At 40.5% G+C, this 72,089-nt stretch overlaps 1 protein-coding gene across 1 annotated transcript; it reads right to left on the bottom strand.

Annotated features, from left to right (window-relative positions):
- Positions 1-19,774: 19,774 nt before the first annotated feature.
- LOC141112113 (4-galactosyl-N-acetylglucosaminide 3-alpha-L-fucosyltransferase FUT6-like) lies at positions 19,775-68,443 on the bottom strand. Its single transcript, XM_073604580.1, has 2 exons — positions 68,303-68,443; positions 19,775-22,733 (listed from the first exon to the last, which is right to left on the bottom strand). Exon 2 carries the CDS (start codon positions 22,724-22,726, stop codon positions 21,659-21,661), a length of 1,068 nt encoding a protein of 355 aa, XP_073460681.1. The 5' UTR covers positions 22,727-22,733; positions 68,303-68,443; the 3' UTR covers positions 19,775-21,658.
- Between the last annotated feature and the right edge of the window lie 3,646 nt (positions 68,444-72,089).

Here is a 72,089-nt window from a genome sequence, read left to right as displayed (position 1 = left end):
ACTGGGGGACACCCGATGTAAGGTGGGGCTGCTCCACTGGGGAATACTTGATGTAAGGGGGGGTTGCTTCACTTGCGGAATACCTGATGTAAGGGGGGCTGCTTTACTGAGGGATACCTGATGTAAGGGGGGCTGCTCCACTGGGGGACACCTGATGTAAGGGGGGCTGCTCCACTGGGGGACACCAAATGTAAGGGGAGCTGCCCCACTGGGGGATACCTGATGTAAGGGGGGCTGCTCCACTGGGGAATACCTGATGTAAGGGGGGAGGCTGCGCCACTTGCGGATACCTGATGTAAGGGGGGCTGCTTTACTGAGGGATACCTGATGTAAGGGGGGCTGCTCCACTGGGGGACACCTGATGTAAGGGGGGCTGCTCCACTGGGGGACACCAGATGTAAGGGGAGCTGCCCCACTGGGGGATACCTGATGTAAGGGGGGCTGCTCTACTAGGGAACACCTGATGAAAGGGGGGCTGCTCCACTGGAGGACACCTGATGTAAGGGGGGGCTGCTCCACTGGGGAACACCTGATGTAAGGGGGGCTGCTCCACTGGAGGACACCTGATGTAAGGTGGGGCTGCCCCACTGGGGGATACCTGATGTAAGGGGGGCTGGTCCACTGGGGGATACCTGATGTAAGGGGAACACCACTGGGGGATACCTGATGTAAGGGGGACACCGCTGGGGGATACCTGATGTAAGGGGGACACCGCTGGGGGATGCCTGATGTAAGGGGGAGGGGCTCCACTGGGGGATACCTGATGAAAGGGGGGCTTCACTGGGGAATACCTGATGTAAGGGGGCACCGCTGGGGGATACCTGATCTAAGGGGACACCGCTGGGGGATACCTGATGTAAGGGGGACACCGCTGAGGGATGCCTGATGTAAGGGGGAAGGACTCCACTGAGGGATACCTGATGTAAGGGGGGGCTCCACTGGGGGACACCTGATGTAAGGGGGACACCACTGGGGTATACCTGATGTAAGAGGGAGCTCCACTGGGGGATACCTGACGTGATACAAGAGATGGTCAGAGACTGCAGACATGTTACAAGAGATGGTCAGAGACTGCAGACATACTATAAAAGATGGTTAGAGACTGCAGACATACTACAAAAGATGGCCATTGACCTCAGACATGATACAATAGATGGTCAGAGACTGCAGACATAGTACAAGAGATGGTCAGAGACTGCAGACAGGATACAAGAGATGGTCAGAGACTGCAGACATGATACATAAGATGGTCAGAGACTTCAGACATGATACAAGACATGGTCAGGGACTGCAAATATGCTACAGAAGATGGTCAGAGGCTGCAGACAAAGTACAAGAGATGGTAAGAGACTGCATAAATAATACAAGAGATGGTCAGAGACTGCAGACATACTACAGAAGAAGATGGTCAAAGACTGCAGACATAGTACAAGAGATGGTCAGAGACTGAAAACATAGTACAAGAGATGGTCAGAAACTGCAGACATAGTACAAGAGATGGTCAGAGACTGCATAAATAGTACAAGAGATGGTCAGAGACTGCATAAATAGTACAAGAGATGGTCAGAGACTGCAGACATACTATAAAAGATGGTTAGAGACTGAAGACATACTACAAAAGATGGCCAGAGACCTCAGACATGATACAAGAGATGGTCAGAGACTGCAGACATAGTACAAGAGATGGTCAGAGACTGCAGACAGGATACAAGAGATGGTCAGGGACTGCGGACATGATCAGAGACTGCAGACATGATACATAAGATGGTCATAGACTGCAGACATGATATAAGAAATGGTCAGGGACTGCAAACATGCTACAGAAGATGGTCAGAGGCTGCAGTTATGATACAAGAAATGGTCAGAGACTGCAGACACGATACAAGAAATGGTCAGAGACTACAGACATGATACAAGAAATGGTCAGAGACTACAAACATAATACTAGAGATGGTCAGAGACTGCAGACATAATACAAGAGATGGTCAGAGACTGCAGACATAGTACAAGAGATGGTCAGAGACTGCAGACACAGTACAAGAGATGGTCAGAGACTGCAAACATAGTACAAGAGATGGCCAGAGACTGCAGACATGATACAAGAAATGGTCAGAGACTGCAGACATACTACAGAAGAAGATGGTCAAAGACTGCAGACATAGTACAAGAGACGGTCAGAGACTGCAAACATAGTACAAGAGTTGGTCAGAGTCTGCATAAATAATACAAGAGATGGTCAGAGTCTGCATAAATAGTACAAGAGATGGTCAGAGACTGCAAACATGTTACAAGAGATGGTCATAGACTGCAGACATGTTACAAGAGATGGTCAGAGACTGCAAACATGTTACAAGAGATGATCAGAGACTGCAGACATAGTACAAGAGACGGTCATAGACTGCAGACATACTATAAAAGATGGTTAGAGACTGCAGACATACTACAAAAGATGGCCAGAGACCTCAGACATGATACAATAGATGGTCAGAGACTGCAGACATAGTACAAGAGATGGTCAGAGACTGCAGACAGGATACAAGAGATGGTCAGAGACTGCAGACATGATACAAGAGATGGTCAGAGACTGCAGACATACTACAGAAGAAGATGGTCAAAGACTGCAGACATAGTACAAGAGACGGTCAGAGACTGCAAACATAGTACAAGAGATGGTCAGAAACTGCAGACATAGTACAAGAGATGGTCAGAGACTGCATAAATAGTACAAGAGATGGTCAGAGACTGCATAAATAGTACAAGAGATGGTCAGAGACTGCAGACATACTATAAAAGATGGTTAGAGACTGAAGACATACTACAAAAGATGGCCAGAGACCTCAGACATGATACAAGAGATGGTCAGAGACTGCAGACATAGTACAAGAGATGGTCAGAGACTGCAGACAGGATACAAGAGATGGTCAGGGACTGCGGACATGATCAGAGACTGCAGACATGATACATAAGATGGTCATAGACTGCAGACATGATATAAGAAATGGTCAGGGACTGCAAACATGCTACAGAAGATGGTCAGAGGCTGCAGTTATGATACAAGAAATGGTCAGAGACTGCAGACACGATACAAGAAATGGTCAGAGACTACAGACATGATACAAGAAATGGTCAGAGACTACAAACATAATACTAGAGATGGTCAGAGACTGCAGACATAATACAAGAGATGGTCAGAGACTGCAGACATAGTACAAGAGATGGTCAGAGACTGCAGACACAGTACAAGAGATGGTCAGAGACTGCAAACATAGTACAAGAGATGGCCAGAGACTGCAGACATGATACAAGAGATGGTCAGAGACTGCAGACATACTACAGAAGAAGATGGTCAAAGACTGCAGACATAGTACAAGAGACGGTCAGAGACTGCAAACATAGTACAAGAGTTGGTCAGAGTCTGCATAAATAATACAAGAGATGGTCAGAGTCTGCATAAATAGTACAAGAGATGGTCAGAGACTGCAAACATGTTACAAGAGATGGTCATAGACTGCAGACATGTTACAAGAGATGGTCAGAGACTGCAAACATGTTACAAGAGATGGTCAGAGACTGCAGACATAGTACAAGAGACGGTCATAGACTGCAGACATACTATAAAAGATGGTTAGAGACTGCAGACATACTACAAAAGATGGCCAGAGACCTCAGACATGATACAATAGATGGTCAGAGACTGCAGACATAGTACAAGAGATGGTCAGAGACTGCAGACAGGATACAAGAGATGGTCAGAGACTGCAGACATGATACATAAGATGGTCAAAGACTGCAGACATGATACATTAGTGGTCATAGACTGTAGACATGATACAAGAAATGGTTAGGGACTGCAAATATGATACAGAAGATGGTCAGAGACTGCAGACAAAGTACAAGGGATGGTCAGAGACTGCATAAATAATACAAGAGATGGTCAGAGACTGCAGACATACTACAGAAGAAGATGGTCAAAGACTGCAGACATAGTACAAGAGACGGTCAGAGACTGCAAACATTGTACAAGAGATGGTCAGAGACTGCAGACATAGTACAAGAGATGGTCAGAGACTGCATAAATAGTACAAGAGATGGTCAGAGACTGCAGACATGTTACAAGAGATGGTCAAAGACTGCAGGCATAGTACAAGAGATGGTCAGAGACTGCAGACATACTATAAAAGATGGTTAGAGAGTGCAGACATACTACAAAAGATGGCCAGAGACATCAGACATGATACAAGAGATGGTCAGAGACTGCAGACATAGTGCAAGAGATGATCAGAGACTGCAGACAGGATACAAGAGATAGTCAGAGACTGCGGACATAATCAGAGACTGCAGACATGATACATAAGATGGTCAGAGACTGCAGACATGATACATAAGATGGTCATAGACTGCAGACATGATACAAGAAATGGTCAGGGACTGCAAACATGCTACAGAAGATGATCAGAGGCTGCAGACAAAGTACAAGAGATGGTAAGAGACTGCATAAATAATACAAGAGATGGTCAGAGACTGCAGACATACTACAGAAGAAGATGGCCAGAGACATCAGACATGATACAAGAGATGGTCAGAGACTGCAGACATAGTGCAAGAGATGATCAGAGACTGCAGACAGGATACAAGAGATAGTCAGAGACTGCGGACATAATCAGAGACTGCAGACATGATACATAAGATGGTCAGAGACTGCAGACATGATACATAAGATGGTCATAGACTGCAGACATGATACAAGAAATGGTCAGGGACTGCAAACATGCTACAGAAGATGATCAGAGGCTGCAGTAATGATACAAGAAATGGTCAGAGACTGCAGACATGATACAATAAATGGTCAGAGACTACAGACATGATACAAGAAATAGTCAGAGACTACAAACATAATACTAGAGATGGTCAGAGACTGCAGACATAGTACAAGAGATGGTCAGAGACTGCAGACATAGTACAAGAGATGGTCAGAGACTGCAAACATAGTAGAAGAGATGGTCAGAGACTGCGGTCATAGTACAAGAGATGGTCAGAGACTGCAGACATAGTACAAGAGATGGTCAGAGACTGCATAAATAGTACAAGAGATGGCCAGCAACTGCAGACATACTACAGAAGATGGTCAAAGACTGCAGACATGATACAAAAGATGGTTAGAGACTGCAGACATGATACATAAGATGGTCATAGACTGCAGACATGATACAAGAGCTGGTCAGAGACTGCATAAATAGTAGAAGAGATGGTCAGCAACCGCAGACATACTACAGAAGATGATCAAAGACTACAGACATGATACAAGAGATGGTCATAGACTGCAGACATGATACAAGAGATGGTCAGAGACTGCAGACATACTACAGAAGATGGGTATAGACTGCAGACATGATACATGAGATGGTCAGAGACTGCAGACATACTACAGAAGATGGTCAGAGACTGCCGATATGATACAAGAAATGGTCAGAGACTAGAGACATAGTACAAGAGATGGTCAGAGACTGCAGACATACTTCAAAAGATGGTCATAGACTGCAGACATGATACATGAGATGGTCAGAGACTGCAGACATACTACAGAAGATGGTCAGAGACTGCCAATATGATACAAGAAATGGTCAGAGACTGGAGACATAGTACAAGATATGGTCAGAGACTGCAGACACACTTCAAAAGATGGTCAGAGACTGCAGACATGATACAAGAGATGGTCAGAGTCTGTAGACATGATACAAGAAATGGTCAGAGACTGCAAACATGATACAGAGGATGGTCAAAGGCTGCAGTTATGATAAAAGAGATGGTCAGAGACTGCAAACATAGTACAAGAGATGGTCAGAGACTGCAGACATACTATTATCATTTTTATTATTATTTCAGGTAGTTATATACCGCCGTCAATTTACGCAGCGCTTTACATATATATTGTACATTCACATCAGTCCCTACCCCCAAGGAGCTTACAATCTAAGGTCCCTAACTTACATTCATACATACTAGGGACAATTTAGACAGGATCCAATTAACCTACCAGCATGTCTTTGGACTACAGAAGAAGATGATCAAAGACTGCAGACATGATACAAGAGATGGTCAGAGACTGCAGACATGATACAAGAGCTGGTCAGAGACTGCAGACATGATACAAGAGTTGGTCAGAGACTGCAGACATACTACAGAAGATGGTCATAGACTGCAGACATGATACAAGAGATGGTCAGAGACTGCAGACATACTACAGAAGATGGTCATAGACTGCAGACATGATACAAGAGATGGTCAGAGACTGCAGACATACTACAGAAGATGGTCAGAGACTGCAGATATGATACAAGAAATGGTCAGAGACTGCAGACATAGTACAAGAGATGGTCAGAGACTGCAGACATGATACATAAGATGGTCAGAGACTGCAGACATTATACATAAGATGGTCAGAGACTGCAGAGTCGATACATAAGATGGTCAGAGACTGCAGACATGATACAAGAAATGGTCAGAGACTGCAAACATGATACAGAAGATGGTCAGAGGCTGCAGTTATGATAAAAGAGATGGCCAGAGACTGCAGACATAGTACAAGAGATGGTCAGAGACTGCATAAACCGTACAAGAGGTGGTCAGAGACTGCAGACATAGTACAAGAGATGATCAGAGACTGCAGACATAGTACAAGAGATGATCAGAGACTGCAGACATAGTACAAGAAAAGGTCAGAGACTGCAGACATACTTCAAAAGATGGTCAGAGACTGCACACATGATACAAGAAATTGTCAGAGTCTGCAGACATGATACATAAGATGGTCAGAGACTGCAGACATGATACATAAGATGGTCAGAGACTACAGACATGATACATAAGATGGTCAGAGACTGCAGACATGATATAAGCTATGGTCAGAGACTGCAAACATGATACAGAAGATGGTCAGAGGCTGCAGTTATGATAAAAGAGATGGTCAGAGGCTGCAAACATAGTACAAGAGATGGTCAGAGACTGCAGACATAGTACAAGAGATGGTCAGAGACTGCATAAACCTTACAAGAGGTGGTCAGAGACTGCAGACATAGTACAAGAGATGGTCAGAGACTGCAGACACGATACAAGAGATGGTCAGAGACTGCAGACATGATACATAAGATGGTCAGAGACTGCGGACATGATTCAAGAAATGGTCAGGGATTGCAAACATGCTATAGAAGATGGTCAGAGGCTGCAGTTATGATACAAGAGATGGTCAGAGACTGCAGACATAGTACAAGAGATGGTCAGAGACTGCATACATAGTACAAGAGATGGTCAGAGACTGCATATATAGTACAAGAGATGATCAGAGACTGCAGACATGATACAAGAAATTGTCAGAGACTTCAAACATACTACAGGAGATGGTCAAAGACTGCAGACATGATACAAGATATGGTGGGAGACTGCCCGATCAATGCCGCCTTACCAGTGCCCATCAATGCAGCCTGATGTGGGGGGTCAGCTGTGTCAGGGTCTCTCACCTCAGCGATGTCAGCTCAACAGGTCCTTAGGGGGTTGATGCTCCTGGTCCTGGTCCTTTTTGCAAACCAGCGTCTAGCCCCACAACCTGAGCCAGTCACGTGCGTCACGACTCCATGGTGTGCCCTGCCTCTGACTGCCTCCAAGACTGGGAGTTTCCTCTGCACTGCTCTCAGTTCTCCACCCCCTCCCATTCTGCACAACTCCCCCTAGTCTGTTCAAACCCTCTCACCCCCAGTCTGCACCCCCGTCTGCCCAATCCCCTGTACCCCTTGTCTACACAAGCCCACCTCCCCCCAGTCTGCACAATTACCCCCCCTCCCCTAGTCTGCACAATCCCACCTCCCCCCAGTCTGCACAATCCCCCCTTTGCTAGTCTGCACAATCCCCCCTCCCCCAAGTCTGCACAATCCCCCCTTTCCCCAGTCTGCACAATTACCCCCCCAGTCTGCACAATCCCCCCTTCCCCATCTGCTTAACCCCTCCTTCCCCCAGTCTGCACAATTACCCTCCAGTCTGCACAACCCCCCTTCCCCCAGATTGCACAATTACCCCCCAGTCTGCACAACCCCCCCTTCCCCCAGTCTGTACAACCCCCCTTACCCCAGTCTTCACAATTACCCTTCTTCCCCCAGTCTGCACAATTACCCCCTTCCCCCAGTCTGCACTACTACCCCCCCCTTCCCCCAGTCTGCACAATTACCCCCCCAGTCTGCACAATTACCTCCCCCCAGTTTGCACGGGGGGAGTAAGAAATGAGAGAGAAGTAGAGGCAAAGCAAATAGAATTCAGGGGAGAGAGGGAGTTGTGCAGTTAGCTCACGTAGCTTCCCCCTCGGGTTAATCTCCATAGGACTCCATGCAAAACGCTGGAGTGTGGGTGGGGTTTGGGCGGAAACAAATGGGAGGAGGAATGTCGGATTGGACAGGCGGCAGAGTGGGGGAGGAGCTAGGAAGACAATGGCGACGGGCGACAAGCAGATACAGCCCGACTCATGTGTTTGTGTGTGAAACAAACAAGGAGAGGGAGGATGGATGGGAGCATTCTGGCACTTTGGCGCCCCCACCTCTGCAGGCGCCAGGGTGCACTGCACCCCGTGCACCCACCTCGGATCGACCCTGTACTATAATATTAATGCTTGAAATGCAAAACATTATTGTATAGAATCAAACATTAGTAAATGTATTTTCTCTGTAGGTAAGTGCTCAGCTCTGTAGCATAGCAGTATGCCCTGCTGCCCTCAAAGGTTCAAGCCATGAGTTCAGATCTCACTGACAGCATTACCTCCTGAAAGCGTGCATTGTACTCAGCAGAATAATTAGCCAATACACATCAGTTTGGTTTATTCCATATTTTACTCTTCAAATGCATGCAATGGTATGTACTTATTCAATAATATTATGGTGTGGAATTCCATAAATCAAGGAAAAAAACGTTTTAAGGTCCCCCCAGTAAATACCAGGCCCTTCGGGTCTGGTATGGACTTTAAGGGGAACCCCACACCAAAATGTAAAATATAATTGACGTGGGGCCCCCCAAAATCCATACCATACCCTTATCTGTGCATGCAGCCTGGAGGTCAGGATAGGGGGGGACGAGCGAACACCCTCCCCTTCTGAACCATACCAGGCCACATGCCCCAAACAAGGGCCTCTTCCTGACAACCCTGGTCGGTGGTTGTCGGTCTGCGGGCAGTGGGTTTATCAGAATTTAACAAGGGGGCTCCCATATTCTTCCCCTATGTACCCCTACCTGTTCATCAAAAAAAGCAGTGAACAAAAAAAAAAGCAGTAAAAAAATCAATAGCCGGTTTTTGACAAGTCCTTTATTGTAAAATAGCTCCGAGCTGTCTTCTTCCCTGAGCCGTCTTCTCCAGATGCTGTCTCTCCCTCCTCCATCCTCTCCCCGAGCTGTATTCTCCCAGGGTCGTCTCCCCTGCCGCCGCCATCTTCTCCATCTGCTGTGTTCTTCTGCACCGCCGGTTACCCGCTAATAAAAAAAAGCCGTTCTTCTGTGGCAGTCTTCCTCCGCTGTGTTGTCACCCGCTGTGTGGCGTCTCTTATATAGCCATGGAGCAGACTCTCTGGGTGACATTATCGGATGGCCACAGAAGACTGCCACAGAAGAAGAGCTGCTTTTTATTATTAGCGGGTAACCGGCTGCGCGGAAGAACACATCAGCGGGAGAAGATGGTGGCTGCAGGAGAGACAGCTCAGGGAGAAGAAACATCAAACACTAGTAAATGTATTTTTTAGGTATAATTGGGCTACGCCCAATAGGCTGGTGGTCAGCACTTCTACCTTGTAAAACTCAGGCTTTGAAGAACTCATGGGTTCAAATTCCACAGAGAGATACTAAAAGATTGAGTTGATGAAAAAAAGGCAAATGACTATTAGCCAATTAGCTAAAGCAGCATATGCTGAAAATAGGTGAATGCCAATTAGCCAATGCATTTTAATTTGGCTGATTCTATTATATTAACTCTTCAAATGTATGCAATAGTATGTAAGTATTCAATAATATTATGGTGTGAAATTCCAAACACCACACACTAGCTAACGGCAGTTCACATTTCTTTGTTTGTTTATTTTAATTCACTTGTGCACTGAAAAAATAAACACAGCTGATCGATGGTAGGTTGGCTGGTATTCGAACTTGAACTTGAACCATGAATGCTGTGGAGACATCTGAGCAGACCACTAAGCCATTGTGCTAAGTGCAAGACCTGCATAATAGTGTAGTATGATTAAAGAATGAACATAAATAATTACCACTTTATAGTCACCTAAATTAAAAAATAAAAAACAACATACAACAAATAGGTAACCTAAATGTTTAATACATGTAACTTTACAGAATAGCGGACATTACTATGTAATAATCATTCATAACTGCATTCGTTAGCAAAAGAAGGAAAAAAAACTAGGAATACCAATTGCAATATACATCAATAGATGCACACGAGGTAGAGCACATCTCACATAAAAATGTTTCTTTCACATGCATGGATCATGGTTACAGTGCATTACTGTATAGCAACTTGGTAGGAATTGGTATTTGCATATATGTGGAATCGCTAATTAGTGCTGATTTCGAATTTACTAATGTTTGTGCGCCGCTAATAGCGCTCTTTTTCATTCGGACATTCGCCTGTTAAAATTTTATTTGGCTAAAATGGGCGCTATTATTTGCAATAGTGCCCAGTACTTCCTGGCGCTATAGTAAATGACCCCCTATGTGTGGCGGAAAACTAACACTGCACATCACCCTGAACACACCATCCCCACCGTGAAACACGGTGGTGGCAGCATCATATTGTGGGGATCCTTTTCTTCAGCAGGGACAGGGAAGCTGGTCAGAGTTGAAGGGAAGATGGATGGAGCCAAATACAGAGCAATCTTAAAAGAAAACCTGTTAGGGTCTGCAAAAAAACTTGAGACTGGAATGGAGGTTCACCTTCCAGCAGGAAAACGACCCAAACATACAACTAAAGCTACAATGGAATGGTTTAGATCAAAGCATATTCATGTGTTAGAACAGCCCAGTCAAAGTCCAGACCCAATTTAAATTGAGAATCTGTTTTGAATTTTTGAAAACCGTTTATCATTTTCCTTCCACTTCACAATTATGTGCCACTTTGTGTTGGTCTATCACATAAAATCCCAATAAAATACATTTACGTTTTTGGTTGTAACATGACAACATGTGGAAAATCTCAAGGAGTATGAACACTTTTTCAAGGCACTGTATAACATTCCACACCACTCAACTGGTTACTCATGACAAAAGCTATATGGCTGCATCTCCTGCCAACTCCCCTGCACAAGTAACCCTTCATGGTGGCAAACTTTCTCCTCTTCATTTCCATTTTTAGTACAAGCCCTGTTCTTTTGATATACTTTTATATGCACCCCTTTGTAGGAACTTCAAACCAGGCATTTATTAACTTAAGAACTTTTACTTAAACTTCTTGCAAATTACAACGTTAATGTGGCACGGTATCTCAAAGATCCTTCCATACACAGCTCTAGTTTATCCTAACTTAGGCCGCCCAAATACCTCCTAGATAAGAACAGACCTTTCATAAGAGTCCATATCCACCTCTCTGTACGCCGACTGGGTACCCCAAAAGGGAGGCCAAGTCCGCAATACAGTTTCACATGATGCAGCACTTCTTCTCTCTGTTTCCATGCTGTAACTCCGTCTCTCACAAAAGCTGATCACTTTTTATATGTCTCTTCATCAGGAGGCAGGGCTCTGCAGAAAACCTGGGGAAGTCTGGCTAGCAGCGTTAAACCTAGCTTCTCAGGCAGCACCACTTCCACCGGGAAACATTAACTAAGTAGTACCATTGGTACAGAAGAAAACACACTTAACTCCAGAAATACTGAACACAACCAACACTGTAATACCTCAGTAGGCACCTGCTTACAACCTTCCCTTGTGTGCCTCATTATTGGTCAATAAAGAGACCCATCACAAATATGGGCCAATAGAGGAGTACAGACTGTAGTAGGGGGCGAGGCAACTTCTTCTAGAAATTTGAGATTTGTACAACAGGTTGCCCTATTTAACGGCTCCCCGGGTCTCTCATTGATATAACAGAAGCCCCTATACATTTCTGGAGGTGCTTGCTATTTAACCACTTACCGCAAATCAACGTAGCTGTATGTCATTCCTTTGACGCTAAATACCATTGTTATGGCAGCAGCTAGCTGCCATAACCCCGGTATTTTCAGAAACGGCAGGCAGTTCTCTTCAGGATAAAAGTGGTCTCTGCAGCGGTTTCACTGAAAGAGGGGGCGGGAGAGGGCCCCTCCCTCGGTGCGCTGATCATCTCCGGTGCTTACCGGAGCCGTCGGTAGTGGCAAAGCCGATCGCGTCCTCTCCCCTGACAAGCCTGGAGCCAAGTGAGGGAAAGATGGTCCCCACTTGGCTCCATAACATTAGATGGTGGAAGCGATGTCAAACGTCACTTCTGCCCAATGGTCTTAAAGGGGAAATTGACATAAAATGACATTAGATTTTTTTTTTTTTTTTTTATTGCATTTAAGTGTTAATATGAGATCTGAGGTGTTTTTGACCCCAGATCTCACATTTAAGAGGTCCTGTCATGCTTTTTTTCTTTTACAAGGGATGTTTACATTCCTTGTAATGTGAATAAAAGTGACCCATTTTTTTAAAAAAAAAGACAGTGTAAAAAAAATAAAAATAAAAAGTAAATTAAATAAGGAAAAAAAAAATTTTAAAGCGCCCCGTCCCGCCGAGCTCACGCGCAGAAGCATATGAAAATGGTGTTCAAACCACACACGTGAGGTATCACCGGGATCGTTAGAGCAAGAGCAATAATTCTAGCAAAATACCTCCTCTGCAACTGAAAACTGGTAACCTGTAGAAATTTTTAAAAGTCACCTATGGAGATTTTTAAGGGTCAAAGTTTGTCACCATTCCATGAGCGGGCGAAATTTTGAAGCATGACATGGTGGGTATCAATTTACTCGTTGTAACATTATCTTTAAATATATATAAAAAAATTGGGCTAACTTTACTGTTGCCTTATTTTTTAAGTAAAAAAGTGTATTTTTTCCAAAAAAATTGCGCTTGCAAGACTGCTGTGCAAATACGGTGTGACAAAGTATTGCAACAACCGCCACTTTATTCTATAGGGTGTCCGAAAAAATATATATAATGTTTGGGGGTTCTAAGTAATTTTCTAGCAAAAAAAATGATTTTAACTTGTAAACAACAATTGTCAAAAAGAGGCTCGGTCCTTAAGTGGTTAATGGAAATACAAGAGTAGGGCATTTACTGTGAGTACAGGTTTTCCCTAACTTTCTCTCAGTTTACAGCTCTCAGAACAATGAAAGCCATTTAGAATACAATCAAATTCCTTCACTGCTCTGACTTTTTCTATGGGTTACTGCACCTTTCATACCCCTCTTTACCTTATGAAAAGGACAAGCATGGCACAGTGTTAATTTTGACATCAAATTTTGATTCAGTCTTAGTTATAGTCTTTTGACCAAAATGCCATTCAAGTTTTAGTCGTATTTTAGTCCTCTGAATTGTTTTAGTTTTACTTGTATTTTAGTCGACTAAAATCGAATGGGTTTAGTTCAATTATATACTCCTGAAGTAAAAATCTAATAACATGTTATTATTTATAGTATTAAGGTTTGAACACGCACTACAGAAATATTGCTTTTTGACCAGCAGAAGTACAACTCGAACATATAAAAATCCCCAAAAACTGTAAACTCTATTGGCTGTAATGTCATTGCACATATTACCCAAATATATTAAGAACATTAAATATTAGTAAAAGCAGCTTAGTAGATGTGTCCTACATATTCTTTTGTGGTAGTGCAGTGTTCATTTTGATGTCTAATTTGAATTTTGTTTTTGTCGTAGTCTTTTCACTAAAATACCATTTTAGTTTTAGTCATATTTTAGTTTTTTGATTGAAGTGGCATTTTAGTTTTAGTCGTATTTTAGTCATCTGAATTGTTTTAGTTTTAGTAGACTAAAATAGTATTATTTTAATTGACGAAAATATTTTAGTCGAGAAAAATATTTTAATCGACAAAATTAACACTAGTATGGCGAAAGCCCTTTTGGTCATACTTCTCCTGTGGGTCACAGGCGTGCAATTAGTTCTGTACTACTGTGACTCAGGTTTAGCCAACAGGTTGACATCACAGAGGCTGTCCAGGCTCTGCAGGAATCCTGATAATATTGGGGCTCAGAGCCTGAGCCAGCTGCCTGACTGACAGCTGGCTCAGGCTCTCAGCATGCCCCTGGGAGCCTGAGCCAGCCACTCCCACCCCCCCAGCACAATCCAGCACTCCAGTGTGTGCTAGAGGGGCAAAGCACAGAGTGGCCACTCACAGTCCTGGCTCTGTGTTAAGAGTGGATCCAAGAACTAAACAGCGGTCTTTGTTTACTCTGTTCTCAGTGTGGAGCTGGCGGCGAACAGTTACAGCATTAGACAGATGCTGCATCCATCTATGTGAGTATGTAAGTTTGTTTTTTTGGATCTGGCACTTTTCTTTTAAAGGCTTTTATGACAGCATTAGTCAACTTCTGAAAAAGAAAAAAAAATCCTCCTGTAAGATAATATAATGTGCTAGACTTACAAAGAAACAAAGCCACACAGGGGATATCTACATTGATAATCAGGGAACTGATCATCAGTGTCCTGATTATCAGTGCAGCCCCCACAGTGCCCATGTGCTGCCAATCTGTACCCTCAAGTGCTGCCTGTCAATGCCCATCAGTGATGCCTTTCATTGCTCATTAGTGATGGCTGTCAGTGCCACCTATCAGTGCCCATCAGGGCCATCTATCAGTGCCACCTCATCAGTGTCCCTCACTGCAGCCTATCATTGCCCATCTGTGCAGCCTATCAGTCCAGCCTCATCAGCGCACATCAGTGAAGGAGAAAAATTACCTATTTAGACAATTTTTATAACAGAAATTGAGAAAAACTTTTTTTCTTCAAAATTTTTGGCCTTTTTTGGTTTGTTCATCAAAAAATAAAAAACACAGTGGAGATTAAATACTACCAACAGAAAGCTCTATCTTTCTTAAAAAATGTGTAGCACCCTGAAGTTTAGGCAGGGTTGCTATTAAATTTAGTTGCCAGGCAATAGTGCCTTGGCCAATTGTTAGGAGATCAAGTGATTCCCCCTAATTCTGAAATTGCTGCACCTCTCTCTTCTGTCACTAGGTGGCATGATAGCTGGTGACATTGGATAAGAGAAGGGCATAGCAATGACAGATTATGAATGAATGCAGTATCTCAGCCAATTGGCAGGGGTTTCTTTAAGCCCATTGGCCTGCTGGGAGAGCCTATTTATTTGGGTGGAGTCAGGTGATCAGGGTTCTGTGCCACCTGGACAGCTGTCTGGGTGGACACAAGTTATACTGCCCCGGGCTGCTAGGCCGGACCTCCGAGGCCTATCATGGGGCATCTGGCTGCTAGGCTATCCGCAGGCCTATCCAGAAGCAGGAGAGCAGTGCAGGGTTGGGACTGCAGGCTTGTAGTCTAACCAGAAGTAGCGGTTTAGCCGAACAGGGAACCAGCTGTGGTCGGAGGTAGAAGCTGTCACCACTAAGGGACCATTCACCTTGTTACCGAAGATCACTGTGAGTAAGCTGAGGACAGTACCAGAGCAGACTTCACATCAGCAGGGACGGTGAAGAAGTGGGAAAACATCAGCAAGTGCCAAGCCAGGGACCCAGCGGGACAGCAGAGGTGATGCTTGTGGAGGATCAGTGAGTGCCAAGCCAGGGACTTAGCGTGTCATTAGGGGTGACGCTTGAAGAGTATCTGTGAGTGCCAAGCCAGGGACCCAGCAGGGAAGCGGGGATGACGCTTGAGGAAGATAATGAGTGCTAACAGTGAAAGAGCTCAGGGGATCCAGTGGCTATTGTATACGAAGTCTCGTGAAAGAGACTGGGAGTTCATTGAGTGAAGATCCACAGTGAGTGATCGTGGAGTAAGCAGAGAACTGTTCGTGTTGCAGATAGTTGAATATAATTGCCGTTAGTAACTACTACAAGATCGTTGCCATAGAAGACAGTGGTCCTACCTTTACAGAAGTCATGTCCGGCTGGAGGCCTTCACCTGTATAGCTGTCTTTCTATAGAAGTCTCTGTGTCTGCTAATTATCATTGCATCTACTTAAAGGGGTTGTAAAGGTAAAATTATTTTTTTTTAAAAATAACAAACATGTTATACTTACCTTCACTGTGCAGCTCGTTCTGCACAGAGTGGCCCCGAACCTGGTCTTCTGGGGTCCCTCGGCGGCTGTTTCAGCTCCTCCCCGCAAGCATTCACCACCTTAATGCGAGCTCCCTCGCATGGTGGTGAGTGTTGCGGGCGCGCTCCCGTGATACAGCCGGCGGCTATAGCCGCTCGCTGTATCACTCGGCCCTGCCCCCCAGCGCGCCGCGTCATCGGATGTGATTGACAGCAGCGCGAGCCAAAGGCTGCGCTGCTTTCAATCCATCCACTGCAGCCAATCAGCGACCAGGCTGAGCTGCAGTGGAGATGACGAGAACGAGCAGCGAAGATTCGAGGCGTCAGGTAAGTAAAACGGGGGGGCTGGGGGCGGCGGTATTGTCAAAAGTTTTTTCACCTTAATGCATAGAATGCATTAAGGTGAAAAAATTTTTACCTTTACAACCCCTTTAAGGGTGTCCTGGCCCTAACTCTCTCTCCCCAGTTCTGTTCAAGAGACAATAAATCTCTTTGCATTCTAAAAGTGTCTGGCGCCTACCATTTCATCTTGCATAACACCCACCATGTGTTGCAACCCACTCTACGCAGAAGGATGCCAGCTGTCCCTAACTCTTTAGGTCACCATTAGGCCCCGGGGGCCCCGGGATTTTGCTACAAAATGATAAAAATTTTGTTTGGGTACAGAGTTGCACGACTGCGCAATTGTCATTCAAAGTGTGACAGCTGAAAGCTGAAAATTGGCCTTAGCAGGAAGGAAGTGAAAGGGCCCAATAGGCAGGTGGTTAAGGTCTTGTTATTCCTTTTTTTGTTAAGAAACAACATGTTATACTTTTCTGCTCTGTGCAATAGTTTTGCACAGAGCAGCCCCGATCTTCCTCTTCTGGGGTCCCCCGCTGGTGCTCCTGGCTCCTCCTGCCTTTGCATACCCCACTAACAAGTTACTTTCTAGGGCTGGTTCTTATGTGAGCTTGCTCCATCTATTGACACACACAGCATGGCTCAGGCCCCATCCCCGGTCACTCATAGCTGGATTTGATTGACAGCAGCAGGAGTCATTGGCTCCTGCTGCTCTCACTGAGTCCAATGAGGAGGGAGAGATAGAGAGCCACTGCTCTCGGGCACAGCGCTGGTTCGAGATTTGGTTTAGGTAAGTATTTAGTGGGGGCTGCACCTGAAAGGTTTTTTACCTTGATGTAGAGCAGGGATCTTCAAACTATGGCTCTCCAGCTGTTGCGGAACTACAAGTCCCATGAGGCATTGTAAAACTCTGACATTCACAGACATGACTGGGCATGATGGGAATTGTAGTTCCTGAACAACTGGAGGGCCATAGTTTGAGAACCCCTGATGTAGAGAATGCATTAAGGTAAAAAAAAACTTTTAGCCTTTACAATCACTTTAATGCAGTTATGTATTTTTTTACCTAATAAGTGGGGTAGCAATAGAGATTGAGAGTAGTGTCATTATATTTCTTTATGATGTAAGTTTAGGGACCCTTTAACTTGGTATCAGCCTCATGTCACCCTTTCCTCGTCAGGTGTAATGCTATGTTCATCTGCTGACAAGGAACATTCCGACAAAGTTTTGATGACCCTTCTATCGCTGCTCCTTCACGGTCCAGCTACAGACGGGAAGAGGCGACCAAGCTGTATTGCATAACTGCATTAGGGAAAAGTCAGGTCAGAAAAATGTCTGTATTGACTTGCAGAGCTTTGTAAATATCAGAACTGAATGAATAAAAATACAAATAGGCCATTTGTTTAAAGTTCAACTTTAAAGAGTTTGTTTTGTCCGCTTGGCACTTTGCTACAATGTACAGTAGTAAGTGTACAGCTTGTATAACAGTGTAAATTAGCTGTCCCCTAAAAATAACTCAACACACAGCCATTACTGTCTAAACTGCTGGCAAAAAAATTGAGTACACCCCTAAGTGAAAATGTCCAAATTGGGCCTAAAGTGTCAATATTTTGTGTGGCCACCATTATTTTTCAGCACTGCCTTAACCCTCTTGGGCATGGAGTTCACCAGAGCTTCACAGGTTGCCACTGGAGTCCTCTTCCACTTCTCCATGATGACATCACTGAGCTGGTGGATGTTAGAGACCTTATGCTCCTCCACCTTCTGTTTGAGGATGCCCCACAGATGCTCAATAGGGTTTAGTTCTGGAGACATGCTTGGCCACTGCATCACTTGGCCACTCCATTACCCTCAGTTTCTTTAGCAAGGCAGTGGTCATCTTGGAGGTGTGTTTGGGATCGTTATCATGTTTGAATACTGCCCTGCGGCCCAGTCTCCAAAGTGAGGGGGATCATGCTCTGCTTCAGTATGTCACAGTACATGTTGGCATGCATGGTTCCCTCAAGGAACTGTAGTTCCCCAGTTCCGGCAGCACTCATGCAGCCCCAGAACATAACACTCCCACCACCATGCTTAGACACACTTGTCTTTGTACTCCTTTCCTGGTTACCACCACACAAGCTTGACACCATCTGAACCAAATAAGTTTATCTTGGTCTCATCAGACCACAGAACATGGTTCCAGTAATCCATGTCCTTAGTCTGCTTGTCTTCAGCAAACTGTTTGTGGGCTTTCTTGTGCATCATCTTTAGGAAAGGCTTCCTTCTGGGATGACAGCCATGCAGACCAATTTGATTCAGTGTGTGCCGTATGGTCTGAGCACTATCAGGCTGACCCTCCACCCCTCTAACCTCTGCAGTAATGCTGGCAGCACTCATGCACCTATTTCCCAAAGACAACCTCCGGATATGATGCTGAGCATGTGCACTCAACTTCTTTGGTCGACCATAGCAAGGCCTGTTCTGAGTGGAACCTGTCCTGTTAAACCGCTGTTAACGTTCTAAATGTTTATTTATGAATTATTAACCATAAGATATGAGGTTGGTTAAATAAGAGTTCTTATGACCAGAAGTGAAAGCTTTAATATAATAACATTTATTAAAGTAGCGTTTAAAGTCTACCTAATACACAGACAATATCTATAGTCGTAGCCTCCCTGGCGGTTTTCCCGAGTGTGGCTCGGGGTTAAAATTCAGGACCATTAGCGGTAACCCCGAGCCACACTCGGGATTACATCGCAGGATCCTGGTGTGGCTTTACTTACCTTGTCCCCGGGATCCTGCGATGTCCCCCGCTGTGTCTGCGGGCTCCGTCCTCCTCTGAAGCCTCTCCGTGCCAGGCTCCGTTCCCTGCGAGCGGCGCAACGCACGGGGGCGGAGTCTGGCGGCAAATTCAAAAAAGTGTAAAATCTTAACACATACAGTATTGTAATCTTACAGATTACAGTACTGTATGAAATTATTTCACATCCCTTTTGTCCCCAGTGCTTTGTCCTATGCCCTGCATGCAGTTTTATGTTATATATACTGTTCTTTCTGCCTGGAAACTGGAGATTGTCCATAGCAACCAAAAAGTGTCCCTTTACATCAAAAGTGGCTTTAGACCAGCTAGAAAACAGCGATAGTAAATTAGAACACTTGCAGAATTGAGCGATAGTAAATCGTGGGGAAATTTATTTTATTATTATTTTTTTTTTTAATTATTTATTTTTATTTATTATATTATAATTTATGTTTTTGTGTTTCAAACTTTATCATACCCGGGATATCTACTAGACTCTTGTTTGGACAGATTTAAGTGTGTTATTGTTAAGAATTACAGACCTACAATATAAAACGCCAAATTTACATGCAAAATAATTGTACCGCTTTCAGCACCTAAAATCCGAAATAATCATACCGCCAGGGAGGTTAAGGGAGAAAATATTAGGTTATAGTACAAGAAGACAAAGTATATTCATCACAATACAAATGGTAAACAAACATGACAAGCAGGTATACCTTTAAGTGCTGGGAGTTGCTCTGATAATTACCTATATTAATGTTCCTAGGCCCAGGTCAGTTTTCATCTCTCCCCCACTCTTTTTGGGATTCCTTCTTATAGGCCCATCTCTCATTGAATTGAATAGGGCCACTCTGATTGGGGTATTCTGTTAGCCCTCTACTCCCACCAGGCGTATCTCCTAATTTGGGCAACTTCCTCTTGTTGGGGTAACGAGCTAGTGATAAGTTGTTTGAAGAGGAATTAAGGTGAAGGTCATCACCTTCTCTTGAAAGGGGCACTTAACTTATGCATGGCATTAGCCAGGGCAAAACCTCCTTTCCTGAACAAATGAAAGAAATATTCTCATCCTCTCAAACACCCCTTTGAAATGGACAAATGGTTGATTAGCACGGAGGAACACAAAGGCCTTTATCGAGCTAATGAATTTGGCCCTGTAACAACTACACTTCAGATGGTATCTCTTCCTGGCTCTTTGAATATTAAATATAGGTAAACAGCCGATTGTCTCCACAGTGCTTCCTTCTCGCATACTACAAGTAGCTGTTAAATGCATTAGCTCTTTTCAGGCAAATCCTGTCGCATATTTACATCTAGCTAAATTAACCCTTTACTGAAACCCTGTCACATACACACGACTTATTTCTTATCCAAAACTATATATATATATATATATATATATATATATATATATATATATATATATATTCAAATATTCCCAGTTGCTACTGGAGATTCCACATAAACTCATAAGGCAACACCGCTGTATGGTCTTGGCCATCGTGCTGCAGCTATGTTTCAGGGTCTTTCAGGCTCAGAGAGTTCTTTGCCATGGGGTGCCATGTTGAACTTCCAGTGACAATGATGAGAGCGTGAGAACGATAACACCAAATGTAACACACCTGCTCCCCATTCACACCTGAGACCTTGTAACACTAATGAGTCACATGACACCGGGGAGGGAAAATGGCTAATTGGGCCAAATTTGGACATTTTCACTTAGGGGTGTACTTACTTTTGTTGCCAGCGGTATAGTCATTAATGGCTGTGTGCTGTGTTATTTTGAGGGGACAGCAAATTTACACTGTTATACAAGCTGTACACTCACTACTTTACATTGTAGCAAAGTGTCATTTCTTCAGTGTTGTCACATGAAAAAATATAATAAAATATGTACAAAAATGTAAGGGGTGTACTCACTTTTGTGAGATACTGTATGTTCTTAGAGATGCGATATGGATCAAATCGAATGGCCTTATATGTTTATAGCACTTTATGAATAAAGAATATATATTTTATGTATATCTATGTAGTACTCTATTAACCCCCTGTCACCTGCGCAACCAGTTTATGGTTTCCTTATTGCTTGCAAATATTTAAATCAGCTAAACGATGATTTGTGACTTGTTGCTATAAGCCACTGTTCTTTGTGCTTTATACTTTACTATTTTTGTTTCCTTATTACATTTATTGGAGTTAATTTGTGGGTCCCTTTTTCAGTCAAGAATTTTTTTTTCTCCAGAAATGATATATTCCATTTGTCATGTGAACCATTTACCAAGACTTGATATGGTTCTATACGAAGGGGCAGTTTGGAGTTCTACACATGCTTTGCAGTAATGCACAATCCAAGAAACATGTTCCACTGGCTTCAGTTTTGATCTCCATTTGAAGTATTCCTGGTATTTCTGATCATTTTTGTCCAGTTCAAGCAGGTAGGAAGCCAGCTCTTTTGCACTGGAGAAGTCATCCACATGAATGAATGAATCAGGTGGAATAAATCTCTCATAGTTTTCTCGGGGTGGGCCAAGAACCACAGGGACACTTCCTGACCTAAATGCATTACTCCACAGTTTTTCTGTTATATAGTCTGTATGTATTGAGTTCTCAAAGGATAAGTAGAACTTATATTTAGCGATTACTGAATTTGTGTCCTCCCTGGCTAAAGGGAGATGTTGTCGACCATAAACATCTATTAGTATATAATTCTTTAAGTCGTTATAAAACTTGACCCGTCTCGAATTAGGATTCCAGTTACTGACAAGCCAAGCCACCAGATGAGACTTTTTTGGGATTGTATAATTAGCAGCAGCTTCATTCCGTTCTAACCATCCATAAGGAGTAAAGATATCAGAGTCACTGCGGTAGGACATAGTGAGGTTGATGAGTTTGTCCATGAAGTGCAGGTTTGGATTATGACTTGGAGATTCCAAGGTAAACCAAACCCAATATTGTCCTTCAGGCCTTGGCATCTGTGGCATCTGCTGTCTGGATCCACATACATCCCTGTGATGAAAAACGACTGCATTTGCTGTGTTATATAAGCTACGGTTGGCTGTGAGCAGGCACTTAGTACCAAAGGGTTTTGGACACTCTTCTAAAGGGAACTGGTAACCAAATGGCCACGTCCATAACAAGACAGTGAAATTCAATTCAGGCTTGGAGGGAGCTGCAGAATCTGTGCAGTTGGTGGTCATGATGGAAACCTCATTTCTGACATGTTTATTACTAATATGATTATAACTGAATAACATAAAGGCAACTAAAGTTTGGATGAGAAATATAGTAAAATAATGAGAACGTGATGACGACTGTTGTGCTGGCTTCATTATATACCTGAAAAAAAAATTGACAAAGACAAGCCAGTTCAATATAAACAAATCTGAGAACCAAACACATTCAAAAAGGAAAAAGTCAGATTATAGCCAAGTGTCAGCTAAACTGATATTTTAGATTCTGTTTTTATTTTTAGCTGACAAGTTGATTTGCATTCTGGAACTTCACTGTCTTTATATGCCCACCAGGTTTTCCAGATATGCTCAACTACAGTTGCCATTACAAAAGCCATGAGATAATGCTGATCTCCCACCAATGGTTAATTTACAATAAAGAAAATCTATGCAATGCAGACATAAAGGAGAACTACTTTATTGTTTGGGGTCTTGTGGGAAGGGCAGGATCAGACAATTATAGGGAAACATTGCCATGAGAGACTCCAAGAGTTAGTGGTTGAGGTAACCTACCAATGCCATTCTGAAACTTTTTGAGTTGGTTTGGACATTTATAAAAGTAAAGCTTTTGGCATTGTACAGTGCCTTAAAAAAGGATTCATACCCCTTGAAATTTTCCACATTTTGACTTCTGAAGACAATTGGTTTCACTAGATTTTAGTTAGGGGTATCAGAGTAAAGGGGGCTAAATACAAATGCACACCACACTTTTCAGATATTTATTTGTAAAAAAAAAAATGAAAACCATTTATCGTTTTCCTTCCACTTGACAATTATGTGCCACTTTGTGTTGGTCTATCACATAAAATCCCAATAAAATACATTTACGTTTTTGGTTGTAACATGATAAAATGTGGAAAATTTCAAGGTGTATGAATACTTTGTCAAGGCACTGTACATTGACATTGTACTATTTAGAGCTCAGTAAATCTGGAAATAATCATTATGCTGGTCCCCAATAATCTAATGTTACAAGCTGCTCAATTTATGTTGATTTTGTGTAAAGTTTATGGTGCAAAAGTTTATAGTATTGGACTTTATGAAGCTGTAATCAAACAGGAAACCATTTCCCTGACTGTTCTTAAAAAACAACCTAAACCTACTTCTTAGTATACTGTATATGCCATCATACTATCTCACTTTATACAGTTTTTGTAAGTGTAGCATTGGGCATTAATACTGAGTTGCAGGGCACATGCGCGGCATGGGACGGAGCGGCCGCTTCTAATCAGAGCTCCGGCGCCTTCAGGGCTTAAAGCCACCTAAACGGGGTCATAATCACACAAAAACGGCCTGAAAGTAAGATACCCCCACGGACTATCATCTGTGCATGCCGAATTCGCAGAAGAAGAGACGGAGGAGCCACCAGAAGTCTCTAACTCACTATCTGCTCAGATCACAGGAGAAAAGCATGGCTAAAAATGTCGCTGGCACCCTGCCCACTTCATCTGCCGCCCATTCTCCTGCTAAAGACCTACAACAGATGGACACAGTATCTTCAAAAAGCAGTGAGTACACACCCTTATCTAAATCAGATTTGGACAACAGTTTAGAAGCTTTATACACTAAACTGCTCACTAAATTCCAAACAGAGATACAAAAATTCACTTGTACCTTATCCCAAGAAATTGCAGCAATAGGTACACGTACTGACCTGCTAGAAAATAAGCATGATGAACTATCAATTGCTTATAATGATCTCTCTAGAGAACATGAATCTCTTGCATCAGCTTTTACCCAGTTGCAAGCGCACGTGGAGGATTTGGACAATAGAAACAGAAGAAGTAATCTTAGAATAAGAGGAGCCCCAGAATCTGTCACAGATTTAATCGCATACTCCACAAAATTATTCCAGTCTCTGTTACCAGAGCAAGACCCCGGATCTTTCAAATGTGACCGCATACATCGTGCACTTAGAGCTAAACCTCCACCTGATAAACCCCCCCCCCCCCCCCCGTGATATTGTACTTTGTATGAAAGACTTCCTAATTAAAGAAGAAATAATGCGTGCTGCACGGGGCATCAGAAACATCACGTTAGATGGAGTTCAGTTACAGATTTATCTGGACATCTCGCAGGCAACGCTTGATAGATGCAGAAAAATGAAAGAAATCACCTCAGTTCTCTCCACAGCAAGGATCCGCTACCTTTGGGGTTTCTCCTTTAAGCTAATAATTCCTCATAACGGTACCACCTACATAGCCGCCAACATCACCGAAGGTCAAGATATCCTGACAAAATTAGGTCTTCTAGATCCCAGCAACCTCCCACGTACTCCCTCTACAAACCGCCCAGCTCCTATTTGGAACACCGCGGCTTCACGTGGAGACAGACGCAGATACAGACACAATCCCGCTCAATGGAGCTAAGAAAATCTACAAAAACTTTTTACTCCCCCTTTTTTTTTTTTTTTTTTTTCTCTCTCTCATAAAGCTTTAACAGGAAGACAATTATTATTTTTTTACTTTTAATTTTTCTTCTCCCAATACACTGCTTATTATAAGTCATTTGTGTATCGGTATCCATTTTTACGCAGTTATGCAAGTACTGATACATTTATTGTGTGAATTTTTGCAAATTTTATATTATTTAATCTTATTTAATTTTACTTTTTTATATATATTTTTTTTTTTAATTATTTTTATTTTTTTATTTTTTATTTTATTGTTATATACAGTTTATTACCTAACTGATATGTGCCTACTCACCCTTACTAAATATCGAGGCCTTGTAATTACATACAGATACACAATACATCTATGAATAACTAATGGTAATACTGTATTAATACAATATATGATTTCATAGTGAGGCAAGTATATTCAGATGGACTTTCTAAGGCAGCTCATCTGAATAATGGTACTACACTGACATCTACTGTCACAACATAGCACTACAAGCCTTAAATATCTTTCCCTACACAGACTTTTATTAGTCTCAATGCAATTTTTTATATATTATACCATATCATAACAGTGCCATCTTGTGTCATATATTGGTAAGGCATACCAAGTAAAAGAATCAGACCATAGACACTTGTTGCTCTCTTTTAGGTATGTTTTGCAAAATCCTCTCTAGACGTACGCCCATGCAGCAACATGGTTTGAATTTCTTAGGCTAATCAACAATTTGGCCTGCACATTAGTGGATCAATATACCAGTTGAGCATATCAGTTAATACTACAATTACATGTTTCATTCTCTGGTAGGGTGGTAGTAATGCATATTATTCACAACGTGTTAGTAAATAACCGTACAATAGATCTAAAGTTTGATCTGTATGTGTTTCTTCTTCAACATCACTAGATATTTAGATCTATTTCTAGCTTCCTTTTTTTTTTTTTTTCTTTCTCTTCAGCTTCCTTTTCCACAGTAATAAATAATAGATACACTGACACCGTCTTTAATCTCTAGTATACTAGATATAAGCTGCACAGATATACATCCCTATGACATTGGAGGTGGCGTCCCGCCTATGCCGACATGATTGACCCCCTCTCAGTCTCTACATATTTTCTCACTAGAGAAATGTTTTCTATTTTTCCTAAAAGATTATTCATATATCTTTTTATGTTCTTATTAATGTTATCTCTTGTTAGAAGCAAAAATTTTGTCTCATATACTCAAAGACTGAGTTTAAATTCTTGATTGCAAAGTTTATACACTGGATTAAATCCTTGTACGCCTGTTTTACCGTGTCTATCTCTAATACAATTGGTCAGTCAATTATACACCATATTTCCCTTATTTTATCAAATCTTACTTCCTGATGAGCCCCCAAAATTGTGTCTAACCACATGGCTATAACAATCTTATCTCACAATGTCCAAGGATTTAATTCACCACACAAGAGGAAAAAAGCATTCTTACAATATAAAAAACGAAATGCCAAAGTATTATTGTTACAAGAAACACATTTCATGAAAGATGGACACCCCACATATTTCCATAAAGCTTTTAATCAATCCTTTTATACCACATCCACCTCCAAAACCAAAGGTGAGGCAATTTTTATCCACCACTCTTTTCCATTGGAGGTTCAACAGGTTTACAAGGATCAAGATAGTAGGTACATCATCAGAAAAGGATTGTTATCCGGTAGAGAACTAACGATTGCTAATGTATATGCACCAAATGATTCCCAAACTACTTTTTTCACAAATTTCTTTAATATACTACAACAATACCACTCACCACATATTATTTTAGGTGGTGATTTTAACTCGGCCTACCAACCTAACTTAGACCGCAGCAAACAAAATCAAAACTCCAAAACATTCTCAAAAACAACCATAACACACATAAATAGTTTACAACTAATTGATACGTGGAGATCATTGAATTTAGGTGCTCGTGAGTATACCTTTTAGTCACACCCGCACGATTCATACTCACGTATTGATTACATTTTTTGCACTCCAATAATCCTTGCCAATTCCCACGATGCCTCAATACATCCGTGTGCTTGGTTAGACCATCAAATCACAACGTTTAATACTCAATTTATAGGCCTCACTTCTACTCCATATTCGTGGAGAATTAACGAATCAATTCTAACAGACCCCATACACAACCAGGAGATCGCTTTAGAAATAAAAGACTATTTCAATCTAAATTCTACCCCAAAGATCTCTCCAACTTCATTATGGTTAGCACATAAGGCTGTTTTGAGAGGCCTTCTCATCAAAAGAGCAGCAAGATGTAATAAACTAGAATGGGAAAAAAATTCATACCCTTACTAAAGATCTTCACTACCTATACAAAATTCATACCAATACGCACGACACAAACATATATTTATTAATATCCCAAAAACGTAATGAATTAGACTAATTACTCACATATAAAGCAGAAAAGTCCCTTAGATGGTCAAAAGCAAAATTTTTCCTGTCAAGTAATGTATATTCGTCAATGTCTGCGCACAAGCTTAACCAATCAATAAAACCCACCCATGTATATAAACTTAAAAATAACTCAAACCAACTAGTCACTCATCCACAAGAAATATTATCTATTTTTAAAAAATTCTACTCTGACCTACTTTCAGCCCCTAACTCATCGATCCCGCCCACAGCAATGTCCTGGTTGGAGAAAATCCCTTTTCCAAAGCTAACCCAAACACAAATAGATGCTTTAAACGCCCCATGCACAGAGGAGGAAATACATCATATAATAAAATCCCTTAAAAAAAACTCAGTCCCGGGCCCAGATGGATTCACCTCATTCTATTATAAACAATATCAACAATTATTAACACCAAATTTAGCAAAATTATATAACAACATTCTTAAAGGAGAACAGTTCCCAGAAGAAGTGCTTCTTGCAAATATGTCTCTTATCCCAAAACCAAAGACCACACATTGCCACAAAACTATAGACCAATTTCTGTAATAAACAACGACCTTAAGATATTCTGTAGACTATTATCCAATAGACTTGCATTAATAATTCCCTCACTAATCTCCCCCTACCAATAAGGTTTCATACCTGGTAGACAAATTACAGACAACATTAGATTAGTCACTAACATAATACAAGACGCAAATATCAACTCCAAATCTGTTTTACTTCTTAGTCTCGATATCAATAAAGCATTTGATAGTGTATCCTGGGATTTCCTTGACTTAGTTCTGAAAAGATACGGCTTCTTAGGTGAATTTCTCCATGCCTTTCACACACTTTATCATAACCCATCCACTAGGATTAGATTACCAGGCTGTAATTCAGACTTTTTCAGACTAGGCAGAGGAACAAGACAGGGTTGTCCCCTATCTCCCTTTTTATTCGCATTAGAGCTTGAACCCTTAGCTACAGCAATACTGCACAACCCAGATATAAAAGGTTATAAGTCTAACAATAATACCTATAAATTGAGTATGTATGCTGACGATATGGTATTATTCCTCACACAACCCAATATTGCTTTACCAAATTTACTACATACTCTCAAAACATTCGCCTCACTATCTGGCCTAACAGTGAATGTCACCAAATCTATAGGTATGCCAATTAACATCCCATCATCCCAATTAGACTCCTTACGTTCCTCATTCAATTTCTCATGGTCAATGAATTCTCTCCCTTATCTTGGTATATTACTTACACCAAATATTAATGACCTTTCCTTAAAAAACTACACCCCATTAATACAAAAAATGAGATTGATGCTCAAATTATGGAAATCTTTTAAAATATCTTTTCTTGGCCGAATTACAGCGATTAAGATGACAATCTTACCAAAAATTTTATACCTATTTAGAGCTCTCCCAATCAGATAAAATAAAGTAACTATTACTAAATTCCAAACAGAAATTAATACATTTATCTGGTCAGACTCCCATCCACGTCTATCTAGATCAGTATTACACAATCCACAGAAAAATGGTGGTCTAGGTCTCCCAGACTTCTGGCTTTATTACCTAGCCACCAGATGGTCACAAATAGCACAATGGCACATTCCCAACCCCAAAGTCCCATGGGTTAGATTTGAAAAAGACTCCATCCAACCATATTCTATCTCAAGTATATTATGGGGTAATAAAGTATCAACTCACATCCTAGACAACCTTAATCAATTAGTCTCACATTCATATCAATTATGGAAACTACATAACAAAAAATATAACTTAACCTCTAACACACATCCACTTGCATCTTTTATCGGTGACCCAAAATTCCCCCTTACCTCAAATGAAATAGGAGACTTTTCATGGTGGACAAATAATAACCTAATATCCCTCTTTAATTTTTTAGAAAACAACAACTTCATTCTCTTCATTGAAATCTAGACATCAGATCCCCAATACAGAGTTTAATACATTTCTCCAAATTAGACATTTTTTTAGTACATATTTCCAAACAGTAAACTCACTCCCACCATCATTTTTTGAAAAAAATTTGTCTAAAAACACCTAGGAGAACAGGTCTGATATCTGAAATCTACTCTAATCTAGTCAATAATGCAGAACAATCCAAACTTCCCTATATGCTTAAGTGGGAACAAGAATGTGATTTCTCATTTACAATGGAAAATTGGCAAATGTATCATTAACTTACACAAATGCACAATACTGAGTTGCAGGGCACATGCGCAGCATGGGACGGAGCGGCCGCTTCTAATCAGAGCTCCGGCGCCTTCAGGGCTTAAAGCCACCTAAACGGGGTCATAATCACACAAAAACGGCCTGAAAGTAAGATACCCCCACGGACTATCATCTGTGCATGCCGAATTCGCAGAAGAAGAGACGGAGGAGCCACCAGAAGTCTCTAACTCACTATCTGCTCAGATCACAGGAGAAAAGCATGGCTAAAAATGTCGCTGGCACCCTGCCCACTTCATCTGCCGCCCATCCTCCTGCTAAAGACCTACAACAGACGGACACAGTATCTTCAAAAAGCAGTGAGTACACACCCTTATCTAAATCAGATTTGGACAACAGTTTAGAAGCTTTATACACTAAACTGCTCACTAAATTCCAAACAGAGATACAAAAATTCACTTGTACCTTATCCCAAGAAATTGCAGCAATAGGTACACGTACTGACCTGCTAGAAAATAAGCATGATGAACTATCAATTGCTTATAATGATCTCTCTAGAGCAGTGTTTCTCAACTCCAGTCCTCAAGGCGCCCCAACAGGTCATGTTTTTAGGATTTCCCTCAAATGAAACAACTGTGGTAATTACTAAGGCAGTGAAACTGATCAAATCACCTGTGCAAAATATCGGAAAGCCTGCAAACATGACCTGTTGGGGCGCCTTGAGGACTGGAGTTGAGAAATTCTGTTCTAAGCTCATCTGAATAATGGTACTACACTGACATCTACTGTCACAACATAGCACTACAAGCCTTAAATATCTTTCTCTACACAGACTTTTATTAGTCTCAATGCAATTTTTTATATATTATACCATATCACAACAGTGCCATCTTGTGTCATATATTGGTAAGGCATACCAAGTAAAAGAATCAGACCATAGACACTTGTTGCTCTCTTTTAGGTATGTTTTGCAAAATCCTCTCTAGACGTACGCCCATGCAGCAACATGGTTTGAATTTCTTAGGCTAATCAACAATTTGGCCTGCCCATTAGTGGATCAATATACCAGTTGAGCATATCAGTTAATACTACAATTACACGTTTCATTCTCTGGTATGGTGGTAGTAATGCATATTATTCACAACGTGTTAGTAAATAACCGTACAATAGATCTAAAGTTTGATCTGTATGTGTTTCTTCTTCAACATCACTAGATATTTAGATCTATTTCTAGCTTCCTTTTTTTTTTTTTTTTTTCTTTCTCTTCAGCTTCCTTTTCCACAGTAATAAATAATAGATACACTGACACCGTCTTTAATCTCTAGTATACTAGATATAAGCTGCACAGATATACATCCCTATGACATTGGAGGTGGCGTCCCGCCTATGCCGACATGATTGACCCCCTCTCAGTCTCTACATATTTTCTCACTAGAGAAATGTTTTCTATTTTTCCTAAAAGATTATTCATATATCTTTTTATGTTCTTATTAATGTTATCTCTTGTTAGAAGCAAAAATTTTGTCTCATATACTCAAAGACTGAGTTTAAATTCTTGATTGCAAAGTTTATACACTGGATTAAATCCTTGTACGCCTGTTTTACCGTGTCTATCTCTAATACAATTGGTCAGTCAATTATACACCATATTTCCCTTATTTTATCAAATCTTACTTCCTGATGAGCCCCCAAAATTGTGTCTAACCACATGGCTATAACAATCTTATCTCACAATGTCCAAGGATTTAATTCACCACACAAGAGGAAAAAAGCATTCTTACAATATAAAAAACGAAATGCCAAAGTATTATTGTTACAAGAAACACATTTCATGAAAGATGGACACCCCACATATTTCCATAAAGCTTTTAATCAATCCTTTTATACCACATCCACCTCCAAAACCAAAGGTGAGGCAATTTTTATCCACCACTCTTTTCCATTGGAGGTTCAACAGGTTTACAAGGATCAAGATAGTAGGTACATCATCAGAAAAGGATTGTTATCCGGTAGAGAACTAACGATTGCTAATGTATATGCACCAAATGATTCCCAAACTACTTTTTTCACAAATTTCTTTAATATACTACAACAATACCAGTCACCACATATTATTTTAGGTGGTGATTTTAACTCGGCCTACCAACCTAACTTAGACCGCAGCAAACAAAATCAAAACTCCAAAACATTCTCAAAAACAACCATAACACACATAAATAGTTTACAACTAATTGATACGTGGAGATCATTGAATTTAGGTGCTCGTGAGTATACCTTTTAGTCACACCCGCACGATTCATACTCACGTATTGATTACATTTTTTGCACTCCAATAATCCTTGCCAATTCCCACGATGCCTCAATACATCCGTGTGCTTGGTTAGACCATCAAATCACAACGTTTAATACTCAATTTATAGGCCTCACTTCTACTCCATATTCGTGGAGAATTAACGAATCAATTCTAACAGACCCCATACACAACCAGGAGATCGCTTTAGAAATAAAAGACTATTTCAATCTAAATTCTACCCCAAAGATCTCTCCAACTTCATTATGGTTAGCACATAAGGCTGTTTTGAGAGGCCTTCTCATCAAAAGAGCAGCAAGATGTAATAAACTAGAATGGGAAAAAAATTCATACCCTTACTAAAGATCTTCACTACCTATACAAAATTCATACCAATACGCACGACACAAACATATATTTATTAATATCCCAAAAACGTAATGAATTAGACTAATTACTCACATATAAAGCAGAAAAGTCCCTTAGATGGTCAAAAGCAAAATTTTTCCTGTCAAGTAATGTATATTCGTCAATGTCTGCGCACAAGCTTAACCAATCAATAAAACCCACCCATGTATATAAACTTAAAAATAACTCAAACCAACTAGTCACTCATCCACAAGAAATATTATCTATTTTTAAAAAATTCTACTCTGACCTACTTTCAGCCCCTAACTCATCGATCCCGCCCACAGCAATGTCCTGGTTGGAGAAAATCCCTTTTCCAAAGCTAACCCAAACACAAATAGATGCTTTAAACGCCCCATGCACAGAGGAGGAAATACATCATATAATAAAATCCCTTAAAAAAAACTCAGTCCCGGGCCCAGATGGATTCACCTCATTCTATTATAAACAATATCAACAATTATTAACACCAAATTTAGCAAAATTATATAACAACATTCTTAAAGGAGAACAGTTCCCAGAAGAAGTGCTTCTTGCAAATATGTCTCTTATCCCAAAACCAAAGACCACACATTGCCACAAAACTATAGACCAATTTCTGTAATAAACAACGACCTTAAGATATTCTGTAGACTATTATCCAATAGACTTGCATTAATAATTCCCTCACTAATCTCCCCCTACCAATAAGGTTTCATACCTGGTAGACAAATTACAGACAACATTAGATTAGTCACTAACATAATACAAGACGCAAATATCAACTCCAAATCTGTTTTACTTCTTAGTCTCGATATCAATAAAGCATTTGATAGTGTATCCTGGGATTTCCTTGACTTAGTTCTGAAAAGATACGGCTTCTTAGGTGAATTTCTCCATGCCTTTCACACACTTTATCATAACCCATCCACTAGGATTAGATTACCAGGCTGTAATTCAGACTTTTTCAGACTAGGCAGAGGAACAAGACAGGGTTGTCCCCTATCTCCCTTTTTATTCGCATTAGAGCTTGAACCCTTAGCTACAGCAATACTGCACAACCCAGATATAAAAGGTTATAAGTCTAACAATAATACCTATAAATTGAGTATGTATGCTGACGATATGGTATTATTCCTCACACAACCCAATATTGCTTTACCAAATTTACTACATACTCTCAAAACATTCGCCTCACTATCTGGCCTAACAGTGAATGTCACCAAATCTATAGGTATGCCAATTAACATCCCATCATCCCAATTAGACTCCTTACGTTCCTCATTCAATTTCTCATGGTCAATGAATTCTCTCCCTTATCTTGGTATATTACTTACACCAAATATTAATGACCTTTCCTTAAAAAACTACACCCCATTAATACAAAAAATGAGATTGATGCTCAAATTATGGAAATCTTTTAAAATATCTTTTCTTGGCCGAATTACAGCGATTAAGATGACAATCTTACCAAAAATTTTATACCTATTTAGAGCTCTCCCAATCAGATAAAATAAAGTAACTATTACTAAATTCCAAACAGAAATTAATACATTTATCTGGTCAGACTCCCATCCACGTCTATCTAGATCAGTATTACACAATCCACAGAAAAATGGTGGTCTAGGTCTCCCAGACTTCTGGCTTTATTACCTAGCCACCAGATGGTCACAAATAGCACAATGGCACATTCCCAACCCCAAAGTCCCATGGGTTAGATTTGAAAAAGACTCCATCCAACCATATTCTATCTCAAGTATATTATGGGGTAATAAAGTATCAACTCACATCCTAGACAACCTTAATCAATTAGTCTCACATTCATATCAATTATGGAAACTACATAACAAAAAATATAACTTAACCTCTAACACACATCCACTTGCATCTTTTATCGGTGACCCAAAATTCCCCCTTACCTCAAATGAAATAGGAGACTTTTCATGGTGGACAAATAATAACCTAATATCCCTCTTTAATTTTTTAGAAAACAACAACTTCATTCTCTTCATTGAAATCTAGACATCAGATCCCCAATACAGAGTTTAATACATTTCTCCAAATTAGACATTTTTTTAGTACATATTTCCAAACAGTAAACTCACTCCCACCATCATTTTTTGAAAAAAATTTGTCTAAAAACACCTAGGAGAACAGGTCTGATATCTGAAATCTACTCTAATCTAGTCAATAATGCAGAACAATCCAAACTTCCCTATATGCTTAAGTGGGAACAAGAATGTGATTTCTCATTTACAATGGAAAATTGGCAAATGTATCATTAACTTACACAAATGCACAATACTGAGTTGCAGGGCACATGCGCAGCATGGGACGGAGCGGCCGCTTCTAATCAGAGCTCCGGCGCCTTCAGGGCTTAAAGCCACCTAAACGGGGTCATAATCACACAAAAACGGCCTGAAAGTAAGATACCCCCACGGACTATCATCTGTGCATGCCGAATTCGCAGAAGAAGAGACGGAGGAGCCACCAGAAGTCTCTAACTCACTATCTGCTCAGATCACAGGAGAAAAGCATGGCTAAAAATGTCGCTGGCACCCTGCCCACTTCATCTGCCGCCCATCCTCCTGCTAAAGACCTACAACAGACGGACACAGTATCTTCAAAAAGCAGTGAGTACACACCCTTATCTAAATCAGATTTGGACAACAGTTTAGAAGCTTTATACACTAAACTGCTCACTAAATTCCAAACAGAGATACAAAAATTCACTTGTACCTTATCCCAAGAAATTGCAGCAATAGGTACACGTACTGACCTGCTAGAAAATAAGCATGATGAACTATCAATTGCTTATAATGATCTCTCTAGAGCAGTGTTTCTCAACTCCAGTCCTCAAGGCGCCCCAACAGGTCATGTTTTTAGGATTTCCCTCAAATGAAACAACTGTGGTAATTACTAAGGCAGTGAAACTGATCAAATCACCTGTGCAAAATATCGGAAAGCCTGCAAACATGACCTGTTGGGGCGCCTTGAGGACTGGAGTTGAGAAATTCTGTTCTAAGCTCATCTGAATAATGGTACTACACTGACATCTACTGTCACAACATAGCACTACAAGCCTTAAATATCTTTCTCTACACAGACTTTTATTAGTCTCAATGCAATTTTTTATATATTATACCATATCACAACAGTGCCATCTTGTGTCATATATTGGTAAGGCATACCAAGTAAAAGAATCAGACCATAGACACTTGTTGCTCTCTTTTAGGTATGTTTTGCAAAATCCTCTCTAGACGTACGCCCATGCAGCAACATGGTTTGAATTTCTTAGGCTAATCAACAATTTGGCCTGCCCATTAGTGGATCAATATACCAGTTGAGCATATCAGTTAATACTACAATTACACGTTTCATTCTCTGGTATGGTGGTAGTAATGCATATTATTCACAACGTGTTAGTAAATAACCGTACAATAGATCTAAAGTTTGATCTGTATGTGTTTCTTCTTCAACATCACTAGATATTTAGATCTATTTCTAGCTTCCTTTTTTTTTTTTTTTTTTCTTTCTCTTCAGCTTCCTTTTCCACAGTAATAAATAATAGATACACTGACACCGTCTTTAATCTCTAGTATACTAGATATAAGCTGCACAGATATACATCCCTATGACATTGGAGGTGGCGTCCCGCCTATGCCGACATGATTGACCCCCTCTCAGTCTCTACATATTTTCTCACTAGAGAAATGTTTTCTATTTTTCCTAAAAGATTATTCATATATCTTTTTATGTTCTTATTAATGTTATCTCTTGTTAGAAGCAAAAATTTTGTCTCATATACTCAAAGACTGAGTTTAAATTCTTGATTGCAAAGTTTATACACTGGATTAAATCCTTGTACGCCTGTTTTACCGTGTCTATCTCTAATACAATTGGTCAGTCAATTATACACCATATTTCCCTTATTTTATCAAATCTTACTTCCTGATGAGCCCCCAAAATTGTGTCTAACCACATGGCTATAACAATCTTATCTCACAATGTCCAAGGATTTAATTCACCACACAAGAGGAAAAAAGCATTCTTACAATATAAAAAACGAAATGCCAAAGTATTATTGTTACAAGAAACACATTTCATGAAAGATGGACACCCCACATATTTCCATAAAGCTTTTAATCAATCCTTTTATACCACATCCACCTCCAAAACCAAAGGTGAGGCAATTTTTATCCACCACTCTTTTCCATTGGAGGTTCAACAGGTTTACAAGGATCAAGATAGTAGGTACATCATCAGAAAAGGATTGTTATCCGGTAGAGAACTAACGATTGCTAATGTATATGCACCAAATGATTCACAAACTACTTTTTTCACAAATTTCTTTAATATACTACAACAATACCACTCACCACATATTATTTTAGGTGGTGATTTTAACTCGGCCTACCAACCTAACTTAGACCGCAGCAAACAAAATCAAAACTCCAAAACATTCTCAAAAACAACCATAACACACATAAATAGTTTACAACTAATTGATACGTGGAGATCATTGAATTTAGGTGCTCGTGAGTATACCTTTTAGTCACACCCACACGATTCATACTCACGTATTGATTACATTTTTTGCACTCCAATAATCCTTGCCAATTCCCACGATGCCTCAATACACCCGTGTGCTTGGTTAGACCATCAAATCACAACGTTTAATACTCAATTTATAGGCCTCACTTCTACTCCATATTCGTGGAGAATTAACGAATCAATTCTAACAGACCCCATACACAACCAGGAGATCGCTTTAGAAATAAAAGACTATTTCAATCTAAATTCTACCCCAGAGATCTCTCCAACTTCATTATGGTTAGCACATAAGGCTGTTTTGAGAGGCCTTCTCATCAAAAGAGCAGCAAGATGTAATAAACTAGAATGGGAAAAAAATTCATACCCTTACTAAAGATCTTCACAACCTATACAAAATTCATACCAACACGCACAACACAAACATATATTTATTAATATCCCAAAAACGTAATGAATTAGACTCATTACTCACATATAAAGCAGAAAAGTCCCTTAGATGGTCAAAAGCAAAATTTTTCCTGTCAAGTAATGTATATTCGTCAATGTCTGCGCACAAGCTTAACCAATCAATAAAACCCACCCATGTATATAAACTTAAAAATAACTCAAACCAACTAGTCACTCATCCACAAGAAATATTATCTATTTTTAAAAAATTCTACTCTGACCTACTTTCAGCCCCTAACTCATCGATCCCGCCCACAGCAATGTCCTGGTTGGAGAAAATCCCTTTTCCAAAGCTAACCCAAACACAAATAGATGCTTTAAACGCCCCATGCACAGAGGAGGAAATACATCATATAATAAAATCCCTTAAAAAAAACTCAGTCCCGGGCCCAGATGAATTCACCTCATTCTATTATAAACAATATCAACAATTATTAACACCAAATTTAGCAAAATTATATAACAACATTCTTAAAGGAGAACAGTTCCCAGAAGAAGTGCTTCTTGCAAATATGTCTCTTATCCCAAAACCAAACAAAGACCACACATTGCCACAAAACCAATTTCTGTAATAAACAATGACCTTAAGATATTCTGTAGACTATTATCCAATAGACTTGCATTAATAATTCCCTCACTAATCTCCCCCTACCAATCAGGTTTCATACCTGGTAGACAAATTACAGACAACATTAGATTAGTCACTAACATAATACAAGACGCAAATATCAACTCCAAATCTGTTTTACTTCTTAGTCTCGATATCAATAAAGCATTTGATAGTGTATCCTGGGATTTCCTTGACTTAGTTCTGAAAAGATACGGCTTCTTAGGTGAATTTCTCCATGCCTTTCACACACTTTATCATAACCCATTCACTAGGATTAGATTACCAGGCTGTAATTCAGACTTTTTCAGACTAGGCAGAGGAACAAGACAGGGTTGTCCCCTATCTCCCTTTTTATTCGCATTAGAGCTTGAACCCTTAGCTACAGCAATACTGCACAACCCAGATATAAAAGGTTATAAGTCTAACAATAATACCTATAAATTGAGTATGTATGCTGACGATATTGTATTATTCCTCACACAACCCAATATTGCTTTACCAAATTTACTACATACTCTCAAAACATTCGCCTCACTATCTGGCCTAACAGTGAATGTCACCAAATCTATAGGTATATGCCAATTAACATCACATCATCCCAATTAGACTCCTTACGTTCCTCATTCAATTTCTCATGGTCAATGAATTCTCTCCCTTATCTTGGTATATTACTTACACCAAATATTAATGACCTTTCCTTAAAAAACTACACCCCATTAATACAAAAAATGAGATTGATGCTCAAATTATGGAAATCTTTTAAAATATCTTTTCTTGGCTGAATTACAGCGATTAAGATGACAATCTTACCAAAAATGTTATACCTATTTAGAGCTCTCCCAATCAGATAAAATAAAGTAACTATTACTAAATTCCAAACAGAAATTAATACATTTATCTGGTCAGACTCCCATCCACGTCTATCTAGATCAGTATTACACAATCCACAGAAAAATGGTGGTCTAGGTCTCCCAGACTTCTGGCTTTATTACCTAGCCACCAGATGGTCACAAATAGCACAATGGCACATTCCCAACCCCAAAGTCCCATGGGTTAGATTTGAAAAAGACTCCATCCAACCATATTCTATCTCAAGTATATTATGGGGTAATAAAGTATCAACTCACATCCTAGACAACCTTAATCAATTAGTCTCACATTCATATCAATTATGGAAACTACATAACAAAAAATATAACTTAACCTCTAACACACATCCACTTGCATCTTTTATCGGTGACCCAAAATTCCCCCTTACCTCAAATGAAATAGGAGACTTTTCATGGTGGACAAATAATAACCTAATATCCCTCTTTAATTTTTTAGAAAACAACAACTTCATTCTCTTCATTGAAATCTAGACATCAGATCCCCAATACAGAGTTTAATACATTTCTCCAAATTAGACATTTTTTTAGTACATATTTCCAAACAGTAAACTCACTCCCACCATCATTTTTTGAAAAAATTTGTCTAAAAACACCTAGGAGAACAGGTCTGATATCTGAAATCTACTCTAATCTAGTCAATAATGCAGAACAATCCAAACTTCCCTATATGCTTAAGTGGGAACAAGAATGTGATTTCTCATTTACAATGGAAAATTGGCAAATGTATCATTAACTTACACAAATGCACAATACTGAGTTGCAGGGCACATGCGCAGCATGGGACGGAGCGGCCGCTTCTAATCAGAGCTCCGGCGCCTTCAGGGCTTAAAGCCACCTAAACGGGGTCATAATCACACAAAAACGGCCTGAAAGTAATATACCCCCACGGACTATCATCTGTGCATGCCGAATTCGCAGAAGAAGAGACGGAGGAGCCACCAGAAGTCTCTAACTCACTATCTGCTCAGATCACAGGAGAAAAGCATGGCTAAAAATGTCGCTGGCACCCTGCCCACTTCATCTGCCGCCCATCCTCCTGCTAAAGACCTACAACAGACGGACACAGTATCTTCAAAAAGCAGTGAGTACACACCCTTATCTAAATCAGATTTGGACAACAGTTTAGAAGCTTTATACACTAAACTGCTCACTAAATTCCAAACAGAGATACAAAAATTCACTTGTACCTTATCCCAAGAAATTGCAGCAATAGGTACACGTACTGACCTGCTAGAAAATAAGCATGATGAACTATCAATTGCTTATAATGATCTCTCTAGAGCAGTGTTTCTCAACTCCAGTCCTCAAGGCGCCCCAACAGGTCATGTTTTCAGGATTTCCCTCAAATGAAACAACTGTGGTAATTACTAAGGCAGTGAAACTGATCAAATCACCTGTGCAAAATATCGGAAAGCCTGCAAACATGACCTGTTGGGGCGCCTTGAGGACTGGAGTTGAGAAATTCTGTTCTAAGCTCATCTGAATAATGGTACTACACTGACATCTACTGTCACAACATAGCACTACAAGCCTTAAATATCTTTCTCTACACAGACTTTTATTAGTCTCAATGCAATTTTTTATATATTATACCATATCATAACAGTGCCATCTTGTGTCATATATTGGTAAGGCATACCAAGTAAAAGAATCAGACCATAGACACTTGTTGCTCTCTTTTAGGTATGTTTTGCAAAATCCTCTCTAGACGTACGCCCATGCAGCAACATGGTTTGAATTTCTTAGGCTAATCAACAATTTGGCCTGCCCATTAGTGGATCAATATACCAGTTGAGCATATCAGTTAATACTACAATTACACGTTTCATTCTCTGGTATGGTGGTAGTAATGCATATTATTCACAACGTGTTAGTAAATAACCGTACAATAGATCTAAAGTTTGATCTGTATGTGTTTCTTCTTCAACATCACTAGATATTTAGATCTATTTCTAGCTTCCTTTTTTTTTTTTTTTTTTTTTTTCTTTCTCTTCAGCTTCCTTTTCCACAGTAATAAATAATAGATACACTGACACCGTCTTTAATCTCTAGTATACTAGATATAAGCTGCACAGATATACATCCCTATGACATTGGAGGTGGCGTCCCGCCTATGCCGACATGATTGACCCCCTCTCAGTCTCTACATATTTTCTCACTAGAGAAATGTTTTCTATTTTTCCTAAAAGATTATTCATATATCTTTTTATGTTCTTATTAATGTTATCTCTTGTTAGAAGCAAAAATTTTGTCTCATATACTCAAAGACTGAGTTTAAATTCTTGATTGCAAAGTTTATACACTGGATTAAATCCTTGTACGCCTGTTTTACCGTGTCTATCTCTAATACAATTGGTCAATTATACACCATATTTCCCTTATTTTATCAAATCTTACTTCCTGATGAGCCCCCAAAATTGTGTCTAACCACATGGCTATAACAATCTTATCTCACATTGTCCAAGGATTTAATTCACCACACAAGAGGAAAAAAGCATTCTTACAATATAAAAAACGAAATGCCAAAGTATTATTGTTACAAGAAACACATTTCATGAAAGATGGACACCCCACATATTTCCATAAAGCTTTTAATCAATCCTTTTATACCACATCCACCTCCAAAACCAAAGGTGAGGCAATTTTTATCCACCACTCTTTTCCATTGGAGGTTCAACAGGTTTACAAGGATCAAGATAGTAGGTACATCATCAGAAAAGGATTGTTATCCGGTAGAGAACTAACGATTGCTAATGTATATGCACCAAATGATTCACAAACTACTTTTTTCACAAATTTCTTTAATATACTACAACAATACCACTCACCACATATTATTTTAGGTGGTGATTTTAACTCGGCCTACCAACCTAACTTAGACCGCAGCAAACAAAATCAAAACTCCAAAACATTCTCAAAAACAACCATAACACACATAAATAGTTTACAACTAATTGATACGTGGAGATCATTGAATTTAGGTGCTCGTGAGTATACCTTTTAGTCACACCCGCACGATTCATACTCACGTATGATTACATTTTTTGCACTCCAATAATCCTTGCCAATTCCCACGATGCCTCAATACACCCGTGTGCTTGGTTAGACCATCAAATCACAACGTTTAATACTCAATTTATAGGCCTCACTTCTACTCCATATTCGTGGAGAATTAACGAATCAATTCTAACAGACCCCATACACAACCAGGAGATCGCTTTAGAAATAAAAGACTATTTCAATCTAAATTCTACCCCAGAGATCTCTCCAACTTCATTATGGTTAGCACATAAGGCTGTTTTGAGAGGCCTTCTCATCAAAAGAGCAGCAAGATGTAATAAACTAGAATGGGAAAAAAATTCATACCCTTACTAAAGATCTTCACAACCTATACAAAATTCATACCAACACGCACGACACAAACATATATTTATTAATATCCCAAAAACGTAATGAATTAGACTCATTACTCACATAAAAAGCAGAAAAGTCCCTTAGATGGTCAAAAGCAAAATTTTTCCTGTCAAGTAATGTATATTCGTCAATGTCTGCGCACAAGCTTAACCAATCAATAAAACCCACCCATGTATATAAACTTAAAAATAACTCAAACCAACTAGTCACTCATCCACAAGAAATATTATCTATTTTTAAAAAATTCTACTCTGACCTACTTTCAGCCCCTAACTCATCGATCCCGCCCACAGCAATGTCCTGGTTGGAGAAAATCCCTTTTCCAAAGCTAACCCAAACACAAATAGATGCTTTAAACGCCCCATGCACAGAGGAGGAAATACATCATATAATAAAATCCCTTAAAAAAAACTCAGTCCCGGGCCCAGATGAATTCACCTCATTCTATTATAAACAATATCAACAATTATTAACACCAAATTTAGCAAAATTATATAACAACATTCTTAAAGGAGAACAGTTCCCAGAAGAAGTGCTTCTTGCAAATATGTCTCTTATCCCAAAACCAAACAAAGACCACACATTGCCACAAAACCAATTTCTGTAATAAACAATGACCTTAAGATATTCTGTAGACTATTATCCAATAGACTTGCATTAATAATTCCCTCACTAATCTCCCCCTACCAATCAGGTTTCATACCTGGTAGACAAATTACAGACAACATTAGATTAGTCACTAACATAATACAAGACGCAAATATCAACTCCAAATCTGTTTTACTTCTTAGTCTCGATATCAATAAAGCATTTGATAGTGTATCCTGGGATTTCCTTGACTTAGTTCTGAAAAGATACGGCTTCTTAGGTGAATTTCTCCATGCCTTTCACACACTTTATCATAACCCATCCACTAGGATTAGATTACCAGGCTGTAATTCAGACTTTTTCAGACTAGGCAGAGGAACAAGACAGGGTTGTCCCCTATCTCCCTTTTTATTCGCATTAGAGCTTGAACCCTTAGCTACAGCAATACTGCACAACCCAGATATAAAAGGTTATAAGTCTAACAATAATACCTATAAATTGAGTATGTATGCTGACGATATGGTATTATTCCTCACACAACCCAATATTGCTTTACCAAATTTACTACATACTCTCAAAACATTCGCCTCACTATCTGGCCTAACAGTGAATGTCACCAAATCTATAGGTATGCCAATTAACATCCCATCATCCCAATTAGACTCCTTACGTTCCTCATTCAATTTCTCATGGTCAATGGATTCTCTCCCATATCTTGGTATATTACTTACACCAAATATTAATGACCTTTCCTTAAAAAACTACACCCCATTAATACAAAAAATGAGATTGATGCTCAAATTATGGAAATCTTTTAAAATATCTTTTCTTGGCCGAATTACAGCGATTAAGATGACAATCTTACCAAAAATTTTATACCTATTTAGAGCTCTCCCAATCAGATAAAATAAAGTAACTATTACTAAATTCCAAACAGAAATCAATACATTTATCTGGTCAGACTCCCATCCACGTCTATCTAGATCAGTATTACACAATCCACAGAAAAATGGTGGTCTAGGTCTCCCAGACTTCTGGCTTTATTACCTAGCCACCAGATGGTCACAAATAGCACAATGGCACATTCCCAACCCCAAAGTCCCATGGGTTAGATTTGAAAAAGACTCCATCCAACCATATTCTATCTCAAGTATATTATGGGGTAATAAAGTATCAACTCACATCCTAGACAACCTTAATCAATTAGTCTCACATTCATATCAATTATGGAAACTACATAACAAAAAATATAACTTAACCTCTAACACACCTCTACTTGCATCTTTTATCGGTGACCCAAAATTCCCCCTTACCTCAAATGAAATAGGAGACTTTTCATGGTGGACAAATAATAACCTAATATCCCTCTTTAATTTTTTAGAAAACAACAACTTCATTCTCTTCATTGAAATCTAGACATCAGATCCCCAATACAGAGTTTAATACATTTCTCCAAATTAGACATTTTTTTAGTACATATTTCCAAACAGTAAACTCACTCCCACCATCATTTTTTGAAAAAATTTGTCTAAAAACACCTAGGAGAACAGGTCTGATATCTGAAATCTACTCTAATCTAGTCAATAATGCAGAACAATCCAAACTTCCCTATATGCTTAAGTGGGAACAAGAATGTGATTTCTCATTTACAATGGAAAATTGGCAAATGTATCATTAACTTACACAAATGCACAATACTGAGTTGCAGGGCACATGCGCAGCATGGGACGGAGCGGCCGCTTCTAATCAGAGCTCCGGCGCCTTCAGGGCTTAAAGCCACCTAAACGGGGTCATAATCACACAAAAACGGCCTGAAAGTAAGATACCCCCACGGACTATCATCTGTGCATGCCGAATTCGCAGAAGAAGAGACGGAGGAGCCACCAGAAGTCTCTAACTCACTATCTGCTCAGATCACAGGAGAAAAGCATGGCTAAAAATGTCGCTGGCACCCTGCCCACTTCATCTGCCGCCCATCCTCCTGCTAAAGACCTACAACAGACGGACACAGTATCTTCAAAAAGCAGTGAGTACACACCCTTATCTAAATCAGATTTGGACAACAGTTTAGAAGCTTTATACACTAAACTGCTCACTAAATTCCAAACAGAGATACAAAAATTCACTTGTACCTTATCCCAAGAAATTGCAGCAATAGGTACACGTACTGACCTGCTAGAAAATAAGCATGATGAACTATCAATTGCTTATAATGATCTCTCTAGAGAACATGAATCTCTTGCATCAGCTTTTACCCAGTTGCAAGCGCACGTGGAGGATTTGGACAATAGAAACAGAAGGAGTAATCTTAGAATAAGAGGAGCCCCAGAATCTGTCACAGATTTAATCGCATACTCCACAAAATTATTCCAGTCTCTGTTACCAGAGCAAGACCCCGGATCTTTCAAGTGTGACCGCATACATCGTGCACTTAGAGCTAAACCTCCACCTGATAAACCCCCCCCCCCGTGATATTGTACTTTGTATGAAAGACTTCCTAATTAAAGAAGAAATAATGCGTGCTGCACGGGGCATCAGAAACATCACGTTAGATGGAGTTCAGTTACAGATTTATCTGGACATCTCGCAGGCAACGCTTGATAGATGCAGAAAAATGAAAGAAATCACCTCAGTTTTCTCCACAGCAAGGATCCGCTACTGTTGGGGTTTCCCCTTTAAGCTAATAATTCCTCATAACGGTACCACCTACATAGCCGCCAACATCACCGAAGGTCAAGATATCCTGACAAAATTAGGTCTTCTAGATCCCAGCAACCTCCCACGTACTCCCTCTACAAACTGCCCAGCTCCTATTTGGAACACCGCGGCTTCACGTGGAGACAGACGCAGATACAGACACAATCCCGCTCAATGGAGCTAAGAAAATCTACAAAAACTTTTTACTTCCCCTTTTTTTTTTTTTTCTCTCTCTCATAAAGCTTTAACAGGAAGACAATTATTATTTTTTTACTTTTAATTTTTCTTCTCCCAATACACTGCTTATTATAAGTCATTTGTGTATCGGTATCCATTTTTACGCAGTTATGCAAGTACTGATACATTTATTGTGTGAATTTTTATATATATATATATATATATATATATATATATATATATGTTTCCTTCCCTTTTCTCCTAAATTTTTTTTTTTTTTAATTATTTTTATTTTTTTATTTTTTATTTTTTTTTTTTTTTTTTTTTTTGCAGAATCATGTTTATTGTCTTTGAAAAGTCAAGTTATACAGCATCATAACATCAGGCATATACATAAGATTGTGTTGTTGTAAAAGATGTGATTCAGAAAACATCTCATTCAATACAATACATCCAATTCAGCTTTGTGAGCAAATACAGAAAGAACGATACATAATACATTTTTATGTATGATAAAACAATGAACAACCAAACATCAGATATAAACAAAGAGACATGCGGGTCTGTGCCCAGAGGCATATCTATGAAAATGTGTTCTATTGGGGACCAAGAGATATCCTCTTATTATTCGAATGATGAACTTGGGCAATGTGTAATTGGATCCATCGAGTGGGACGTAAGATATCTCTTATCTTAAGAACGGAAGCTTAAGAAGGGCATTGATAACGGCTTAGATCTGTCAAGCGTGTGTGAATATAATCGTGGGTCCGCTCCTTATTACTATCAAATTGTCAGTTTGTAGAGTAGCGTCCTGGATACATCTTCGTGTGAAGAATTGCTTTGTCGTGTAATCTGCCTCTGGGTTGTTGGCTTGTGATAGGATTGCGGTCATCGGACCACAAGCAATCCTAATCTTAGTTGGGAAAGCAGGGGTATTAGTCCTGTCATGATGGGGTAGGGAGGTTGGGAGGAGCAGAGTATGAAGTAGGTGAGGAAGGGTTTGGGTAAGATAATGGTATGCAATGTGACTCGGTGGTCTGTAAGAAGGGTCCTAAGCTTTAAGCGTGAAGACATGAAGTAGGGTGAACTATACAATGGGAGGGAGAGTGTATGTGTATGTAAGATATGAACAGAAAGAGAAGGTCTTAAGTGTAGTGAAAAGGAGTGTTAGAAGTCCTCCTCCGACAGAGTCCCAGGCATTGTTGTAAGTTCTTAGGACAGGAGATCTTTATATTCAGGTGTCGTTTGGAAATGTTGCCAGCAAGACCAAATAGTTCTGAATTTGGGGGACGTATCTTTGGCTTGGTGGATCAGTTCCTCCATTTCGGCTATTTTAGATATACGCTTGAGCCAATCTGGAATAGTCGGGGGTTTAGTAGATTTCCAGAGAGGTGGGATGCACATTTTGGCTGCATTTAACATATGTAGTGCTAGTGAGCGATGGTAGTCTTTTTTCGATATAGAGGAGTGGTGCAATAACATTTGGGCAGGGGTATATTCAATTGGATAGGTGGTTATGTTAGTAGTGATACGTTGGACTTCTTTCCAGAAGGGTTGAATAAGTGGGCATGACCACCATAAATGGACCATGGAACCCTCTGCCTCTGAGCATCTCCAGCACGTCGGAGGTATGGAGGGGGACATTTTGTGTAGTTTAAGGGGGGTTTTGTACCACCTAGAAAAGATCTTAAATCCGTTTTCTTGTGCTGACACATTAATCGTACCTTTGTGTATATAGGAGTAGATGTTTTCCCATTCTTGGTCTGAAAGATCTAAGTCTAAGTCTTTTTCCCAGGCACGTGTGGCTATGTTGGATTTAGGTGTGTGTTCCGAGAAAAGGAGAGCATATAATTCTGAGATTACATGTCTCTGCGGTTCTGTCTGGGAGCATAGCACTTCAAAGGGAGTGAGCTGTCTAGAGTAATCCGTATTTTTGGGGGGGTGGGCAAGAAAGTGTCTGATTTGGTTATATATCCAAGACGGGAAGGGTTTTCCAGACACGTGTGCGGGTAGGTTTGTGATTGCTTGGAAGGTATTTCCTGAGAAGAAGTGTTTTGCGCGTATGTCGTCTTGGGGCCAGTATCCCTTGAGAAATGTGGAGTGTAAACCCGGTGGAAAGTCTGCATTATTTCGGATTGGTGTTAAGGGGCTTGGGTTGGATGAAATGTGGTGTTTTTGGCACATTGATTTGAATGATTGAAGTGTGGAGGAAATTAAAGGATGTTGTGAGCATGTCTGGGGAATCCGTCTTGTGGGTGTCCAGGGTAGTGATCTAACGGGGGTCAATGAGAATTCATTTTCAATTTGCGTCCAGGCTTTGGTGTGGGAGTGGACAGACCAGTCAACTATTCTGGACAGTTGGCATGCTTGGTGGTATTTTGCAATGTCTGGGAGGGCCAATCCTCCTTTTAACTTGGGCAGGGACAGTCTTTCGAAGCTAAGCCTGGGGCGGTTTGTTCCCCAAATAAACTCGTTGCAAGCCCTGCGGTATGAAGCGTAAAAGGCTTTTGGTAATCGTATAGGGACTGTTTGCATGACATATAATACTCTTGGGAGGATGTTCATTTTAAGTATTGCTGTTCTCCCAAACCAGGAAAAGAGTCCCGTTGACCAGGACTTAAGATCTTTTTGAATTTGTTGGAGGATTGGTAAGTAGTTTTTAATATACAGGTCAGAAAGGCGTGTTGGTATACGTATCCCGAGGTAGGTAATCGCCTCACGAGTCCACTTGAAGGGGAAATTAGACTGACATGTTTCAAGGGTCACTGTTTGTAAAGAAACGTTCAGGGCTTCTGATTTTTTAAAGTTAATTTGTAGGTTGGTCAGGAGATTGAATGTATTAAGGTCTTTAAGTAAGTTAGGTAGAGAAATGTGGGGTTCAGTCAGAAACAGAAGGATGTCGTCTGCGAATGCGGATAGCTTGTATGTAGTCCCTGATATGGATACTCCTTTGATGTCCGGGTTGGCTCTGAGGCGTTGAAGGAGTGGTTCTAGGGTAAGGATGAATATCACCGGGGAAAGCGGGCATCCCTGACGTGTCCCGTTTGACATGGAGAAGGCATTCGACAGGTGTCCATTAACACGGACCTGTGCGGTGGGGGAGGCGTAGAGGGCTAATATAAATTGTAGCATACGTTCTCGTATACCGATCTTTTTGAGTACCTCCTCCATATAATCCCACGCAACCCTATCGAATGCCTTCTCCGCGTCAAGTGACAAGAAGAATCCTTGCTGTTGTTGTGAAGTTAACCATTTGTGTATGTTGATGGCCTTAATAGTGTTGTCTCTAGCCTCTCTGCCCGGTATAAAACCAACCTGGTCCAATGAGATGAGGTTGGGTAGGAGAGGTAAGAGACGATTGGCTAGTATCTTGGCGTATATTTTTAGATCGACATTCAATAAGGATATAGGTCGATAGTTCGCTACCATAGACGCATCTTTGTTGGGTTTAGGTATCACCGTTACATGTGCCGCAAGTAGGTCTCTAGGTGGGGGATTACCTGAGGAGACGGAATTAAATGCCTGCAGGAAATGTGGTTTGAGTATGTCAATGTAGGTTTGGTAATATCCGGTCGTTAAACCATCTGGGCCAGGGCTCTTCCCAGGTTTCAATTGTTTTAAAACCACATCCAGTTCAGCTGGGGTTATGGGTCTTTCTAGATTGTTTGCTTCATCAATAGGTATGTGTTGAGGGCAGTAATTTGAGAGAAAGTCCTGGATGGCTTTCCGTCTGTGGTTGTCAACCTTCTGTGTGTCGTGGGGATGCAGGTTGTAAAGCTGGGAGTAATAATTAACAAATTGTCCGGCTATTTGATCATTGGAAACTAGTCTATTCCCGGTAGGATCCGTTATTGAGTGGATTGTTGTTTTTGCTTTTTTGGCCTGTAGAGCTCTGGCCAAGATTTTGCCTGATTTGTTGCCATACTCATAGAATATTTTTTGGGAAAGTATATAATTGCGTTTTGTTTGTTTGTTAAGAGCTTCTAAAAGCTCGGATCTAGCTTGGAGCAATTCCGGGAGAGACGTCACTGCCATGGATGATTTGTGTGCTGCTTCTAAGGCTTGTATTCGTGAGGTCAAGGTATTTATGTGTGTCTGTCTGTCCTTCCTACGTTTTGCTGAAAGCGCAATTAATTCTCCTCGAATGGTGCTTTTATGTGCTTCCCATCTCATCATAGGGGAGATTTCCGGGGAGTCATTTTCTTTAAAGTAAAGCAGGAGGCGTTGTTGTATGGCTGTCATGGTTGCTGTGTCCGTGAGAAGCGAGGGGTCCAGACGCCAAATATGGTGTCTGGGCTGAGTGTGTGAGAAAGCTAGCGTCATGGAAATAGGGTGATGGTCGGAGAGATACATGGGGTCTATGGTGGTCGTCGTTAGCATTGGCAGGTCTCTTTGTGAAATAAATAGGTAGTCTAATCGGGAGTATCTGTTGTGTGGAGTCGAGAAAAAAGTGAAATCCTTCTCGTTCGGGTGGAGAGTGCGCCAGGAGTCGTGAAGTGATAATTCTGTCAATTGCGATTTAATTGCGCGTAGTGCGCTATATGGTAAGCTGGATGAACCGGTTGAAGTATCGTGTAGTGGATTTAGCGGGACGTTGAAGTCTCCTCCTAATATGAGAATGCCGTCTTGGAACAAAGTGAGTTTTCTTAAGGTGGACCTGAAGAAGGGTACTTGTTTCGTGTTGGGTGCATATATGTTAGCTAGGGTTATTCTTTTGCCGTGTAGTGTGCCCTTGACAAAAAGATATCGCGCTTCTGAGTCTATGCATGTGTCTGTAACGTGAAACGGGCAGTTTTTAGCAAATAAGAGGGAGACTCCTTTCGATTTTGTAGAGTTGTTAGATGCGTGTATGGAAGTTGGGAATCGATAGTTGGAGAGTTTGGGGATGGAGCTTGTTCTAAAGTGTGTCTCCTGGAGAAAGACAATGTCCGCTTTATTTTTATGCATGGAAAGTAGCAACTGAGAGCGTTTTTCAGGGATGTTAAGTCCCCTTGCATTTAGAGATATTATTTTGATTGATTTGTTGTTGGGTGATGGTGTGTGCTGCATATTGCTGGCGGGTTTGAACTGTGGATGAGCTGAGTAAGGATAGCGTGAAGAGTCCTTATACCTGAGCGTCTCTGTCGGAGGAGGACGAGAAAAGAGTTGTAGAGGGGATTAGACAGAGGTGTCAGAGAATTTGTGGCTCTGGAGGGGGTTTCGAAAATTATCCGGGTTTTTAGAAGATGTATGGGGGTCTGAGGATACAATACTATTATGCTAGAGTGCAGTGCGTAAGTGGGAGTGAACAGTCGGGTGACTTCGTTTATGGGTGTGGTCGTTTCCGGTGATCAGCGAGATCCTGCTCGCTGGTCCGTAGGGACAAACTACCTAAGGTTAGGTAGAACCGGAGTGAGTCTGTGGCGTGTAATGAGATCTGAGATATATATCAGCTTAAGTGCTTATGGGCGCCACTGAAGTGAGGAGCGACTGACGTCGGAATGAAGGGGTGTGTTTTCGAATAGGAGAGGCTACCCGCTTGACAGGGAGGTGGAACAAGCCTATGTGGGAGGTGTAAAATTATGGTAAACTAGTGGAGAGGGGAACCTGGGTAATGTATGAATAGATATGAGGAGTAATAACTAATGGGCGCCGAGGAGCTCATTTAGTTACAAAGGCGTGCCAAACATTTGTGAGGAGTTACCTGTATGTCTGAGGAAGAGTGCCGTCTGAGGTTTAGATTCTTATGTCCCTGGTCCGTGATAGTCTCTATTCAGGGTACCGTCTAGGCAAGAATAATCTAGTGTATGTTTCGTAAGTGTTACTAAGGTTTCGATTATCATAAATCGGCAGGAATCATAAACACTTCTTAAAAATGACCATCGGTGCTGGATTAAAGACAAATACAGCTCATAACCGTGGAGACTCCAACCTATCATGCTATCATCCTTGATCCAACAATTGTGTATTGCGTTGGCTACTGCCCCCGATGTTGGGCGTGTATGTTTAAGCTCTATGTTTTGGTTTAACCGGTAGCAGTGAGATGTGCGTGTCTTCCATAACAAGTCGCGGCTAGCTGCTGTGTCACCAGCTGGAGGGTAGGAGACCGGGAATTCTAATCAAGAGGGAACATGGGCCTTCCCTCAGTCATGTCTAGGATACGTCTAGATGTGTAGTACCTTCCGTAACCTCTATATACTGGGTGGAGTTTCAAATCTTACGTGGCCATGAATAGAGTAGGGGCCCGTAGAGACACCACTCCCCCACGCCACAGGTCAATAGTGCATGCGTCATTGAGCATACCCTATGCTGGGTATGATGAGATGGGACGCCGAGGTCACCAAGCCCCTCAACCATCTGTGTAGATTGGCGTTTAGTGGAGATATTTTCCAAGTTAATAAGAACCCTGTTTGTCACGTTTTCATGCAACCAGGGTTAGTCTAGATTGGCGCAACCTGCTTCATTACTTGAACAGAGCAGTATATTAGTGTGTGTTGTAGGTAGCATGATGCCCCCGGGGCCCTCCCCTCTACCCATGAGCATAGGATAAATTTATGTGCATGCTGATCTACCAATTATGTGCTCATCGCTTTTAAAAGTTGGTACCAAAACCTAAGCCTTTCACATCATACATTCTAAGTATCATCCATACCGCATAGGAGGTGATGACTTGCGGGAACCGAATCTCCCCCACCTGCATGCTGCAAGTGGTGTAGCCGGGGTAATGTCTGACCGAGGAGTGGTAGTGTAATCATCGTTCTAGATAACCGTGTGCCACGCATCGGGCAATATCCTAGATTAATCTGATCAAACTTGTATTAAATTGCACATAAATTCGTGTATGAAGCATCGGTCTTATATTGTGTAAATTTGGCAATATCATGTAGGAGATCATTTATATCATTCCCGCGAACCATCACCCCCTCCATTCTTGTCCATTCAATTCCAGACTAGAGATATTAAGCATTAATGGTTAGCGTAAGACATTAAAAGGTTAGTGTTAGCACGAGAGCTTTTACGTTTCAGTTGGCTCTTAGAGCTACCCGGTCTCCCTCACTCTCCGATCAAAGTGCGTGTGAGTAAGGGATCAGAGGCGGAAAGGATACTGTGACTGTGAGCACATAGCTGGCGAGAGTGACCAAAGCCGTGTGATCTAAAATGTCATATCTTGTGTGATCTTGGTTTCTTCCTATGTTGAAGATAGTGTTGATCCGGGGTTCCTGATTCTTCTCTACATCAGCAGTCCCTGTGGTTTCAGTGTTCTCACTCATAGGGTGACGTTTCGAGCGGATTGGTTAAGTCTTGAGCCGACAGTTAGGACTGCAGGGGGCTTGGCGGTTAGCGGCTGGCGTGGTCAAAACGTAACATAAACCAGAGAAGGAGAAAAGAAAAAAAAAACAAACTGGAACGGAACTCACTGTAACCCGTGAGACAAAAGACAGTTAGCGAATCGAGACTCCGTGTGTCATGCGATCCATCTTCGTTGATCAGCGGTCCCGGCGTGCTCGTCTGGTCTGCGGTGTGTCTAGCGGGCTGGGGCCCCTGGCAGTACCAGGTCCATGGAGTCGTTGTCCTGTTTCGGATGGGGATCGCTGCCGTCTGTAGCGGTGCGGCTGAGTGTCCATTGGTTCACTGTCAGGCGGGAGTCTTCTGGAGGCCGGAGGGCGGAATTCCGCATACCATTCGGGGACATCCGTGAACGGTAAGTCAAGGGTTTCGCAGAAATAGCGTAAATCTTCCGGCACTCTGAGCAGTGCAGTGCGGCCCTGGTAGGATGCTGACAACCCGAAGGGAAATTTCCACCTATATGCGATATCCTTGGAACGAAGTACTTCCAGCAGGGGGCGCAGTTCTCTCCGGCGCTGTAGTGTTATTGTGGAGAGATCTTGAAAAATGCGTATGTCGGCACCATTGTGTGAGAGCTTTGTAGCCAAACGGGCCTTACGAAGCAGTTCTTCCTTCAGATGGTAGTCAATAATATGACAAATCACATCCCTAGGCGGGTCAGCTTCTCTCCCCCGTGGGCGTAGGGCGCGGTGTATGCGTTCCATACCTATGGGGGTGGTTGGTGGTTTATCCAGGAGACTGTTAAAGAAGCTGGATATCTCTGCTTGGAGCCTGTCAGCCTCAATCGATTCCGGCAGGCCTCTCACCCGCAAATTGTGGCGCCTGCCGCGATTGTCCAAATCCTCCAAGTGTCGATTCATATCTCGCAGTTGTAGGGTGTGTGTATCCAGGGCCTGGCATGTACGGCGGAGCACTGTAGAGTGGGTCGTGGTCGTCTTCTCCACTTCCTGGACTCTGCCTGCAATCGCTTGAATGTCGATCTTGAGATCCGTGATTGCCGCTGTTAGAGCTGCCGTGAGGGTGTTTTTTATATCCTGCGCTACGGAGTGTAGGTCTTGGAGGCTGGGTTGGGAGTTCGGCGTTAGAATCACTGCTCCATTTTCCTCCGGTAGGCCTGTTGTCTGAGGCAGGCCTCGTGTGGGCGCCATGTTGCCAGACTGTGAGCGGAACATTTCTGGTATAATGTGGCTATTCCTACCAGTCAAGTCGCGAGGGGACCTTGATCTGGATGCGGAGGAGCTGCGGGATGAAGTTCCCATGGTTTTTTCGCGTTAAGGCGGGCAAATAACCTCCGTTTTAGCTAGAAGATCCTCTCTGTCAGCGGGAGCAGAAGATTTAAGCTGCCATCTTCTCCCGAGGTCAGGCCACGCCCCCTTTTTATTTTATTGTTATATACAGTTTATTACCTAACTGATATGTGCCTACTCACCCTTACTAAATATTGAGGCCTTGTAATTACATACAGATACACAATACATCTATGAATAACTAATGGTAATACTGTATTAATACAATATATGATTTCATAGTGAGGCAAGTATATTCAGATGGACTTTCTAAGCTCATCTGAATAATGGTACTACACTGACATCTACTGTCACAACTTAGCACTACAAGCCTTAAATATCTTTCCCTACACAGACTTTTATTAGTCTCAATGCAATTTTTTATATATCATACCATATCATAACAGTGCCATCTTGTGTCATATATTGGTAAGGCATACCAAGTAAAAGAATCAGACCATAGACACTTGTTGCTCTCTTTTAGGTATGTTTTGCAAAATCCTCTCTAGACGTACGCCCATGCAGCAACATGGTTTGAATTTCTTAGGCTAATCAACAATTTGGCCTGCCCATTAGTGGATCAATATACCAGTTGAGCATATCAGTTAATACTACAATTACACGTTTTATTCTCTGGTATGGTGGTAGTAATGCATATTATTCACAACGTGTTAGTAAATAACCGTACAATAGATCTAAAGTTTGATCTGTATGTGTTTCTTCTTCAACATCACTAGATATTTAGATCTATTTCTAGCTTCCTTTTTTTTTTTTTTCTTTCTCTTCAGCTTCCTTTTCCACAGTAATAAATAATAGATACACTGACACCGTCTTTAATCTCTAGTATACTAGATATAAGCTGCACAGATATACATCCCTATGACATTGGAGGTGGCGTCCCGCCTATGCCGACATGATTGACCCCCTCTCAGTCTCTACATATTTTCTCACTAGAGAAATGTTTTCTATTTTTCCTAAAAGATTATTCATATATCTTTTTATGTTCTTATTAATGTTATCTCTTGTTAGAAGCAAAAATTTTGTCTCATATACTCAAAGACTGAGTTTAAATTCTTGATTGCAAAGTTTATACACTGGATTAAATCCTTGTACGCCTGTTTTACCGTGTCTATCTCTAATACAATTGGTCAGTCAATTATACACCATATTTCCCTTATTTTATCAAATCTTACTTCCTGATGAGCCCCCAAAATTGTGTCTAACCACATGGCTATAACAATCTTATCTCACAATGTCCAAGGATTTAATTCACCACACAAGAGGAAAAAAGCATTCTTACAATATAAAAAACGAAATGCCAAAGTATTATTGTTACAAGAAACACATTTCATGAAAGATGGACACCCCACATATTTCCATAAAGCTTTTAATCAATCCTTTTATACCACATCCACCTCCAAACCAAAGGTGAGGCAATTTTTATCCACCACTCTTTTCCATTGGAGGTTCAACAGGTTTACAAGGATCAAGATAGTAGGTACATCATCAGAAAAGGATTGTTATCCGGTAGAGAACTAACGATTGCTAATGTATATGCACCAAATGATTCACAAACTACTTTTTTCACAAATTTCTTTAATATACTACAACAATACCACTCACCACATATTATTTTAGGTGGTGATTTTAACTCGGCCTACCAACCTAACTTAGACCGCAGCAAACAAAATCAAAACTCCAAAACATTCTCAAAAACAACCATAACACACATAAATAGTTTACAACTAATTGATACGTGGAGATCATTGAATTTAGGTGCTCGTGAGTATACCTTTTAGTCACACCCGCACGATTCATACTCACGTATTGATTACATTTTTTGCACTCCAATAATCCTTGCCAATTCCCACGATGCCTCAATACACCCGTGTGCTTGGTTAGACCATCAAATCACAACGTTTAATACTCAATTTATAGGCCTCACTTCTACTCCATATTCGTGGAGAATTAACGAATCAATTCTAACAGACCCCATACACAACCAGGAGATCGCTTTAGAAATAAAAGACTATTTCAATCTAAATTCTACCCCAGAGATCTCTCCAACTTCATTATGGTTAGCACATAAGGCTGTTTTGAGAGGCCTTCTCATCAAAAGAGCAGCAAGATGTAATAAACTAGAATGGGAAAAAAATTCATACCCTTACTAAAGATCTTCACAACCTATACAAAATTCATACCAACACGCACGACACAAACATATATTTATTAATATCCCAAAAACGCAATGAATTAGACTCATTACTCACATATAAAGCAGAAAAGTCCCTTAGATGGTCAAAAGCAAAATTTTTCCTGTCAAGTAATGTATATTCGTCAATGTCTGCGCACAAGCTTAACCAATCAATAAAACCCACCCATGTATATAAACTTAAAAATAACTCAAACCAACTAGTCACTCATCCACAAGAAATATTATCTATTTTTAAAAAATTCTACTCTGACCTACTTTCAGCCCCTAACTCATCGATCCCGCCCACAGCAATGTCCTGGTTGGAGAAAATCCCTTTTCCAAAGCTAACCCAAACACAAATAGATGCTTTAAACGCCCCATGCACAGAGGAGGAAATACATCATATAATAAAATCCCTTAAAAAAAACTCAGTCCCGGGCCCAGATGGATTCACCTCATTCTATTATAAACAATATCAACAATTATTAACACCAAATTTAGCAAAATTATATAACAACATTCTTAAAGGAGAACAGTTCCCAGAAGAAGTGCTTCTTGCAAATATGTCTCTTATCCCAAAACCAAACAAAGACCACACATTGCCACAAAACTATAGACCAATTTCTGTAATAAACAACGACCTTAAGATATTCTGTAGACTATTATCCAATAGACTTGCATTAATAATTCCCTCACTAATCTCCCCCTACCAATCAGGTTTCATACCTGGTAGACAAATTACAGACAACATTAGATTAGTCACTAACATAATACAAGACGCAAATATCAACTCCAAATCTGTTTTACTTCTTAGTCTCGATATCAATAAAGCATTTGATAGTGTATCCTGGGATTTCCTTGACTTAGTTCTGAAAAGATACGGCTTCTTAGGTGAATTTCTCCATGCCTTTCACACACTTTATCATAACCCATCCACTAGGATTAGATTACCAGGCTGTAATTCAGACTTTTTCAGACTAGGCAGAGGAACAAGACAGGGTTGTCCCCTATCTCCCTTTTTATTCGCATTAGAGCTTGAACCCTTAGCTACAGCAATACTGCACAACCCAGATATAAAAGGTTATAAGTCTAACAATAATACCTATAAATTGAGTATGTATGCTGACGATATGGTATTATTCCTCACACAACCCAATATTGCTTTACCAAATTTACTACATACTCTCAAAACATTCGCCTCACTATCTGGCCTAACAGTGAATGTCACCAAATCTATAGGTATGCCAATTAACATCCCATCATCCCAATTAGACTCCTTACGTTCCTCATTCAATTTCTCATGGTCAATGGATTCTCTCCCATATCTTGGTATATTACTTACACCAAATATTAATGACCTTTCCTTAAAAAACTACACCCCATTAATACAAAAAATGAGATTGATGCTCAAATTATGGAAATCTTTTAAAATATCTTTTCTTGGCCGAATTACAGCGATTAAGATGACAATCTTACCAAAAATTTTATACCTATTTAGAGCTCTCCCAATCAGATAAAATAAAGTAACTATTACTAAATTCCAAACAGAAATCAATACATTTATCTGGTCAGACTCCCATCCACGTCTATCTAGATCAGTATTACACAATCCACAGAAAAATGGTGGTCTAGGTCTCCCAGACATCTGGCTTTATTACCTAGCCACCAGATGGTCACAAATAGCACAATGGCACATTCCCAACCCCAAAGTCCCATGGGTTAGATTTGAAAAAGACTCCATCCAACCATATTCTATCTCAAGTATATTATGGGGTAATAAAGTATCAACTCACATCCTAGACAACCTTAAATAATTAGTCTCACATTCATATCAATTATGGAAACTACATAACAAAAAATATAACTTAACCTCTAACACACCTCCACTTGCATCTTTTATCGGTGACCCAAAATTCCCCCTTACCTCAAATGAAATAGGAGACTTTTCATGGTGGACAAATAATAACCTAATATCCCTCTTTAATTTTTTAGAAAACAACAACTTCATTCTCTTCATTGAAATCTAGACATCAGATCCCCAATACAGAGTTTAATAAATTTCTCCAAATTAGACATTTTTTTTAGTACATATTTCCAAACAGTAAACTCACTCCCACCATCATTTTTTGAAAACATTTGTCTAAAAACACCTAGGAGAACAGGTCTGATATCTGAAATCTACTCTAATCTAGTCAATAATGCAGAACAATCCAAACTTCCCTATATGCTTAAGTGGGAACAAGAATGTGATTTCTCATTTACAATGGAAAATTGGCAAATGTATCATTAACTTACACAAATGCACAAGATCAATCACGATCAAAGAAACTGCAATCAAACTTTTTACAAGGTGGTATTATACTCCAGTTAAAATTCATGCTATTTTCCCTGATACCCCTCATACATGTTTCAGAGGTTGCAATTAAGCAGGATCCTTTTCTCATATCTTCTGGGATTGTGATAGAGTTACTCAGATATGGAAACAACTTGAAAAATTTGCCTCCAAAATTTCACATAGTAAAATAAACCTCACTATCTATAACTGTCTCCTATTTTCCCCTATCATTGGTCTTTCCATACATAATATGAGATTGATCCACACAATATGTGTTGCTGTACACTGGTTGATAGCATACCATTGGAAATCCCCCACAGTTCCTCTTTCACATTTGAAAACCAGAATTAACAATATTAATTTAATGAAAAAATATTCCACACACTAAAAAACACCAAAATAACCAATTCTACACAACAAAAAGGGACCCATGGTTTAACCATGCTAATCTCTTCTTTAACCCCGAATACTTATACCAAATACTGAAGTTCACTGAAGAGTATTATATTAATATAGTTTAATGTATAATAGGAATTGCTATATTTATATATAAATATATACTCCATTCAAGAACCACTTAATATATTTTGTTATTCCTTTCTGTAGAAATTACTTTGATTGTACATTTTATGGCATATGTCAATAAGCTTTTTGTACTATTTCTTTGTACCAAATAAAAAAGTTTGTAAACAAAAAAAAAAATACTGAGTTGCAGGAATTCATTTGGTCACAAGATGGCAGTGCCAACTAGTTATTGCCTAACTGTAATCAGAATACAGTTGCCAGGGGCAGCCTGGGAGAAGTAGTCTTGAAGGAGAATTCTACCTACAGCCAATCCGGGGGCTGCAACTACAAGGCTCATAAGCAGGGGTATGATATATAAGTAAAAGCCCAGGAAGAAGCTGGGCAGTTGGGGGAGAGACACATCAACCAAGAAGGAGTGTGTGAGCTGTGCTGTGTCAAGCTGTGCTGAACCATGCGAGGCTGAACTGCATCAGACGGGGCCATGCCAGAACTAATTGCGAGTATGGGCAACCACCAACCAAAATCGCTGTCAAGTCACCCTTGCCTCAGCTGCTGTTGCTGCACCGCTAATTAAGGGGCCCCCCACTATACAGAATACTTGCTTATGCACCAGGACTGCTGGAGAGGGATCCGGTGAGAGGGTCTCTGACCTGCATAAGAGCTACAACTTTTAACCCTTTCTTCAAGCTAAACCTGGAAAGGAGTCATTATTCACTATTGACACTTTGCCACAAGAGGTCTATCACACCTGCGGCCACTTTCACTTTTAAGCAACAGCCATCAACATCAGAGACAGAGCCCGAAAACTGTCAGTATCACAGAACACTGACCCTGATTTGCTCTTTACGTACCCCTTTCGTGCTGCATATTACCTTAGTATTTACACCGCCAACTGCCATCTGAACTTGCCTTATTTTTGCCTTGCTGCGCTAAGGAGCCTACCCATCTACTAAGTCTAACTCTACATCTGACTGCTACTGAACTTACTCCCTTGAGTCATCGTCACTTCCGTGTGCCTACATTAAAGGGCCCCAACATTGCAGAACACCGACCTGCAGAAATGCAGTGCCAACATAAGATTCCTGCCAACTGTCTCATCTGCAACACCCCCAGGTGCTGGAATTCAACATTGGACATACTGCAGAGGCTGCACTTGCAGCAGTGTGCCATCAAAGAACCTGTGTGATTATGGTACAAAAACAAGATCTGGGAAGCTTCAAGAAACATGCAACATTTTGGCAACTTTCAAAAAGATGATCAAAATGGTGAGTTGTAATGAGGCAGGGATTAGTGATACAAATACCCTCCCTCCTAAATATTAAACTGGGCCCTTTGATTCCTCCTGTATGGAATTGTTTTGTAATTGTACTGTTTGCCCCAATATTGTAAAGCGCTGCACAAACTTTTGGAGCTATATAAATCCTGTATAATAATAATCCTCTCATATTGCTCCTGGAACACACACTCTATAGCCTCATAGCTCAGGCACTGGAGGAGCAGCAGAAGAAGAGGACTAGTGCAAGCAGGATCCTTTGCCTAATGCTTCCATCCTTGTGGGTCAGAGAAGGAATCCCAGAAGGAGGAGGAGGTGGTGAAAAAAGAAGGAAATGGTGCAGACATTAAGGGAGGTATTTCACCCTCCTAAACCCGGGGAGTTGTACGTGGTGGGATAAGATTGATAAAGTGACATTGAAACCTATTTTTTTTCCATAAAACAGATAATAAAACTTACATTTGCTTGCTTTTTATCTCTAAAAAAAAATCCTAGGCATTTACTTTTGGAAGTTTCCTCTGTCCATGCTGACACACTGCTAATTCTATGTGTTTCCCCCTGTGCTGCTGGTACCTATGGAGTCCTGCAGGAGTTCCCTCCACGTATGCATTCCTGCTTTGTACTTCAATTGTACATGCCGTGTTTTGAGAGACACACACAGGTAACTGGAGGAAACTTTCAAAATTAAACGCAGATTAGGAATTTCGTAGAGGAAAAAAAAATAAGAACGTGTATTTGTTATTAAGATGTTTTATGGAAAAAAAAGCATTTAAAAGCTAAGTTCACCTTTTAGGAAAAAAAATTGAAAAAGGCACATATTTTTCCAGGGGAAAAAAAGTAAATTTATTATTTTTTCCTACGGGATCCTAAAATGCATTGCACCAATGATCAGCAGATCACATGTGCAACGTCAGGCTCCTGTACACTCCCTCCAGCTTTGTGCCGGTACCTTCATACAGGCTCTCAGTTACAAAGCTGGCAGATAAGTGATTGGACTATGTGGGTGCTTTCTCAGCACAGTCCATTGAGAACTACAAGTCCCTCTACCACAGTAGCAGACAGGACTTGTAGTTTTCCTATTCACAGATCCCTGTGAATGAATTACAGTACCTCACATAAGTGAGTACACCCCTCACATTTTTGTAAATATTTTATTATATCTTTTCATGTGACAACACTGAAGAAATGACACTTTGCTACAATGTAAAGTCGTTGATGTACAGCTTGTATAGCAGTGTAAATTTGCTGTGCCCTCAAAATAACTCAACACACAGCCATTAATGTCTAAACCGCTGGCAACAAAAGTGAGTACACCCCTAAGTGAAAATGTCCAAATTGGGCCCAATTAGCCATTTTCCCTCCCCGGTGTCATGTGACTCGTTAGTATTACAAGGTCTCAGGTGTGAATGGGAAGCAGGTGTGTTAAATTTGGTGTTAATGCTCTCACTCTCTCATACTGGTCACTGGAAGTTCAACATGGCACCTCATGGAAAAGAACTCTCTGGGGATCTGAAAAAAAGAATTGTTGCTCTACATAAAGATGACCTCGGCTATAAGAAGATTGCCAAGACCTTAAAACGGAGCTGCAGCACGGTGGCCAAGACCATACAGCAGTTTAACAGGACAGGTTCCACTCAGAATAGGCCTCGCCATGGTCGACCAAAGAAGTTGAGTGCGTGTGCTCAGCATCATATCCAGAGGTTGTCTTTGGGAAATAGACGTATGAGTGCTGCCAGCATTACTACAGAGGTTGAAGGGGTGGGGGGTTCAGCCTGTCAGTGCTCAGACCATACGCAGCACGCTGCATCAAATTTGTCTGCATGGCTGTCATCCCAGAAGGAAACCTCTTCTAAAGATGATGCACAAGAAAGCCTACAAACAGTTTGCTGAAGACAAGCAGACTAAGGACATGGATTACTGGAACCATGTCCTGTGGTCTGATGAGACAAAGATAAATGTATTTGTTTCAGATGGTGTCAAGCATGTGTGGTGGGAACCAGGTGAATAGTACAAAGACAAGTGTGTCTTGCCTACAGTCAAACAAGGTGGTGGGAGTGTCATGGTCTGGGGCTGTATGAGTGCTGCCAGCACTGGGGAGATACAGTTCATTGAGGGAACCATGAATACCAACATGTACTGTGACATACTAAAGCAGAGCATGACTCCTCCCTTCGGAGACTGGGCCGCAGGGCAGTTTTCCAACATAACGGCCCCAAACACACCTCCAAGATGACCATTGCCTTGCTAAAGAAGCTGAGGGTAAAAGTGATGGACTGGTCAAGCATGTCTCCAGACCTAAACCCTATTGAGCATCTGTGGGGCATCCTCAAACAGAAGGTGGAGGAGTGCAAGGTCTCTAACATCCACCAGCTCTGTGATGTCCTCATGGAGGAGTGGAAGAGGACTCCAGTGGCAACCTGTGAACCTCTGGTGAACTCCATGCCCACGAGGGTTAAGGCAGTGCTGGGAAAAAAAATGGTGGCCACACAAAATATTGACACTTTGGGCCTAGTTTGGACATTTTTACTTAGGGGTGTACTCACTTTTGTTCCCAGTGGTTTAGACATTAATGGCTGTGTGTTGACTTATTTTGTGGGGACAGCAAATTTACACTGTTATACAAGCTGTACACTCACTACTTTACATTGTAGCAAAGTGTAATTTCTTCAGTGTTGTCACATGAAAAGATAATAAAATATTTACAAAAATGTGAGGGGTGTACTCACTTTTGTGAGATACTGTATGTGGCTGTGTGAGTGGAGGCCCGCACAGCCATGCCATTTTTAAAATGTGACAGTTGGTACAGGGAGAAGAACCCTTGCCTGCTGTTACATGGGGAAGGGGATCGGGTTGATAAGCAGGGCACTAACTGGAACATGATAGACCCTAAATATGGGTGTAACATTCTGAAGGTGAAAGTATTCTAAAAGTATTGTCCTTAGTGTGCTTTGCTGTAAGTAATTTGTGCCAAATTCTATCTTTCATGCTCAAAAACATGTGGACCCCAGGATTCAGGGCATGAATGAGAGGGACCACTATTGGGTGGCCACCCTATCAGGCCCCCAATACATGTGTGCTGAAATTTGCTGGATGTCCCTTTAAGCTACTCAGCAGCACACTCCACCTCTGCTGCACAGCCCGTGTTTTTTCCTCTCTGCGCTGCTGCAATTGACTATACAAGAAAGAGTGTAGCCTAGGAATCTGATTTTCTGCTGTTAAATCCACCCCTAGCAATGGGGAAGGGAGGACTGCCAGGACCAAAAAGGCTTCCTATTGGCTGCCACACTGCCAGTTTAAGCCCTCTGCTCAAAACCCAATGGTGGGACAGTTAAGCCAGGATCTGCAAGGAGAGTTGGTATATGAACCCGGGGATAATTTGGAGAAAACTTAGGTGCAAGTAGCAGGGGACTGTTTTTTAGGAGGCTATCGGCTATAGTGGCTAATTAGCTGCTGAATGGCTTTTACTGGAGGAGGGAGGGGTTGCCCCCTCCCACCGGTACCTCTCCTGTCCCACTGGCGAGCCTGGAATGAAGCTGGCAGTTCCACAGGCTTACCATAGAGATTGTCAAGGAACAGAATGTCCCAGATGAGCTCTGTGGTATAGGAAACCGGAAGCAGCAAGCATTTTTGTCACTTCTGGTTTCCCCGGATATAAACAGCACCATTTTTAAAGAGTGAAAGCATCTGATCACACCGATCTTGGTGAGTTCAGATGCTTTTAAGGGCAGAGGAGATATCTGGGATCTAATAGACCCCAGATCTCTCCATAAAGAGAGATCACCTGCCTATTGCTGTCACAAGGGATATTTACATTCCTTGTGACAACAATAAAAGCAATCAAAAAAAAAAAAAACAGTGTAAAAAAAAATATATATATATATATATTTTTTTTTTTAAAGTGCCCGTCCCCCCGTGCTCGTGTGCAAAGGCAAATACACATGTTGGTCTTGCACATATATATACGAGAGGTCTTCAAAAAGTTTCCACACTTTTATATTTTCATTAGAAACAGTGAGGGAGGAGCAGTAGTAATTGTTTGTGTCTGAGAGTGTCATGTGACTAGTCTGACTGGCATGCTGGCTGACCTTACAGTTTAGTATAAGAGTAGTCATGCTAAGGTGACGATGGCTGCAAAACGTATTTAAAAAAAAAAGTGCGGAAACTTTTTGAAGAACCCTCGTATAAATGGCAATCTCACCACACATCTGAGGTAATGCTGCGAATGTCAGAGCAAGACCAATAATTCTAGTGCCAGACCTCCTCTGTAACGCTAAACTGGTGACCTGTAAAGGCTTTTAAAGCATTGCCTATGGAGTTTGTTGCCATTCCACGAGCGTGCGCAATTTTAAAGCGTGACATTTTAGGTATCTATTTACTCAGCATAACACCATCTTTTATACTTTAGCAAAAAATTGGGCATTATATTGTTTTTGTGTGCATTAAAATTTATTAAAGTGTATTTTTTTTAAATTTGCGTTTGAAAAACCATTGCGACATAAAAAAATTGCAAAAACACCATTTTACTCTCTAGGACATCTGCTAAACCTATATATATCTATATATCGATATATAGATATCTATATACAGAGAGAGAGAGAGAGAGAAGGTTACATGTTATGTTCCAAATAACAGTTTCGGGCAAAGTACAGAACTCCCTCCTTGAGGCTGGAGCATAATCTGAATAACATACATGTGTCAGATATATATCTCCCCATCAAGCAAATTATTTAAAGAGATGTATTTTTTTTTATTAAAGAATCATACTTGTCTATGTGGATGCAGCAACGGTTTGATGCTGTATCTGTTCACCTCTAGCACTGAAAACCGAGCAAACACATCGCTCGGTTCTCACAGCTCCCTGAGCAGAGAGCTGCTGACTGTCAGTCACCACTCTCTGCTCAGCCCCCCTCGCTCACTGGAGCACTGAGCTGTGGAGGGGAGGGGAGCGGCTGGCTCAGGCTCTCAGCAGCTCGCTGAGAGGCTGAGCCAAGTTCAAGTACAGGCATGTGGGTGAATTACGACTTCATGGTCGTTATCTTGCCCGAGTCTGGTCCTGTTCTGTGGCGTCAGAAAATGGGTCACAGGAGTGCAGAACGAACTGTACTCCTGTTATCCACAGGAAAAGTACAGCCAAACGAGCTTTGGCTGTACTTCTCCTTTAAAGCAGGAACCAATTAATCATTTATCACACATCAGTAACACCTAATGCAATTGTTTTTGGTGTTTCAGAAAGACAGCTATCAAATGACATTCATTCCTCACTCCAAAGGAGGAAAAAATTTACTCTAGAATGGGTTACTGATGTGTGATAGTTGATTAATTGGCTCATGCTTTAAATAATTGCTTGATGGGGATATAGATAGATAGATAGATAGATAGATAGATAGATAGATAGATAGATAGATAGATAGATAGATAGATAGATACATAATTATTATTATACAGGATTTATATAGCGCCAACAGTTTACGCAGTGCTTTACAATATAAAAGGGGGACAATACAGTTATAATACGGTAAAATACAAGAGGATTAAGAGGGCCCTGCTTAGAAGAGCTTACAATATAATAGGGTGGGGCAGGTGGTACAAAAGGTTGTAACTGTGGGGAATGAGCTGCTGGAAGTGGTAAAGATTAGTTGGTGATAGGCTTCCCTGAAGAGATGAGTTTTCAGGGATCACCTGAAGGGAGCAAGAGTAGGGGATAGCCGGACAGGTTGATGTAGCGAGTTCCAGAGGATGGGAGAGGCTCTGGAGAAATCCTGGAGACGAGCCTGCGAGGAGGAGACGAGGGAGCTTGAGAGCAGGAGGTCTTGAGAGGAGCGGAGAGGATGGTTTGGGTGATATTTGGAGACAAGATTGGTGATGTAGCTCGGGGCAGAGTTGTGAGTGGCTTTGTATGTTGTGGTTAGTATTTTTAATTTAATTCGCTGGGTGATTGGGTCGTTGGTAAGGTGGATAAGTCTGGCAGCATGATAGACTGAAGAGGGGATAGCCTATGGAGAGGCAGGCCAATGAGAAAGGAGTTGCTATAATCAAGGCAAGAGATAGCACACACACACACACACACACACATATATATATATATATATATATATATATATATATATATATATATATATATATATATATATATATATATATATATATATATATATATATATATATAAATGTTTGGGGGTTTGGAAGTAATTTTCTAGCAAAAAATACAAATTTTTACTTGGAAGGTAAGGTAAGGTCAGACACCTGGTCTTCAAATGGTTACACTTTAAACATATAAATGGTATAAGCTTTTTTTTTTTTTTTTTGTCTAGTGAAAAAGGAGCTTAAAACATTGGTGCAACTTTTTTTTTTGGATCTGCAACTCATGTTTTAGCATTAGGTAATAGATTGATATCTAAGTAAAACTGCCCATCCACAGTAAAAATTAATTTTACAGTGTCTTTTCACCACCAACTCTGTAAGATAAGGTCTTACCTGGTTGGGTGTGGATTGTAAGGCATTGTTTATTCTAGCATGACTCCATTGGACACCAACACTATGTTGTAACATTTGTATTAAAATTGCATTGCATTTTTCCCTATTGATTAGTATAATTTGCTCGTTTATAATTTACTCTCTATTCTAATTACTTCTTACATTAGTAGTAGGCAAACTCTAACATTTATTTTCAGTTGTAATGGCATGACCTGGGAACATGTTTACAAATGCAATTGGTAATTCTTTATATTAGGTTACTTTATGAGAACCACATTTGATAGTATGAATCCTTTTATATAAAGACACTTTGTACTGTGTTATATCTTTATACTCTCTTTTAAAACATAAAATATTAAAACATAAATAGAATTACCATTATAGGTTTGGGCAATTAGAGTTTGATCTTTTTTTTTTCTTAGAAAAATCAAACTGTTCAAAATACAGATTTACTGCGATATATTCAGAGATGTTTCCGTGTGTTTGAAGCTCTTTAGCTGCTGTAACGGCAGTCAGTAAGTGTGTGTGCAATTTTACTGTTGGTGACAGTGCATTTGTCTGGACATGTTACATATTGATCACTGGGATGGTGGCCTCCCCTACAGACTGTTATATGATCTGCTTAATATAACATCTTTTATGAACTATTTTCTATTATTAAATGATCCTCTATATTATGACTGCTATCTATCTGTATTTTGAAAAGTTTGATACTTTTTCTATGATCTGTGTTATAAGTTGGCTATACTAGTTATGTGTCAGCTGCCGGAATTGTTTTTTCTAGTCTTGTTGACACACAGCGTAGAAATTTTTACATTAAATCTATAATCATTTTTTAAATGGTTATGCATTGCTCACAAGCATTTTTTAACTATAAAATAGATCTAGACATGAACACGATTAGAAGGATTTACTTTTTTCTAATTAATAGTCAACTGTAATCTCTTAAAAATGCACTTAAAAACGCATCACAAACACAATGCAGATTCCCGGCATGCAGTTTGTGGCATGAACCTATCCTAAAATTACTGATACTAGCTTGCTGTCTTTGTTTTGATTTTTTTGTTTTAAATGGAATACAAATATATGTCCATGCTCAAACTGGGAGTTTTTAAAATTAAAATGCTTTCCACAAATAAAATGAAACTGGTGATAATTAAAGTCTTACCTCTAGTGTATGCTCCTGAGGACGTGTGTAGGTAATGTGCACTGGCTGTAAGGAATAGACAGACAAGTGTATTAGATGGGTGGAGTGAAGTTGTACCTGGATAAAGACACGGCTCCTATTGACTCCACTGCATAGGAGACTTTTAACATAAACCTGTTCTACGAAAACCACCCAGGCTACTGCTGACCTCTTTCTGAAAATGCAAAATGCATGGTGATCCAATAGTTTCAGTATTTTCTGTCCCAGAACAAGTATTCAGATTAGGAGTACTAATCTTGTATTGGGACAGTGAAAGTATTAACCCATTTACTGCCAACAATCTAGAAACTACTGTAAGTCAGTCACTTTAAAGGGGTTTTAAATCTGACAAGTCGACTGTCAGCTTTCCATGAGCTGATCTCCCTTTCCTGTTACTGACCTGGAAGTTCCGTACAATGGGGAAGAAGCCAATACAACCTGCATTAGGTTAGCTTTGTTCCCTGATGTCTCATTAAACCTGTTACCAAAAAATGCATCACATAAGGGACATGCCCCTTATGTGATGAAAAAAAGTTTAATAAAATAATGGTAGACAAAGAGTAAAAAATTTAAGTTCAAACCAAGCACCTAAAATACCCTCCCAAAAACAATTTTGAGATGCCCCCCACATACAGTGCTGTGAAAAAGTTTTAGGCAGGTGTGAAGAAATGCTGTAAAGTAATAATGCTTTCAAATATATATTTTAATTTTTCATTTCTGTCAGTTTACAAAATGCGAGCAGAAGAAAAATCGAATTCAAATCAATATTTGGTGCGACTACCCTTTGGCTTGAAAACCAGCATCAATTCTTACACTTGCACACTTGCACAAAGGCAGAGATAATGTAGGATTACAATAAAATAAATAGTGCAGCGCTAAAATCCAAATTAATAATTAGAAATGTCCATAAATGGAAAAAACAACAAATATCAGCGGTGATGCAGGGTGCTTCATGCAAATCCAAAGTGCTCGTAGAAAACGTGCTGCCCCTCTTGCCATTCAAACCGCTCACCTTGTTAAAGGGACCCATGAACTAACAGGAAGGTCTCATAAGCTTTCACCACTTCTTAGTGGTCTGGGAGGTGTCTTGACTGGAAAGCTGGAACTATCTTCCTTAATACGGCTCCAAATATGCATGGAATATACAAAGAAAATACATAGTGCTCTCTGTATAACTTAAAAAGCGATTCCTTTTATTAAAAAGACAGGTACTCACAAATATAGCACTATGGCCAGTGCTAGGCATTAAGGCGCATGTAAATTACAGATGACAATGATAAGGCGGCTGCAGCGACGTCTAAACCGGGATAAAAACCAATCCGCACGCGTATCATCCAGCAGGACTTCCTCAGCGGTCTTAGGGTCCCCTTGGTCTAGTCAGTAATTTATATAAAAACCCCTTCATTCAATCATCTGTTGCTAGTTAATTCCCGGGGGGGGAGGCTGAGTGTGGCCCCTCCTCTAGCAAACTCAGACGGTGGACTAAGCAAAAGAAAAATCAGAGAGGAAGGAGAGGAGGAAGGCGAACTAAAAAGAGTCAAACCCCAGTAGGAGCGGGTATCTATAATCTTAGCGGCTCGTCCTTGAGTGAGGATGAGATTAAGGTTTTAGATAAGGGCCTCAAGTATGCCCCCACCCGCAACTTAAATAAATTCCAAACCTACATCAGTTTGCAAAAATTCATCAGGACCCTTAATATTAAAAAATACCACCTTTCCAATACTGTGGTACGTAATTCTTCGAGTATCCAGAAATCTTCGATTACGCACTCAACTCTCCGCAACAAATCTGTTTTTAACCCTACTAACTGAGATAATAAACATATAGAAGTGTTTAGGAATATGGTTAGTAAGGATTTAGATACATTAAAAATCCGGAAAGTCAATGATCCTTTATATAGTAAGAGAGGTATTGAGTCTTTGATAGAACGAAAAGATCTGGTTATACGCCCAGCCGACAAGGGCGGGGGCTTGGTTGTCCTGAGCAAAACGTATTACAATAATGAAATGGAGAACATGTTGGCTGATCATAATACTTATGTTCTACTTACTAAGGACCCGATGCTCCAATTCAAAGAGGAGTTACACTACCTTATAGCAAGAGGAAAACATATTGGTGTTCTCAGCTTGAAAGAAGCCTCGTATTTAGATCCTTTTTTCTGTCGCACCCCCATTATTTATTTTTTACCCAAAATTCATAAAAATAGTACTCATCCCCCCGGTCGCCCCATAGTCAATGGGATCGACTCAGTCTCTTCTAGACTGGGTCGATACATTGACTACTTTCTTCAGCCCATGGTTATGAAAACCCGTTCTTTTGTAAAAGACACCAAACATATTATCCATATTTTAGAGTCTCTCCCACTCACATCTTCATGTATACTGATCACAGCGGACGTTAGTTCCTTATATACGATCATTAGCCATGAAGATGCGTTAGCTTCAGTTCAGTGGGCGTTTGGCTCAGCAGAACTGACCAAAAGACAAAAAAATTATATCCTAGATTGCTTGAGGTTTTGTTTGGCCAAAAACTACTTTTGGTACAATAGACGTTTTTTTCTGCAAACAAGGGGTGTGGCAATGGGGGCTCAATTTGCTCCCAGTGTCGCCAACTTATTTATGGCACACTGGGAGGAAGAAGTGATTTATAAGAACACACCCCCTGAACTCATCTGTTACCAACGGTATATCGATGATATTATTATGATTTGGGATGGTGACCGATCAAACCTAGATTCTTTCATGAAAAAATTGGATGAGAACAATAGAAATATTGTCCTCTCCTGGAATGTGGGGATTGATCACGTCACGTACCTTGATCTTGACATCCATATAAAAGACAATGGGTTAGAGTTGAAAAACCATTTTAAACCCACGGACCGCAATGCGTACATTCCCCTCGGGAGTTGTCACCATTTACAATGGTTGTGCAACATTCCTAAGGGACAGTTTGTACGCATTAGGCGGAATTGCACACACAAGCAGGAATTTCTTGCACAGTCGGAAGTTCTATCGACTCGTTTTGTGCAGAAGGGATATAATAAATTGGATATTACGAAACATATCGAGACCGTTCATTTAATGGATAGAAAGACACTGGTTTCCACTGGTCCTAGGGTCAAACAGGATAGTACAGGGAATATAAAAATTGTTTTGGACTATAATGTCCAATACAAAAAATTTGAAAAGATCGTGCGCAAATACTGGCCTATCTTGAAGCAGGATAAAACACTCGGCCCTGTTCTCCCTGAACATCCTCAGTTTGTTTATAAAAGGGCACCGTCCCTAAGAGATAAGCTAGCCCCAGGGGTTATCGATCCACCCCGTGTGTCTGAAAACAGGATATCCAACATCTTGACAGGTTTCTATGCTTGTGGCTGATGCCCAGCTTGTAAACAGGCTAGGGGGAACATTAAAAGACGCAAAGAGTTTATCGCTACAGCAACCAAGAAGACCTACAAGATCAAAGACTTCATTACATGTTCCACGGCAGGGGTGGTATACATTATGGAATGCGAATGCGGCTTACAATACGTGGGGAGAACGTCCCGACCCCTGCATGTCCGCATTGGCGAACATATTACCAATATTAAAAAAGGATTAGACTCACATAATGTCTCTAAACATTTCAAAATATGTCATAAACGTAGCCCTGCCAAACTAAAATTTTGGGGAATCGAAAAGGTTGCACCCCACTGGAGAGGAGGTAACTTCATCAGACAATTGAGCCGCCGTGAGTCCTACTGGGTGTATGAAACACGTGTGGGAGT

Source organism: Aquarana catesbeiana, linkage group LG11 (genome assembly GCF_042186555.1).
Source record: "Aquarana catesbeiana isolate 2022-GZ linkage group LG11, ASM4218655v1, whole genome shotgun sequence".
Taxonomy (NCBI): Eukaryota; Metazoa; Chordata; class Amphibia; order Anura; family Ranidae; genus Aquarana; species Aquarana catesbeiana.
The sequence above is the reverse complement of the archived record's forward strand: the minus strand, read 5'-3'. Positions and strand labels throughout refer to the sequence as shown.

Excerpts from the sequence above, each read along its gene's own strand:
- LOC141112113 (XM_073604580.1), bottom strand. The coding sequence starts at position 22,726 with ATGAAGCCAGCACAACAGTCGTCATCACGTTCTCATTATTTTACTATA.